Raw genomic sequence first — 69,665 nt, 5'->3', positions numbered from 1 at the left:
ATATATATTAAAAAAAATCAAATGTGGTTTTCACTATAGTATATTAAGTATACTGCAATATATATTTAAGAAAAAAAGTAGAGGTTGTTATGAGATTTGTTCTTTTTGGAAACGATAGTGAAAGAGGAATGGTAGGTTTATTTTGCAAATCATCTTAATTATTTCAAAAATGTTTCAAGAATAATCAGAGATACTTAAAATACGTTATGTTCGAGTTTTCTAATTTAGAACATCCTTTAATTAATTGTAGTCTAGGATCTAAATAGTAATTTGATTGTAATTATTGAAGAAAGTTAAACATTATTGTAAATAAACATTAATGAAATATAAGCCCCTGGGTAGAAAGCCCTTAAATATATATTGATTCTTCACTTTTTTTAGCAAAGATGAAGAACTTGGGCCTTGGGGAAAGACTTGAGTAGAACCCAAAGTCCATAAGGATTTGGGCCTCGTTGAAGAACTATGTTTACACGTTAAGCCCCACATGATTTGGGCTCGATGAACTTCGAAAAAACAAGAAGCCCAAAAGAACTTGGGCCTTGGGGAAAGCTTGAGTAGAACGTGAAGTCCATAAGGATTTGGGCCTCGTTGAAGAACTATGTTTACACTGTAAGCCCTACATGAATTGGGCCTCGAGGAACTTCGAAGTTCGAAAGAACGTGAAGCCCAAAAAAAATTGGGCCTTGGGGAAAGCTTGAGTAGAACCAGGAGTCCATAAGGATTTGGGCCTCGTTGAAGAACTATGTTTACACGTGAACCCTACCGATTTGGGCCTCGAGGAACTTCGAAGTTCGAAAGAACGTGAAGCCCAAAATAAATTGGGCCTTGGGGAAAGCTTGAGTAGAACCTGGTCCATAAAGATTTAGGCCTCGTTGAAGAACTATGTCTACAGGTGAAGCCCTAATGATTTGGGCCTCGAGGAACTTCGACAAAACGTGAAGCCTAAAAGAAATTGGGCCTTGGGGAAAGCTTGAGTAGAACCTGAGGTCCATAAAGATTTGGGCCTCGTTGAAGAACTATACCTACATGTGAAGCCGTACATGATTTGGGCCTCGAGGAACTTCGACAGAACGTGAAGCCCAATATAACTTGGGCCATGAGAACTTTCAGAACTTTAAGCCCAGAAGGACTTTGGGCCTTGAGACATTTTTGGATAACCTCAAGCCCATCCATTGGCGAATTTTTAATGGTTTGGAGAGGAAAATGGTTTAAAATATTTGAAAATGACAGATTTACATATCCATTTTTATCGTTGAATATAACTAAAATAAAAATTATTCATTTAAAATTAAAAAATATATTATTCCATGAGATCATTCCAAATCAAAATCCGCAATCTTTCTAAATATATATTAATGTATAATTTCTTTTATTATTTTAGAAGATTAATACATATCTATTCATCATCGTAAATAAAGATGGAATTATAACGATAATTAATTAATGAATATTTTGGTACATAAAATTTTAATTAGTTTGACAAATAAAGCAAATTAATGTCACTATATGAACCATAACTACATAATTTATTAATTAATTCATACATTTCAATATACGAATTATTTGATTATATATTTTGAAATTTGTTCAATTTTAATTTGTATATTTCTTTATGATCAAAATTTTAATTTTAGTAGATTTTAAATTTAATCCGTCGATGTCAATTTTTATTGAAATTTAAAGTTATATTTTAATTTATAAAATATGATATTAGATATAACAATATCATTTGGCTAACATAATAGATTATTTTAATAAAGTCGTACAATAACAATATTTTACAAATTAAATTACTCATTGACTTAGTTTATAAGATTTTAAAATCTTCAAACCCTTAATTTCTCCTTTTATTTAAGCATAATATAATCTCAACATTTCTATTATCGACAAAAAGTTGATGACAAAATCCTAACAGTCGTTTTAACTAACTTTGTTTTTAAGCACTTATCTTTTTTACGATGTTTAAATTTATAAAAAATATCAATTTATACCTTCAAATTTTAGATCATATCAATTAAAACTTTTAATTTATAAAGGTATCAATTTATATTATTATCCATATTAAGATCAATCAAATATCATTATATATGAAATTGATAACTTAAGTTAATTAAACTCCGAATTTTGTAGGCCAATAATTTAGACTTATCAATAATGCATAGACTTCTTCAAATGGTGATTAAAGTTATTTCATTTGTAATATTATTATTTTTTTTCTTTTCATATCTAAAACAAAAATTTGATGAACAAAAAAATATTAATACATGTATGGAAATCAAGAAAATGAACAAAAATGATTGTGTCAAATCCATCATATTATTAACTAGTTTATTTAATAATTAGAAACGTTCCTACTTGGAAGTTAAAAATCGAAAATCTACAAAAAAAAAAAATTATAAAATTTAAGAAGTTTCTTGAAGACAAATTTCGGATAATTTGATCTTATTAATTTATGATGATGACAAATTAAAGTCAGATTTGCTTGATGGTTAAGAATCCTTTGATTATAAATAGGCGAGACAATCTCTGCTTAATTAATCTATCCGATCATATGAGAATAGACTCAACATTCATCTTTTAATTTATTTAACTTGAGTACCAAATACTTCAAATTGCATAAATAGTTTTTGTTGAAGTTTGAATAAAATGACTAAAATAATACTTTGTTAAAAGCTTGGCCAAAAATGGAAAAGTTTACGTTTAGGAGGAGGAACCCTAAAAGTTTCGGACATTTTCTTTTTAATTTTTACCAATGGTTTGTCAGAATTTCATATGTGTTCGAATCTAACTAATAGTTCGACTAGTGATCGGAAATGGTTGAGATATAGTGATAGCAAATGGGTAACAGTGTTGAAGTAACTTTGAAGAAAGTCTATAAGCAAATTTAAACTCAGAATTTCTTTGTACTTAAAAGCTATAATAAGAAAGATTCAAACACTTCCAAGTTTTGGATGGATGGATGGAGAGTACTGTACATAATAAGAGTATATAGTTAAATAGAGAGGGAAACGCCAAGAAGTGGAATAGCTAAAGAAATCTCCAATAGAATCTTTTTTAGAAAAGCATTGAAGCCGGCAATGTCTTTGCATCGTACCTTCATCGTCATCATCGCCGCCCACTTTCTCATTTTAATTTCTTTAATTGACCTCCATATCGCCACCGTTCTTGGTGGCCTTCTTCCGCCGAGACGGGCCGTAGGAAGCTTCTTCCGCCGTAGAAGGATCCACCGCCGTGAGGGACGACGGTAGCCGGAGCGGAGGAGGGATTTGGCCTCATCTTGCGCCTCTAATTTGTAAGACTCACGCATTTGGAAAGTGTGTGTGTCTGTGAGAAAGGTTTGAGGGCCTCTCCCCTTATTTATATATTAAATTTCCTTTTGTGATTTTGGGTACTTTTTTTTGGATTTTTCTCAAAAATGTCTTTTAATAAAATAATAATAATCTTTATAATAATTTTTTTATTTTTTATTTTTTTGCAAGTGGGTTTTCTTTATTAATAAATTATTTAGACCTATGACTTTTTTTTTATATAAAAAAATAGTTCAAATTGATTTTCTTACAAGTTCGAACTACTACTAATTCACCTCTTGGATCCAATTTAATTTTAAATAATATAAATTTTTAATTCTAACTTCTTTTTATAAAAAATTGTCAAAATAGAATATCAAATAAAATATTTACGCTTAAATTTTATCTATATAGTCTAAATAGTTTGTCAATTTTTTCTATTTTTGAAAAACACATTTTTTTTTGTCATTTATGTTTCATTTTGCTTTATAATATTTTTAAAATGTTCACTTTGGTCCTTCGCTTATAATTCACTTATTCATACTTATCTTTAAGCTATTGAATCAAATTATGAGTCAAATCATAATTGTCATCGAACTTTATCATTTATTTTAAACATAGTATTATACTTTCAAAAGTTGCAAGATTATCTTTGAACTTTTATAAGCGTTTCAAAAATATTTTTGCAGTAGAAAACGGTGTGGTTTATGTGTGTCATAGCATGAAAATTTGACTCGGTCACATCATTTTAAAATCATTTTATGGTGTAGTTCAAGATTTTTACTTCAACGATAGTTTTGAAACATTTATGAAAGTTTAAGAGTTATTTATTATAATAAGAGTGTATATCTTTCATGATCGTTTGCTTTGTTGTTGCTTGGTGCTCACTCTTTATATAAAAATTGAAAATGAGTTATTTTTCCATTTGTCAAATAATTAGATTCGTTCCAATCTCATATAGTAGTAGAATTTTTAACGAGAAAAAAAAAGTGACATTGATTGATACATAATTCTCACCTAATTTCAATTGTTGACTTGGCTCACCTAAAACATGAATGTGACTCAAATCAATTTAATCAAGTTTTAAAAAGTCTTTGTTATATCTTGTTTAATATATTCGATATAAAGCTCTATTTTATTATTGTTGGTTTTTTAAAAATAAAAGTAAAAAACTATAGAGCTTAGTGTTAGAATTGGCTCTTAGCGGACCAATTTATATGGTTGATTACTCGACGTAGCACTAAGAAGTAGTCTTAACAAAGGAGTCACACGAATGAAATGATCAAACATCCGAGTTTATGGTATGTTTTTATAGATGAGTATGGTTGGAATGAAGTTTGAATTTAATGTTTAGGATTATGGATTAGTTTTTGCTTAAATTCATAATACACATCACTAAATACAATTAGCCATATGGATCAAATTGAAAAAAAAATAAAAAAAGGCTAAAAAAATTGTATGTGAAAAAGTGATTCTCAAATTTTGTCTTCCAAACAAAATTTGATGTAATGCTTTACAATTCTAGAATTGTGAGCCAATTTTTAATTCTAAGCTTGAGATGAATTAATCGATTTAAGTGAGTTCTAGTAAAATTGAAAGAGTAAGAAAGATATAGTAGTTCCGAACAAGAGTAGATTTTGACAAAGAAAAAACACTTAGAATGAATAAAATATGGATATAGGTTTTTGTGTTTAGACAATTTATAAATTTTTTTTTTAAGGTATTGTAATTAGATACAAGAGTAGTAATTTGAATTTGGATACATACAGGTATCAGTTGAACTAAGCTCATGTTTAGTCAACTTATAAGATTTAGTCCACTTATAAAAACAAGATGGAAAACTAACCAAATTAGAACGAAACTAAAAGAAATGTAATTAAATTTGAATTCTCAATAATAATTTCAATAATCCTTTTTCTCACAATTAGTCTATTATGATTATTCACTTATTTTTTTAAAAAAAAAAAGACTTTGAAATCTTGGTCTAATTAAAAATAAAAAGCATTAAAATGAAAACAGATTAGGAAAAACACAAAATACAAATGCTATCAAACCATCTAAAAAAATTACTCTTAATAACTATGTTTTGCCAAAGTATGCTTAACTTAGCATTATCGAATGAAGATGAACTCTTTTTCATGCTTCGAGAAACAAGAATCCATTTTAATGGAGATTAACCTCACAAGACTTATAGTCTATTTATAATGGCTTACCAAATACTCAGGTTCTTAGAGAATAACCATTATGAAGCGTAGCCATTGGCTTGAGATGAAGCTACCATGCATTAAGGAATATTATTATAGAGTTTAGTATTATTATTCCATTGGAGGAGTATTCTAAATGAACAGTGCAATCTCCTCCAAATTGTACTGTACAGAAAGAGGAGCTTTGGTAGCCACCAACAATGGCGGAAACCACCAAAGTATTGCACTATTAAATATCCTAATACAAATCTCAAAAAACAATAAATACCCAACTTACATCGAAGCTATGGATCCAGTCTTAAAGGACACGGCGATTGGACTCCTAACATTGTGGATTCCATCACTCCATTGAATTGATCCAAAGCTTGCTGATTCCTTGAATCCATTGATTTTGGTGAATGTGATCTCATAAGACAGTGTTGTCTTCTCTTTATTGAACTCCAGCTTGTTTGGAACAACACTGATTTCAACGCCTTGTGGAGCTTCTACTTTCACTCCATAAACAACTTCAGTTTCATCTCCTACATTGGTCACTGTTCTCGTGTATTTCACCACCTCGCCGTCGTCGAACACGACGGAGAATGATGGGTAATTCAGGTTGCCGGGGTTGCTCAGCTTGTGTTCACAAAGTTGGGAGTATGAAGAACCCTTCACGAAAACGGCTATTTGTTTAGAATCGTAACCAATTGAGCAGAGAAATGAAACGTAATCTTGAGGAGTGAGATCATAAATCAGGCCTGGATTCAGAGCTTGGTTGGGATCGATATGGCCGGCGCCATGGACGAATGGATTTGATTCTTCGCTTGTGGCGAGATCTTTGATTGGGCTGCCGGAACTGTCCAAAGAATAAGAAGTGGTGATCAGAGCAGATTTGATTGCAGCCGGTGACCACGTCGGAAAAGCCTTTCGGAGTAAGGCGGCGACGCCACTGACATGAGGGCAAGACATTGAAGTTCCGGAGATGATATTGAACTCAACTCTTCGAGGATCGATGTTTAGACCGGTCGGACTGCTGTAGCCGCTCCAGCCGGCCAAAATGTTAACTCCCGGAGCTATAACGTCTGGTTTTAGAATCTCCGCCGTCCTGTAGTTCGGACCCCGGCTGGAGAAGGAAGCGACTTTAGGAGCTGGCGGTGAATCGCCGATGACAGTTCCGCGAAACACAATTGTAGCAGTTGGATTCGGATCCGTATGAATGTAGTCTCGAAGCTTGTTGCCGGCGATTTCACCGACCATTGTTCCTGGAATAAGATGGGAGTCTGCTAAGAGCTCTTCACCGTTTTCTTCCGTGTTCGCTAGTACCATACCAAGACCGCCGGCGGATTTCACTGCGCCTCCTTTGGCGACTCTGGCGTTGCCTCCTCGATCGCACACGACAATTCTTCCAGCGACTTTCGACGAATCGAGGGATCCAGAATAACAATACCTGCTACCGCAATCTCCACCATAGACCAACGGAAGCTTGGAATCGCCAAGAGGATCACCGGAGTAAAGCGACACGCCGCTAAAAACCCTATTGTCTCCAAGAATGACATCAGCAAGAAACTCTCTATCGATAGTGGAGGCACCAACGGTGACGATCCAAGGAGCGATGTTCACAGCCGTGTAAGGACCAGGACCGGAGTTACCGGCGGAGCAAGAAACAACGATGCCGTGCTGCATTGCACCAAACGCCCCGATTGCAATGGAGTCTCGATAATACGCAGGGGCACGGCCGGAGGATCCGACTGAGAGAGAGATGACATCGACGCCATCGGAAATCGCCTGATCCATAGCGGCAAGTATATCAGAGTCGTAACAGCCAAATTCCCAGCAGATCTTGTAGGCAGCGATACGAGCTCTACTCGCCATACCTCTGGCTTCACCACGAGCGTACTGGAAAAAACTAGCATTCTTAACGAACGAACCTGCAGCCGTTGAAGCCGTATGAGTTCCATGGCCGTCCGTATCTCTAGCAGATTTGAAATCCGAAGAACCTTTCAGCGATCCCCTTAAATTAGACTCATATCCAAAAAAAAAACGCTCTTGCACCAATAATCTTCCGATTACAAGCCAAAGCCGAAGATCCCTCCCCAGTATCGCAGGTACCTTTCCATCTTGCCGGAACCGGAGCTAAACCTTCATCAGAGAAACTCGGCCTCTCCGGCCAAATTCCAGTATCAAGAACACCAATAATCACATCATCAGCATAATTCGTGTCAGCCCATAGCCCTAGGTTATCCGCCAAGCCCAAGAAATGAGGCGTCCGAGTGGTATGAAGCTGACGGATCCGATCAGGAATCACCGAAATAATACCGGGAACACGACGCAGCTCCTCGGCCTGAGCAGTCGTGATTCGTGCGGAGAATCCATTAGCGGCACGCTCGTAGTTGTAAAGAAGCTTGGTCGGATGAGGTGAAGGAGAGAGTGATTCAAGAATGGAAGAGTGCCAGTGATGATGAGAGGAGAATAAAGAAGGCTTCTCCGATTTAGAGACATGAACGATGTATGTTTCTTGAGTTTCCAGCGATCGAGAGAAAACTAGAGGGAAGACAAAAAGAACGAAGAAGAAGAAAAATGAAGAAGAAGGGAGATGGAAATTCGCCATTGAAGAATAAGAAGAAGAGCCTGTGTTCTTCAATTTGGGGATAAGAAGTACGAAGGGAAGTGAAGAAGTAAATAAATAAATAAAATAAACCTAATTATAACTTTAAATGGACCATTTTTATCCACGTCAGATTATTCTGTTTTTCCATTATTATTTATAGATAATATTAATTTATGCGATTAAGTTGGGTAGGTTCACGTGCCTACGTGTCATCTAAAAACATCGCTTTTAATGGCCCAATAATAGTTTAGGCCCATTTGCCTTATAGCATGGGGGAGGGACTCGCAATGTAAATATCTAGAAGACAACGACCAATGAATAGGTGACACGACTTCAGATAAAGTATCTGTTTGGACGGGGGAGAATCTTCTCCCCATAACGTGAATCATCCAATGAGAGTTCAAAGAGTCAATTTTTAGATATACATGATTTCTTTTTTTTTTTTAATTAGATATACTTGAATATTTCGTAAATTAGAGAAGAATAGTTATAATTAATATAATACATTGTAGTAGTATTGATAATTTTATCTCAAATAATTTTGTAACAAAAAAATTGTATCATCCATAAATTTGAGATAATGCATAATTCTTCGACAAAATGATTGATTAAAAGACAGGTAAGTATAATGTTACGAATGAAATTGGTTTTTTGTCCCATAGTTAAAAGAGTATTTTGAGAGAAAATAGGTTGTCACGGGAGAACTCTACCGAGAGAAGAACCTTGTTCATGGATTTAAATTTCAAGATAAATGAATTCTTCATACAATCAAACACTCCCTAATCTCTCGAAATACTAACGTACCTTGAAAATCCAAACATTTTTTTTTCAACTTTTCAAAACTTCAACTTCACGTGCTACCTCAAATCAAGTGTACACATCAAACCAAGAAAACTAGAGGATCCAATCACAGTCACGTAAAATCAAGTTTTAGAAACAAGCTGCAAAGCTCTTGAGATATATCGAGATCAAGAACACACTGTAAGATAGTACAAAGAAAAATTTCATCCAATAACAAGTTGTAAAACTTTGGAGATAAATCAAATTTTGGAAACAACATGCAAAGTCTTTAGGATCGGTTTATTTTCCAGAACAAGCTACAAAAAATTATATAGGATAGGTAGTTTTTAATACTTTTCTGCCAGACACAAATTTGAGACTCCGTAAAATCTACTAAACATTTTTAAAGTTAAAAGACAATATATTACCTTCTTATGTAAATTTGCACCTCCTATGACAATAAATTCTAGATCTATTACTGGTTTCACATGTTCATGGACTCAACATCGAAACGAATGTAATTTTATTTTTCGCTCACATTTTTAGATTCGTTTCGTTATATTCTAAAATACATAAATTTCTCCAAAGGGTTGGAAATCTTTTTTATTTTCACTTTTTGGTAAAAGACCGTTTTACCCTTTATATCTTCTTAGTAAAAGAATCCTTCTTGTCTCTCTCCTTATCAGCTAAAAAAATCATTTTTACATTCTAAAGTTAAATAAATCAAATCTACAAATTGAAAAAAAAAACAAAAAAACAAAATCAAGTATGCATTTCAAAATCTATACAAAAGTAATAATCAGACATGCATTCTAAAATCTAAATTTAAAAAGAAAAAATTAAATTAAATAAATACATGTACAAAAAAAATATTATCATAAAAAATGTCGTTATTTTAATATAGTTTATCTTGGTCTATTGTAAATATTTTCAAAAGTTATGTCATTTAAAATAATTTTATAAAAAAATTGCCTATTAATCTAAATAAATAAATAATTTAAATTAAAAGAATGGTAACAAGTTTGGATAAGAAAAACATCGGATGAAATAGGATTACAATGGAAAGAAGCATAACATTTGGAGACGCAACTCAATGATTGACCAAGTTTCCCTAAGCAGAAGAAATTTGTTTATAGACCGCTTAGTTTCGAAAGAAACTATTCATTTTGTGTTACAATTTCCTTAAAAAAGCAATCATATATATCAACATAACAAAAACCATAAGCTTAATTTTGGTCTTAATCCCAAATGTATCAATTAAGATACGCACTTAATTGTTTTTTTCCTTTTTTAAGTTAATTAATTTTAATATCGATTTTTTTCTAAAAAATTGTTATGAATGACAAAATAAAATTATTTACGAAATAGAATAATTTTTTTAATAGATTGAAAATAATTGGATGATTTTTTCTATATTTTATAAATAATTTTAATATTGGGTTATTTTTTAAAAATTTATCTCTTTCCTCTGTTATACTATTTTGTCTATATTGAAACAAACATACGAATAAAACTAAAAAGTAACAACTTCATTCCATAAAAACTATATACTTAATTCCATTCCATAATAGATATATATAAAATTATATTTAAAAAAGGAAAAAAAAAAACCTTTAGAGTATCAACAAAATTATAAATTCTAATATATCAACTTTAAAATTAGATATTCGATTTTCTTATTCTTCCATTAACAATAACAAGCATAAATTATAAAACTGACGGTTACAATTACATTCTTAAATTTCAATCGTAATAATTGAATTAACACATATTAAAATTGAACTTTTAAATTAAGAACTACAACCATATTTTATAGATAAATTATACAATATATTTCAATAATAATGAGCTAAAGAGAGTTTAGCTCTATAGTAATTGATACAACTTTTCATTCGATTTGATCTTTCCGTCTTTTAGGTGTTGTATTGAGATAAATAAATAAACAAGAAGATACCGTCGTTTCAATGGCTTATATTTAAGCGAAGAAGTCGCATCTTCCATTAAAAGAACCATCAAGCGAACTGTGTAACAACATCACATTACACATTTCCTAACCAAAATTTGGATCAAATCCATTAGGGACTACGAAAATTTTCAACCAAAAAAGGTAAGTTCTCAAAAAACATGAGCATTTTCCCAATTCGAAACCCATTTATCTCCCAGAATCCAAGAAACTTTTGTGTGCAATTGATTCTCCAAAAGCTAACTCTAATTTTTCTTCCTTTTTAAGGAATATCATTATTATTGTTAAAATTTAAACCAATTATCAAAATGGACAAATTGGAGTTTATCCTAATCTTCAACGTCGTCGATTCTTGCACGTCTCTCTGATATTTATTTGTTGCATTGTTTATTTGTTTTTTTTTTTTTTCAGTTTTCAAGCGCTAATTCTCTACGGTGACATTACTTCCATTTTCTCTCTGGGTTTGATCTCTTACAGGTAATTCATTCTATTTCTTAAGAACTTTTCGAATCGTTTCAATTTATCGTGGGTTTTAAGAAGAGATTTTAGTTTTGCAGAGATGGGTTTGTCTAAGGAGTATGGTTTCTTGAGTGAGATCGGTCTTGGTTCTCGCAATTTGGGGTGTTACGTTAATGGCGCATGGAAGGGAAATGGGCCAGTAGTTTCCTCTTCGAATCCTGCTAATAATCAGGTTTCTATTTGATTAAACGATCGGAACAGTAATTGTCTATCTTGTTCTTCTAATTGATATTTCGTTTTTGTAAACTTAGCTGCATTTTTTTTGTTTCTGTCCTTAGTCTTGGCCATTTTCCACTCTCTTCTTTTGGATGCTTTCTTTAATACTAACTCAACTCTATACGGAGCTGTGGAGTCTTAGCTGAAACATTCGATTATTGTTATGAAGTTATTTCTATGATCCTACTTAAATGAGATCTGTTAGGTTGTGCAACTGTGTCATCGTTGAATTCTAAGGTTATGAAGATATTTGTGGCTTCATTTATAGAAGTCCAATGTCTATTAGTTTATGAATTTTCTGACTGCTGGCTGTCTATTAATTTTGCTTTGAGGAATATTCCCTGCAAGCGTAATCAATGAGTGGATTAATCATACTATCGTTGATTCTTTTTCTTTGGGCAGTTTCTTATTGTTGCATTTCTATTATTCTTATTTCTATAAATTATTAGAATTATTGGAGAAAGCGTCCTACAAACCTACAATTTCAAGTGTAAGGAATTAGCAAGTAAAGATTGTTCTATGATTGCCAGTACATGTCTATGTTTGTGCTCTACTTCAACCATTTTGTTGGGACATTTGGGGAATGAGAAACCAACGCAGGTTCAAAACAACGTAATTTTTATTCTTTTGGCCAAGTAGTGTATTTTAGGATTTTGTATAGGATAGTGTGTGAGCTTCAATTTTGAATTTTAAGGATATAAGTTTATAACCAAGTCTACCTTAATAAGCATTCACCAAACTAGTGTGTTTTAGGATTTTGTATGAAGGTTATTTTACTCGTAACCGTTTCTAAAGGGTATAGATGCAGGTCCTCAGAGATCAGTCTGTACAGTTTGACACAGAGAATTGTGACTAATGGCTTTTAGCCAGTCAGACGTTAACGGACACAGATAATGTATTAGTACTAGAACAAGTATTATATGTCCAAAAGTATTATCCTTGTTGGCATCCATTTTTCTGTCTAAACTTCTAATGAGATCTGCGATGTGTGGAATTTACTTATTTTTGTTTGAGTTTAACAAGGCAAATCGTCTCTTTTTTACTAGGTAATTGCAGAAGTAGTGGAGGCTTCCACTCAAGATTATGAGGAGGGCATGCAGGCATGCAGTGAAGCGGCAAAAATATGGATGCAGGTAAGATTGTCTTGGATAAATCCAACATTAATTTCCATTGGACTATTGTTTTGAAATATCTCAGTGTGGCCAACAACATTCTTTTTCTTGGAACCTTTCTTAAATATTTATTATTTTGATGCCACATTCTTCCCAAGCTTCAGAATTGGCCTTCTCCTGTCTTGCTTTTCATATGTTACAGGTTCCTGCACCCAAAAGAGGAGATATTGTAAGACAGATAGGAGATGCACTAAGAGCTAAACTCCACCAGCTTGGTCGCCTCGTGTCACTTGAGATGGGAAAGATACTCCCCGAAGGGATAGGAGAAGTTCAGGTATGTTTCTTCTTAAGGACAACTAAAATAACTTTCATACATTATTGGCTTAAAGCTTCTTTTATGTGAGTGTGTGGATGGCCATAGGCAGGTTGATTGTCTGTATCACTTATCAGTTTAATCCTTCTTCTTCAGCCTCATGTGTATACGTGTTCTGTGCTATAACTCACAATCATGCTTCAGATATTTTACCCTTAATAAACGAGTTATTGTTGCAGGAAATTATTGACATGTGTGACTTTTCTGTTGGTCTAAGTCGACAGCTTAACGGATCAATAATACCATCTGAGCGTAAGTTTATTCTTTAAACTTAAATTGATATTCGTTGGGTTTCCAATGACTTCAAATAGAATTTCTAATTATATTTACTTTTTAACAGGCCCCAATCATATAATGATGGAGGTGCGTTTTCTTTTTTTTTTTTCTTTTTCCTATTAATTTCATCTGTAAGGACCGTCATAAATTTTCCTTTCTGAATGTGAATTCTGTGCACAGATGTGGAACCCTCTTGGAATAGTTGGTGTTATTACAGCTTTCAACTTTCCTTGTGCTGTTCTTGGTTAGTCACTCAACTAAAAGTTACATGATTATATCTTTATACCAATGTGATGGATGGATCTTTATGATATTTTATTGCATTCAATTTTGTACTTAAGAGGGAGGCACATGGACAGTCGCCCTTAATAGAAATGTTATATCACTACAAAGAGTCTTAACCTTTTTCTTGATACTAGAAAGAACAAATTTAAATTTTAAAATATTGTTTAATCATATGTAAAAATGTAAAAGTTTTAATTTAAGGTTTAAAATAGTATATAATTTTAACTTTTGTTTTTAAGATATTCAAATATTATAAGTCAGTTAATTAAAATATTTGTAATTATATAATAAATTTATACAAATAAAAGAAAATTTAATTATAAAGCAAAATATCTATTTAAAAATTTTAAATTATACATAGCTTAGAAATTAAACATTTTCATGTTATTTTAAATTTTTTGTATGAAGTTGATTGAATGAAACATCTCCTTATTTTATTTATTCTTTTTTTTGGAAAATTTGTGTTATTTCGATTGTAATCGTCGATGCTTGTTGTCTAACCAAATCATAAGGTCAATTTTAAAATATTCTCAAACTGAAATTTTATATATCTAAATTGTAGGTACTAAATTTGTTATTGAATCAATACAAAATTAATAAATTTATAGTATAAGAACCTAATAACTAATTATAAAAGATATCTTTAGCTTATATAATACATAACAGATTATTAAATCCAAATCTACCAACGATAGTGAGGTGACCACATTGGACAACTATATCTTAGCTAGAGAATATAAAAGACCAATATAAAAACATAAGTTTATGAATACACAACTATATAAATACAATATATATAAACAAAGAGGAAATTAGTGGTTAACCATAATATAACAAAACATACTTTTTTTCATTAAAAATAAATTAAAGAAAGAAAGAAAATAAAGAAAATAGAAGAATAAAGAATGAAATGACATAAATAAAATAAAAAATGATGGATAAAGAAGTTTCTTCGATCCAAAATATAATACTCAAAAACAACCAAAATTTAAATTAATCGAATATAGATACATAGTTGAAATAATGTTGTAGTGCATGGTTAGTATTATGAGAATATTGCTTATTCGACATATAGTTGATAGTGTTGTCAAAGGCCTCATTGCATCTCTATACATGGGTTGAAAAACATAAAAGTACCTCTTGCTTTACATCAAATTCTCTTATATATGGATTTATTTTATTGCTCACAATATGAGAGAGAGAGAATGATTGGGAGTGTGAACATGAGTCACAAGGAAGATGAGGAAGAATGTGAGTGATAGAAGGGAAGAAGAGAAAATTATATAGTTTTAAAACCGGGCTAATGAATAGTCATAAAACCAACACAGTAAATAAAAAAGCAAACTATGAAAAGGGCAAAATGGAAAGAAAAAGTCTCTCTATTGACACTTTTATATATACTATATAGATTCCTTAAAAGAGTGTTCTAAGTCGCATTAAATATTTTATTTGTATTTTTCAAAGAATATCAATTTACTTTAGTACATTATGTACTGCGATCTTCTTTGAAGATAAGTTCTGTAATCTTGTCTTGATTGTTGTCGCACAGGTTGGAATGCTTGCATTGCACTAGTTTGTGGGAACTGCGTTGTTTGGTAAGTTATATATTTTTTCCAATTGTGGTGGCAGGACATTTTAGGAGGAATGAAGAAAAATGGTCTAAAAAGCACAGGGGAAGAGTAAAGAATGAAGGAGAGGCATAGCTTGCCTTAAGTTAAAAAATCGTTCTAAATATTAAGATTTATAAGTTATTTTTTAATTCACCCCTAAAATCCTTTCTAATCAAAATATTATAATATAAGAAATTAGAAGGTAAAATTTTCTCCCTCTGAAAAGTTCTAGCTCCTCCCCTTGATCTAAAATGGCTTGAAATGAGCTGATTTTGACAGGGACATTATTGTGTGTATAAGTTCATGTTGGATATTGAGGTCATACTTTTTTTTCATAAATGTTGTGCCCAACTTGAATGGCATATAAAAACCATCTTATGCTCTTAAATGGAAACTTTAAAAAGATGTTGTATATATATATGAAAAAGAAATCAACTATTCGTTCAAGTATGGTAAATACAAATACGGAAAGGGAGCGAACATAAGGATAGCTCCAAAGTTAAGGCTTTAGTAAATTAAAAGCGTCCAACTTTAGCGAAACTTTACAGTTATGTTGCTACTTTTTTTTTTTTTTTTCTTGCAAGAAGTTAGTTTCTGAGTTAATTAAAGTGGGAAAAAGAATCTTCAAGTCTTAAAAACGTCCAACTTTAGGGAAAATTTGAGAGTTCTCTACCTTTCTCTACTTCCAGGCCTTCCAATATACACTACATACACCCTTTTCTACTTAGCTTACAAAGGACTAACCTCAATTTTCCTACTATACACATTAATATTCTAAACATATCTTATTGTGCTATACACTCATCTATTGTATCTAATACAGTCATTGAAGTTTTAAATATTTTTTACACCATGAATATATACAATATCAAGTCTCTGACTCCATCGTGAATTATAGGAAAGGTGCTCCAACAACCCCCTTAATCACCATTGCAATGACAAAGTTAGTGGCTGGAGTTCTAGAAAAGAACAACTTACCAGGTGCGATTTTCACATCCTTTTGTGGTGGTGCTGAAATCGGGCAAGCAATAGCAAAAGACAGGCGTATTCCTTTGGTTTCATTTACTGGCAGTTCCAAGGTAAAATGTCCATCTTTCTTGTGCTTGACCCTGCATACCATTCTAATTTATTAGATCCGTGATAACTGATGAACAATATTGTATGTCAAATTATAGGTTGGTCTAATGGTTCAGCAAACTGTAAATGAGAGATATGGAAAATGCTTGCTTGAGTTGAGTGGAAATAATGCAATTGTTGTCATGGATGATGCTGATATCCAACTTGCTGTTCGGTCTGTTCTCTTCGCCGCTGTTGGCACAGCAGGACAACGATGCACAACATGTCGAAGGCTGGTAGTTTACTTTTCACAATTGCCAAAAAAAACTTGTTTACTCTGTGGGTCAAAGTGAAAGGATCTAATCCTGGAAGTTTGTATTTTCCTTTCTTGTAGCTGCTTCATGAAAGCATCTATCAGAAAGTGCTTGATCAATTGGTTGATGTGTACAAACAAGTAAAAATTGGAGACCCTCTTGAGAAAGGTACCTTACTAGGGCCATTGCACACGTCAGATTCAAGGAAGAATTTTGAGAAGGGAATTGAGATCATAAAGTCTCAGGCACGTCCGAAATGCAACTTCCTTTCATTTAATTTCCATTTAGCTCCTTTTTCGACCTTATGAGTCCTTGTATGATTTTGGTTTCAAGCTCGGTTGACGGTGCAAAAGCTTAGTGTATTGTGCATGTGATTTTGTGTAGTAGTTGACATTACTTTCTAAATAAGTTTTTGTTTTTCACCATGTTCAGGGAGGTAAGATTGTAATTGGAGGTTCAGTTATTGAATCGGAGGGAAACTTTGTGGAGCCGACAATTGTCGAAATTTCTCCAAATGCCAATGTTGTTAAGGAAGAATTATTTGCTCCAGTTCTTTATGTCATGAAGTTTAAGGTGAGCTCTTGAGTTGATGGCTTTTAAGGACTTCCATTCATAAATTCGAGAAATTCTTTGTGAACATATATTTTCTTTTGCCTATCACCAACTTTCATGTTGTTCTGTACTCTTTGCCTAGACTTTGAAAGAGGCAATTGAAATTAACAACTCTGTTCCGCAAGGGTTGAGCAGTTCTATCTTCACGCGTCGACCTGAGATCATCTTCAAGTGGACTGGGTTAGTGGTTTTAAACTCTTTCAAGCCAATGCAACAAGTTCATTGTAGCTCATGACACAATTTTATGTCAATATCCTTGGCTGTTGTTCAACTGTACTTGACATCATTATCATATCTTGAGTGATTGTGAATCCTTTTAATTGGTTTATGCATACATCATGAGGTTTTAACTCATTGCAGGCCACATGGGAGTGACTGTGGTATTGTAAATGTAAACATACCAACAAATGGAGCCGAAATCGGTGGTGCTTTTGGAGGAGAAAAAGCCACTGGAGGTGGTCGTGAAGCAGGAAGTGACTCGTGGAAGCAATACATGCGACGCTCAACTTGGTACGTATAATGCTTGAACCAATTATTGGATCCATCTTTCTTTCGTAGTTTTCTTTCAATAAATAAAATTGATAGTAAGAATTAGTAGATTCACTTTCCCGATTGTCTTATTCTTGTTAGTTGGACTTAACCTTAAAAGCCGTCGAATCCATCTCAATATATGATTAGAAAAATACATGAAAGTTTAGAACTTAGATACAAAAAATATGAATGCTTTCTCAATATATCCAGATAATCAATACTATAGCTTAACCTTAATAAACACAACTCTCTAGACGCTGGAGGTTGGATCCTCCATTCCAACACTCGTTGTAGTAAAGAAAGAAAACAAAAGGAATAGATCACCCTTCACCACCAAGCAAGGGAGTCAATCTTGCCTTCTCGATACATATGAATTAGTCACATACCCTCCCTATTTGATAAAGCATACATCGTAAACATCTCCAACCAAAAATTAAAAGATGAATGCAACCCATCTTCAAAACCCAAAAATTCTTTACAACTGATCAATTCTGTTCATTTGCAGCACCATCAACTATGGGAATGAGTTACCATTAGCACAAGGAATCAATTTTGGATAGGTCTGTGTTCATCTTTTACTGTTTTTTCTTATGTTCTTTTTCCTGTCTTTTCTCACTTGGTTCGTTCTGTTGCTTTTTAGAAGAAGGGGTTGTTGTTTCAGCCTCCTTGTTCCAGCTTTGTTGACTGAGATGTGATTTGCCTTTTGGAAAGGGAATTTCTGCCAACTAAGAGAGGGAGTTCCTTCACAATCTGGCTGTCTCCATCTTAAATAATAAAAAAGAAATGTCTTCATAGGATAAAATAAATAGTGAGATTTCAGTTGTTGAAGACTTGAAGTTGATAACTAATGACTTGTCAATTAATGGCATTTTCACCAAGAATAATATGAATTATTTTTGGTTTTAGTATCTGATTCAATAATGTGAATTCTCTCATTCCATTCCTTGAAATTTCCAAGGCTATATTATAAATCACATCCAAAGCACTAAAAAAAAATACCATTTATATCCTTAAATTTGTAAGTTGTCACTTAAAGCCTCCTTAAGTAAATCAATTTAAGATTTAATTTTGAAATTATTAATCCTAATTATTCACATAACATTAGAGATAAAATATTATAATCAAATAAATTGTAGATTATTTTCTTTATATTAAATATATATATATATATAATATAATCTTGGGAGGAGAATAATTTTATTTGTTAATTTAGATTTTATTTTTCGAGTTTAAAAGAAAAGGAAAATGGAAAGGGTAGTGATAAGTTAAATTGATAAATTAATGTTTATGATGAGCATGATTGTTGCTATATTGAATTTGTAATTTAATTTAGTGGTTACCTTTTTCCAAAATCATTAATTAATTAATAAAGTTTTTGACTATTATTCCGACCGGATAAATTTTCCACGTCTTTCTTTTTTATTTTATTTCTCTTTAATCTAATTAAATGCTATATCTTTTCATAATTATGTCTACACATTAGTGGAAATTTTGGGAGTAATGATTGCTATGACCACCAAAACATTGTCCCAAGTATGTGACCAGCCACCTCAAAATAATAATAACAAAATCGATTTAATAATACCAAAAGAAATAGTTTTAAACAACGTATATTTACTTGATCATAGATCAAGTTATATTATATTGTTTTTGTCTATGTATATCATGATACATATATATACACACGTGATCTACCGTAAATAAATGGTAATATTTTGCTGTATTTTATGTATATTTTGATTCGTTTTGTTACTTAAAAATTTGTTCATATCCAAGATAAACGCATAGTAATTGTTTCTTTTATTCTCACTTTTTTTTACGTAAGATAAAGATAAACCAACTATATAGCATAGTATTTTATCGGGATGTATTACTCCAATTTTTTATTCACATAAATATTTATTTATGAGTTTCTATATATATATATATATATATATATATATATATATATATATATATATATATATATATATATATATATATATATATATGTATAGTATGATAACACTATTTCATAGTCATTTCGAAGTATTAATAATATATCTTTTTTAGACGTAGCAAAATTTAGATTTAATTTTCAAATCAGAACCATATCTTTGAACCGTATCACTGTAGAAGTCTTTCATAATAGAGTTTAATGTTAATAGATTTTGTTAGGTTGGGATTTTTTTTAAATGATGAAATATACTTAATTATTAAAATGTGTGAATTGCCCTAATATTATTGAAAGTGTGAATGTAAATTCCAACTCTACATTACAAAGTGGGTGTCAATTTCAAATTTTTTATATAAAAAAAGTGACTTGGAAAATTACTAATGATTTGATAAATAAGAAAATGACCTATCTTTAAGAAACATTTTTTCTATAAAATAATAATGATAATAATAATATATACTAAAAAATAATAATAACTTTACTTAATGATTGATAGTTAACAATCATTCCACATCATTAAGTTTCAATAATACATCCACTAATGCCTTGGGATGGTTACTTTAAAAGTTGACAAAATCAAAGAAAAAATATGATATGATATATTATCATATGCCTTAATCTTCTTATCATTTCTCTTATTATTTCCTCAATTATTAAAAATAATTTCCAACAAATGTTTTTCCAAACAAAGGGAAGGAAGAATTAAGCATTAAATTACAACAAAAAGAAGACAAAGAGGAAAGTAATGAAAATGAAGTCTTTTTTTTTTTTTCAATACATAAAAATAAAGAAAATATCACAAAGTTTTAATTAATTATCAAATTAGTAAAAGACAAATTTAGAGAGTAGTTGAGTGATTTTTATTGAAAATGTTTGGAAGCTTGTATGAAATTATATGTGAGAATTGATTGGAAGGATTGAGATATGTTTTGTCAAATAATTAAGGAACTTTTCTTAATCATTTCGAATTTTAACTTTAATTTTAAAGAAGATTTGATTGAACATATCTGAATTTATTTTCTTTTCTTCATTTTAAGAAATTTTTTCTCATTTTTGTTTAATCAAAATATTGCAAGAAGATTTTTGTTTTCTCTCTCTTCTTGGAAACTTCAATCCAACATTTTCTAAATTTTAGGAAAAATATAAGTTTCTAATTTTATAAAACTATATAACTTATAGAGTAAACTTTATTAGAAGGTTAAAAAAATTACTTTGGTCACTGTAGTTAGAACACGATTGATTATGGAAACTACTTAAACCTAAAACACTTTCTTTCTTATGGAATTTAGTTCTTATAGTGTTTTCAAGAATGAAAAAATTGGTGGCACAGAATTATGAACTAATGGAAGTAAAGAAAAAGATGGGTGGCACAGAAAAATCCAACTTTAATTAACATTATTAAAGCTAAATTACACCAACAAATGGTTAGAATTTTGCCAATTATGACAAAAATAAAAAAACCAACATGGATTAAGATGAAGAGTAGAGCATAATTTAGCCTAATAATTTGAAGTTTATTTTTCTGGAATTATAGAGTATTATTGGATCCTCCCCTATTTAGTTTGAGTTTGATTGATTTGAGTTTTTGGTGATGATGATGGTGGTGGTGGTGGTGGTGGTGGTCCTTGGAATCCTGTACCTTTGATGATTCACGAACCCGATAGAGACGAAAAGAAGCTTCCTGTTCGAGTCAGCGCCGGCGGTACTCGTGACCCTTTCTTCGTCGGACTTGTAGGCATGGACCTCAGAGCCCGTGAGGAAGGAGAATCTAAACTCCGTTTCAGAATCTGTCTCATCGCCGTAATCAAATGCACTGTAGGATTTGGAGGTGGTTTCAACGCTGTGAATTTCTTGCATAGATTCATGTGATTTTCCATGGCTTCCTCCGCCGTGATTAGACTATCGGAACGGAGGATTTCGTAGTTGATTGCCTCAGAACAGAGACCACAGATCCAATTCCCACTGTAACGTTCACGAACTCGTTCTATGTATGCTGGTGTGCACTCTTCCGTTAGTCCACAGCAATCGCATTTGACGAACTCCGCTTCCATGTGAACGATTAGCTTCGTTGATGCTGTTTGAGGTTCTAGGATTGTATCGCTAAGAACAGTAGCAGACATGGCGATTCTGCAAACATAAATTATGAATATCAATAACTCTCAATAAACATCCAAATCAAAACTCTAGAAATTTCTAAATCCATATTATAAACGATTCTGCAAACAGAATCTGAAATTAAAACAGCGTTTCACAAACAAAACGATTACAAAACATTCTAAGAAAAAACCCTAAAAAATTTCGGAATTACCTATTGGAATACGAAACGAGACAGAAAAAAAAAAAAAACAAAATTCGATGAGAAAGCTAGCTTTAGCTTACCAACAGAAGAAGCAAAAACAGATAAGCAGATATTAAAAGAATTCCCTTCTCCTTCCGCCTAATTTCGCAGTTTCTTTTACTGCTATCTCTCCTTTTCTCCGACTCCTTCTTCGTCATCTGATGATGAAATTTCAGAGAGGAAAACCATTATTTCAAATCCAAAATATTCAACTAATCCCCAAGACAAACAACACCGAGTTCCAATCAGAATCCTTCGCCAAGAAAATCAAACTCTCTCTCTCTCTCTCTCTCTCTCTCTCTCTCTATCTCTATCTTGTATAACGGATCAGATAATAACCCAAAACAAAGGAAGCGGATTGTTCGCGATATTCGGAGCAGATCTTGAAACTGAAAATCGGAGAAAGGTAATGGGAGAAAAGAGGGCACGTTTTTCTTTTGTGGAGTAATGGAGGAGAGATAGGAATGAAGAAGAAGAAAGTTCGAAGGTTTATAAAAGGATCTAAATTCGGTTCGGACACATCATCTAAAATTCGCTGTCGGTAAATTTGAGCCGTTGAATAATGGGACTGCCAGCTAAGCAGTTAATCTTTGGGTTAGCAAAAATGTGCTGTTTTGGAAGGTTTTTTCTATTCTATAATTAACCAACCAATCACACTCCACCACCTGTTCTCCATAATCTTCTATACTGTGGCTACGTTTGAAATCTTTTGTCCACGTATTTTCCTAGTTGTACTTTCTTTTTCTTTTCCTTTTCTCCCATTCCATTCACTCCACTATTACATCAATCCACTACATATTATTTTTTCACCTAAATTATTGACCTAACCAAACCAATATTTTATTGGATACTCTTCATAAATAGAAATTATTTTACAAAATATCACAAAATTTATCCAACTCTATCGTCTATTTAAACTCTTAAATTGTAACCATAGATTTGTTTGGAAAGTTATTCCTCAAGTATAAAAATGGGACAACATCAAATATAATGAATATCCATTGATATGATAAACTTTTTCTATATTTGTAATGTTTTAAAATATTGTTATACATGCTATCCATTACAATAACTTTATAAAAATTTACAAAAAGAATAGACATTTTGAAAGTGGATATCCATAAGCAAAAATCATCGGTAGACACAGGTGGATTTAGTGTAAGGTCAAGGTGGTAAATTTTCCCTCTAACTTATGTTGTTGTTTTTACATAAAAGATAAAGTTTAAAATTTTAAACTACTTAAGCAATTTCATAAAACTTGTTTGCAATGACGTCAAGAAGACAATCTTCAAAACGTGTAAATTAGAAATACATTATTTGAAAAAAATTCAAACCTAAAACTGAAACATAACAAATGAAATCCCTCGACTACTTAATAATTATTAGTTATTACTATAATCTGAACTTTCTCTTTCTCCAAGTCCTCTAAGTTGGAGTAGAACCTTAAGGCCATTACGGGGGCAAGAAAAGACTTGAAATCAATAGATTGGGACTGTCAAATCATTCAGATTTTCAGCCTAGCGTAGCGGTGGCTTCGCCCTTCACTTTCCCGAGATTGATCAAGTAGAATGTGAAGTTTCAAGATCTCCACCAAAAAAGGTCACTAAATGTATGCGCTTGCCCCTAACCTCTGAGTCAACGAGTTTTCTCTCTTTTCCTCTAACTTCAAGACTCTACCTCGACCGGGGATTGACTGTTGATACACAATCCAAGCCATTAATTTTTTTCTATAAAATTAAGCTAGCACGGACCGGGATGAAGATCGAAACTAAGCGACTTCTGCCCGCACCATGCATTCCTTCAGAGTCGGGAGGTAGCCTTTTGAGTCTGAATACGGTGGAGAAGCTGAGCCTGCTCTCTCATTTCACCGCTCCACCGAAAATTCCCTCTGCCCCTACCGTACTGAGCCCTGTCCAGAGAAAGCAAGATGCATTCATTCTGGTCAATTTGGGAAAGAAGGCGGTCCTGAGCGGATGATCTTCGGAAGAATGAAGGTCCGGGCCATGGCGTGTCATAAAAAATAAAACTATCAATATTAAAAGATATGTGAAAATAATAATAATAAGGTCAATGGATTGTATGAATTGAAATTGTGGCGTTTCCGCTTACCTTTCACAAATAGGAAGGAAGGGAGTATTCTGTCGTCTATGTTCATTATAAAACTAATTAATAGTTTTTTTTAAAAAAAAAATTAAAAATAAGGTCAGGTATGGTTAAAGGAAGCAATAACAATAGGGTTTGAGAAATGAGTAATATCATTTAAGGCTCGGGAAACGTAACAAATCGAGAGTAATCTAAAGAGTGGTCTCATTTTCTTTGGAGTTGAAAAACATTTACGCAGTTTTTGAACTTTCGTAAAACCAACAATTTAGTCTCTCAATTTTTGATTTCGTATCAATTTAGTTCCTAAATTTTGATAGTAAAATTTTAGTATTTTACTTTTAAATTTGCAACAATTTAAGACCAACAAAAACAAGATTTGATGTCAATTTTTACTATTTTACGAGATACACATTTTGTTTTATAAAATTATCGAACCCCCAACTAGTTTATCAAATTATATATGGAAGACATCTCTCACTTATTTCCACAATTGAAACTCAATTGTGAAAGGTTTTAAAATTCAAGGACTGACTTATTACATACTAAATCTAAGGAGTAATCTATTATAAACTTGAAAGTTTATAATCTAAATTGTTACTTCTATTAAAGTTTAGAGACAGAAGAATAATTTTTAACTTATTTTTTTATCTATGTTTATAAAATATGGAGTCCACTACCAAGTCTATAATTAAATAATACAATCTACTTGAGTGGAGAGTGATCAATCCAAAATTACGTAAACTCAACTAACCAATACTATTTTTAATAGTGCTATTATTATTTATAATTTTAAGTAAATACAGTCGAACGCAAGAAATCTAATTCATTACAATTAATCTATCAAAAAAATCATGGATGGTTTAACATTTGTAGAAAGAGAGGAGAGGAGCATATACCTGAGAGATGATGCTGAATAAAAAAGATGCGATTTGAATCTTTGATTATGAAAGTCGGCTAGTCTTTGTGTCCACTAATATCTTATGTTAATAATAATAACGATGAGAGAAATGAGTGGACCAAGGGGATTTGCCAATATCAGGAGTAGAAATTATTGCTTTTGCTTTCTAACATACAATGCTGATAAAGACATCATTTATAATTATAATATAGCTTTTAATTTTTATCAACGAATGCTCCAAAATACATTTCCCATCAAATCTATGCCCCCATCAAACAAACTTGGTTTTTTCCTTTCTACGCTGCTTTAATCAATAAAATGATGAGACAGACCTCTCATCATTATTAGCAGCCTTGAAAAGCTAGTCCAACACTACTACCTTCATTCATTTAAGAACAATTCCCCACCGGTATAATCAAATAACATATCATTAGTGACGTGTCGAATTATCAATAGGAGTATGTGCAACAGTTGTGATACGAGATATTTTCAAGCCATCCAGAAACCTTTCTGTCTCTGAAATCTAATTCCCATCATGTTTATAGCCAAAAGACTTTGTTCTATGTGTTAAATAATGTAACACGACTGAGAGTTCCTCTGAAAATATGAAAATACAAATTCTAAAGGAGAGTGTTCTTTGAGGTAATGGTAAAACAAAATAGAAATACCACCATGTCTACAACGATTCAAAAGCAAATACTACCTCGAGAGCTTGAATATATAAAGCACACAACGCATTGATAACCGACTGCTGAAACAAAGGCGGTGGATGTTGTTGATATGCTTGTCCAGGGAGCTTCATACTAATCACGTTGATCAATCTCGCTCACTAATGGCAGTCAAATGCTCATCAACTTCTTCAGTGGTCAACACTCTGAAGATGGGATTCTCCGATCTAACCACTCCCACCTATAAACGTTGTATAAATGCATTTGAGTTATCTTCATAATTAAGATGCGATTGACTTGAGTAACATACATACAGTGGAATACAGCGCATCCTTTGCCAATGGCAATTAACATTATACATAACTAATTGTCAACATAGTGGAAGCTAGCATGTCATATCAGAATTTTGATTAATGACCAATAATGTAACATTCCATTTGATAGAATCTACGGATCTAAGATTCTCAAGCATATTTGTTGGAGAAGAGAAGATGAAATTTAAATACCTCAATCTCATTGGCCTTGAAGTCTTCTTGCAGCACTGATTGAAGAGCAGAAATTGCAGTCTAAGAACAAGAGAGAAATCGGCATCAAAATGTAGTCATAATCATAACGTGTCTGAAATGTTATGAATTAAGTCCTCATTTCTCTCTCTAAGAAAAATAATTATGGACAAATACGGGTGATTCCTCCCATATATGACTATTTGACTGGTAGACAGTCTAAACATTTGAAATGAAATGAGATCTACCTGCACAGTCTCCTCATAAGTAAAAGCAGGATCATTCTTCATTTTCTTTTCCAAGAAATTAATAGCCTCCTGCTCCTTAAGTCCAGCACTAGTGGCCTAAATCACATAGTTGTTGAAGTCTTGTTCACATGGTTAACCGTATAATAATAAGTTCAAGAGGTAAAAACGAACTAAACCAATGGAGTACATAACAAACAAGTATAGTTGGTTATATAGGAGCAACTAAGAAATTAAAACAATCGTTTTCTCTGTTTTTAAGAAAGAATGAGTCATTCTTAAAAAGTCAACCCACGTTCTTCAACCAATATCAAATCAGGTAGATTGTCTAGCAGCACAAGTGCAATGTACTCTAAATAGCAATGGTTCCCAAAACAATAGCATGTAAAACATTTGAAAACAATTTATCATAACATAAAAAAAAAAAAAAAAAAAAAAAAAAATCAAAAGATATCCATACTAGTATATAAATAAATGCTATTCGAAGCAAGGATTCCTTGGAAGCAAGACAATAGAAGTATTTTTCCTTATCCTCCCAACAGAAGCCTTAATTTCTAAAGTGAAAAGATGAAGCAATATTTATTTTAATATTAATTATTATAAATTAATCAGGAAAATAAATGTTAAGAACAACCATAATAAAAACCCTATTTTTGAACACAGGTACATACGGTAAATTGATATGTAAAATTCCAGAGCCAAGGATTTTTGTTCTAAAAGGTCACTTACCTTGTGACCAAAGAAATGACCAGCAGGATCACATTTATAAAGGCGAGGTCCATACTCATCATCAATCCCCAAAACCATTGCCACTAGAGGAAATACAGAAGTAAGAAAAAAGAAATTGCTAATCCCAAACATGATAATAGTAAGAGTTTTAAGCAAGCGCATTATATGCATCTAATAAAAAGATAAATAAACCAGAAACCAACCAACTCCAAGTGGTCTCATATAGGCATGCTGGGTGTAGACTTGTGATTTATCAGCAATCCTGCAAGACCATTAATTCCAACAACATTAGTCTAGCTCCCGCAATCATCTTCCAAAACTCACTGATTGATATCCATGTATCTAACTTGAAAAGAACTATTGACACAATACTTCCATAAGAGTGTTGTGTTTAAAAGCCTTGTCTAAACTTCAGAGAAATATTGTAACTTGGTTAACTATTGCCAATAATTTAGATGAAAACAACCACTTCATTGAGAAAGAATGAAAGAATACAAGGGCTTAAAAAAAAAACCCAGCCCACAGAACCACTCTTTTAAAGGAAGGGGGACCAACCAAGTAAAATGTTGCCTATAGAATAGTTACAAAAGTTCTTCGAAATCGAAGCCCAAAGAGACGTGAAATCTGACCAACGACCAAATCTCACTATGCCTCCTCTCTCTATTCCTAAACACTCTTATCATTCCTCTCACCCCAAATATCCCAAATAATAGCGCACACCCCAACAAGCCATAAAAAGCCCCCCTTCTCATTAAACCGAGAATGTTGAAGGAAATCCTCAATCGTCGCTCTAAGGCTCCTTGAGCCAACAACACTAACACCAAACTCCTGAAAGAAAGAGCACCACACAGACCTCGCAAAATGGCAATCCCAAAAAAGGTGATCAAGATCTTCCTCAACATCCGACACAGTAAACAACAAAAAGGCCCTACAAGCAAAGTCCTCCTAATAAGCCTATCAACAGTGTTAACCCGGCTAAGCAAAACCTGCTAGACAAAGAAACTAACCTTCTTTGGAACCTTCGTCCTACAAACCACATCAAAGATCAACTCCTTAGGGGGAGAGAGATCCACCAACAGCCATACAACGATTTACAAGAAAATTCCCGATTAGGATTAGGAATCCAAACACGAGCATCTCTCCTCCCCTCTCTAACAGTGAACCCCTCGGGTAAGGAAATAAGAGAGGCCACATCCATCGTCTCCCTATTGATCATGTTATGATGAAACCCGAACGAGAAAGACATATAATTCTTGGATCTCACCACAAGCTCCGAGATGGTACAACTTTTGGACAAGGAAAGATGATACAGGTGCGAATAAACAGAACAAACGGAATCCTCCCCCACCCATTTATCCTCCAAGAAGGTGTCCTTACCATCCCCCACAAACTATTGCCAATAATTTAAGACAAACAATCGACCAGCACTGCCTAAGTAATTGATTACTCAAAAGCAAAGAAAATATTCTAGAAAGAAATAATCAGAATACCATTTAGCCAATACATCCACTGGCATCTCGTAGCCATATCGGAAACGGAAATCCGCTGCTTCATTCCTTGCTTGTTGAACCAGTGATCTTGCATCAGCTGAATGGCATATAGAAAGAGGATACGAATATTTCATCATTCAAATATGAGAAAAGTAAATTTTTGCAGTGAAGCATTTTTATGTGTGATACTTTGAAATTATAACAGTACAGTGTAGTGTAGAGAAACACGTCTTTCATAGAAAAAAAAAACTGGTTTAGGAGTCAAGGGAGTCTTCTTGACCCAATTTATCATAAGTTGCCATCTCAATGTATACTATTTCATCATTGCCATCAGTTGATTTTGAAGTTGATACAAGCATAGGAAAAGAAATATTTCTCAAATTATGATTCATTATTGAATAACTAGTTGGCGAAAGGATAGGAAAAAAAACCTGTAATGCCAGTTGCGAGCAAGCCCAGATACTTAGTAATGGAGAAAAGGTGAGTTACACTTGTCTGATCCAAAAGTTTGTCCTGCAAGAAAAAGGAAAATTATTATAAGTGGAACGAAATATTAAGCTCAGACGGAAGAGAGTCGCGGAAGTGCCATGGCCAGCCCAATAATACTCACAGGGACCTTCTTCTGAGTCACAACGCAAACCGAATCCTTCCCTTTGACACCAATCGAGGTAGTTCCGGCAGATTTCACAGCCTTGAAAGCATATTCTAGTTGATGATTTCAACCAAAAAAAAACAAACAGATAAACAAGTCATGAAATTATAACATTACCAACAAAGTGACAACCTAAAACTCAAACCCACATGGAAAAATGTTTGATAAACGGAACGCCATCGCTTTAGATTTTCTAAAAATTTACTGATTGGAAACAATTCATTGTGTAATCTTTTCTAATACATGAAGTCACTAAAAGCAAAACCAGTATCCAAGGCTTTGTCTAATAGTTTCCAAAAAATTTAATACATACACGCACTCAATGAAAGACTAATGTTCACACAGATCAAAGGCAACATCCTAAATTACACGTATATGAGAAAAACCTAGATTTCCCGCAGGAAGCAGGAAACAGAAAAAAAAAAATTGACGTTCCCAAGCGGTATTATATACTAAACCCAGAAATGAGAAACTACACCGAATACGTTTAATTAATCCGCATCGGTTACCACACCATCCATCACAGTTCAGAAGGGAGATGTTCCTTTCTTGTAACGAGAGATTTCAACATTCAAGCTGAATCACTTCAGGAACAACCATTCTTGAACATTAATTGTAAGTGTCAAACCGTAGTAGAAAGTTCAACTGATTCGATCGAAACAAGGAGTAAAAAAAGAAAAGAAGATCGAAGAGGAATTGCATACATACCGACTTGAAATAGGCGGCCCTCGGGTGAGAAAATAGTAATGTGACGATCGTAACCTCCTCCACTTCCACGGCTCATGGCTTCTAGTTCGGATGAATTAGGGCTTCGACGGGTTTAGGGTGTGTGGGGGGGGAAATGGAGAGCTCGAAGAATATGAATATAGACGATGGAGCCGCGCAAAAGCTTTCTCGCCAAGAAAACCGCTCAGTCAGGCAGCCCCGAGCAGAAGTCACTTTTTATATATTTTATATTTTTTTTCCTTTTTTCCTTTTTTTTCTTTTTTTTTTTATTTTATTTTTTCATTTTGAAAAGTAACAAAATATTCAAACACATTGCTCTACTGATCTATTTAAGTTTTTTTTTATATATATCGTAAATTGTTTCAATATTAAAAAATTCGAATAATTTGGGGATGACCATCGATCGGTCAAAGTCGGTTTTTTGAAAAAACCAACCCAAACCAACCTCGACGTCGACAAATAAAGGTTGTTCGATCGATTTTTATCAGGTCAGGTCAATTCAACATTAAACTTTTCGAAACCAATCTTGATCAATCTCTCTTGTTTTCTAACGAATCAACTTTGATTTGATCAATCGATTTGGTTTTTCGATTTATCGAGACGTGTTACAGTCGCTTTAGCTATTTTGAACATGGGCTTGGCTGAAGTGATTCGGCCCATGAGTGTATGTGCCAATCAAATCAGTTCCGATACATTGGCCCATAAAACATGGCCCAATTAAAAAGTAATTTCGTATAAAAGAATCATCCATTAATGCTGAACTAATAATATATCTTTCGTTCCCCATCAATCCATTTCTAAATCATTTTGAAATTTGTGTCAAAATTAAAATTTTGATTCATCACGTTTGAAAAATAAAATAAAATAACTTTAATCCTTAACTTTACAAATTGATTCAATAAAATATTGTAAACATGACCCATTGTTTGATAAAAATATCGTAAATACTTTTCATCATAACCTCCATTATCCTGTATATAATTATATTTGTAATTTAATTTGTAAGATAAGACATGATATCAAGTATGCCCTATCGCTTATATCATATTTGTGGTTTTGTTCGTTAATGTATTCTAAGGTCAAACTCATATGGAAGATTGAGTTGTATTTTATAATCTTTCTATGGGTTGTGTAAAATATTAAAAATTGTGTTTATTTGTCATATAGTAGTAGGTTTAAATCAACAAAATTAATCTTATTAGTTGGTTGACAATTTTCATTCAATGATTAAAAAACGAGTAAGTAAATGGTTAGGTACACTTCTTGATTATAAATAAATAACTTGATCTAAATAAGTATGTATTGAACGGGAAAGAACGTTGTATATTTGCTTTCCAATAAAATAAATAAGTGTAGGATTCTTATATGTTTTGTATTGTATGACATGGCAAAATTATGTATATTTATTCAAGACAAAGGATTTATAGTTTAAGAGTAGATAACCTATCATATCGAAATGTAAATTTGATATAATATTTCTTAGTAGCATCTACAAATTAAAGTCAAGGTTCGTCCAACAATACCTTCGACTTTAGAAGGCTATTGTTATCTCATACTCAAATCTCTTTCGCATTCCACTATACCCTATGACTTATTTTGGAGACTATCAAAACTATTAGAAACGAATATTACTGAAACAGTCGTTCACAAGACTATTAAATGGGAAAACAATGGGAATAAAATGTAATAGAATCATAAATCGAAATCATAATCTAAATACAGACTTAGAATTACAGTCCACTGTATTTCACATACTGAAATCGATTCTATCTTTCCTCTAAAACAAACAAGGTAAAGTAAAACATTTTTTCAATACAAACCATGATTAAAATTGTGGAAAGGAAAAGTCTGGGAATCTTTCCAAACCATAACTTTGATGATTTGAATGGGACATTGGATTAAAAACAAATGACCCCATTTGTAATACATAGGCCAAGAAAAAACAAAAAACAACATAAAAGTAATAATAATAGAGGTTCATTGAAAGAAAGCAAGAAAATGAATGGGCATGTGACATATAGAGACCTATCCTAGAAGGAGAAAAGAGTATAAATTTGGGGTTATTTGTTAACCAAATGTCATGTCATGTCATGTCATATCATATCAAAATCAAATAACACCTCATACTTCTTACCCATTATTTATTATGGTACATTTTGGTTGGTACAAAATAAATGGTGACAAAGTTTTTCCTTTTTTTTTTTCTTTCCTCTCTCTCAAGTTAGTTTCTTTATTTATTAAGGGTAGATTAAAAAAAAAAAAAAACTAAGGATAAAAAGAACATAAGAGATATAATCCAATATGTAAGATTAGCATATAGTCGTTAAACCAACGTCTTTCTTTAAAACATAGTTGGTAAAAGAAAATTATCGATCATGGATAAAAATTATGGACCTGATCATCCAAAGTAAAAAAATAAGATATGGCATGCGTGTCAACACAAAATATTTTTCTTTCTTCACTATTTATGTCGTTACTTGTTAAAATAATATTATTAAAAAAATTATTTACTTATGTTAAAATATCGATTTGGTCATTTAATTTCAAATACTAAAATTTCATCTTTGAACTTTCGATAAACTTTAAAGCTAGTCCATAATGTTAGTTCATTTGTAAATTTTTCATTGCTTTTAATTTCTTGATAACATTTTAAGTATCTTGATAACATCTAGATATGCAGTCTATTTATGATGAATTGCGATAAACCAGTATTACGATAGACACATATAATAGTCTACTTGATCTATCACAAATAAATTATGATATTTTACTATATTTGTAAATATTTTTTAAAAATTTGTCCTTTAATATAATTTTTCTTTTAACAATATCTTACTCTATTGTACTTTCACATGAAAATTATCGTAAATGATTCAATCTATTTTAACAATAACTACAATACAAGATTTATTAAAAATAGATAAAATAAATCCGTACAAAGACTAAAATTGAACAAACGCGAAAATTAAAATAAAATTTAAAACATTTTTTTTTTCATACTTTATTCTTAGCATTGATTGGTTGGTCAAAATTGGCAGAAAGTTTGGCATTTCCATTTCAAATATATATTGACAAAAGAAGTAGCTTTTTCAGTTGTCAAACAAACCATGAAATCAATGCTTGTAGTAATTTAGATTGAAAATGACCCATTGACCATCTTATCCATACACATGTGAATAGAACAATTATTAATTTTATATACTTTTTTTAAAGTAATAATAAAAATGGAGATTTAGATCTGGCCCTCAAAAAATATAATTCTATTGTTACATGAAAATTAAAAAATTTATTTTATTTTTTCTTGTCTAATTTGTTATTTTGAATGATCTAAATTTTATTTATTTATTTATTATTATTGTTTTTTTTTTTTTTAAAAAGAACATACAGATTAATTAGGCTGTACCTTTTCTTAATTCTATTATGGTCTTAAAGGAATATCAGCAAATTGTTTTAAAAAAGCAAAAAGATAAATAAAATCATGTGGGAAAACTTTTTTTAGAAAAAGAATTTGTTTTTAATCGTGGAGTTGGTGGTGATGTGGTATTGTTAATTATGAATAATATACTTTAATTTTATTCGTAGACCAGCCAATGTCCAATTGGATATATATATATATATATATATATATATATTTTAGATTCTAAATATATGTTATAAATAATTTGAATCGTCTATGGGTTTTCATGTTTGGATTCTCGGTGGTTTACAATGGGTAGCATTTTTTTTTTTAATAATTATTAAGTATGTAGCAAAATTTTTTTTAAAAATGATAAATATAGCAAAATCAATAATAAGTAATAGACTTTTATCGCTGATAGACTCTTATGAATTTATCAGTAATAGACCAATATTTGCCAAATTATCTATTAGTGATAGAATTTTATTATTTATAGATTTTGACATATTTTGCTATATTTACTATTTTTAAAAAATGTTGTTATATACTTAATTACTTTGAATTTAATTGCTATATTTACGATTATTCTTTTATTTTATTGAAATTAATATACTCATTTGTGTTTTATGGACTATGATACCATATTTGGTAGTATGAGTTTCCATTTCAATGCCAATTGTCAATTAAAAAAGTAACTCAATGTGAGATTCTTGATTTTTCTAAAGTGAAATTTTCAACACTTCAATATTTATATTATTAAAAATGACATTCGAATAGTTAAAATTATATTTTAAAGTCGTTTTGAATATGGAAAATTTTGATTTTTAACTATTTTTTTAACTAAACATGAAAAATGAACAACCTAAAGTTCAAATAATTTAATGGGTAAGAGAAGGAAGAAAATGAATTCCATAATCAAAATAGACAATTTTTTCTTTATTTTGAAAGAGAAGTGGACAAAAAATCAAGAAAAACAAAAGTTAGGCAAAACTTCATCAGGACAATTTGTACAATAATTAAAAGGAAGAACAAATTAAAGTAGCAAATTTCATTTTTATTTCGTTAAAGCAAATATCGAGATATTGTAGACATTTTATCATTACTATCATTCATGGTATTGTTGAGGTTGGATTTTGAATAATGAAAAAATGCATAAAACTTTCACGTAACACTGAGGATAAATTTATAGCTAAGAAAATAAATAGCCTATTCAGTAAAGGAAAAATAATCATATGCCAATGTTCAATGTGGAAACTAGTAGAAAAGTGATATTGTGTACTTATAAAGAAAATTGACCTAGATTGTTCCGTTGGGCTTCATGTTTGTTAAGGTTTGTCTTGGCCATAGTCGAACATCTTCCCTTAAGCCATATTATGCCTTAGACAAATCTTTTGAGTCAAGGCAACATGCCTCGTTGGACATTTGGTAAGGCTCAATTTCAACCTTGGTTGAGGTCAAACACACTATAGCCTAACACAAAGATCGAGCTAGGTTCTTTTCCTACATTGATCTTGGTTTTAAGTACTTGTCACTTATGGCTCGTATCAAGCCCTCTTGTTGATTTTGATTTATCCATTTGCACTAATTATCAACCGTAGCATTTGGTCCAAAATCACCTATAATGAATATTATTTAGATTAAAACAATATTTTGATTTGTGTACCAAGAAACTTGCTCAAACCCTTAGTTTTTATACTTTTAAATATTTAATTTTATGCACATAGCTATGCCATGTAAATATCAAAGATAGCTTTTCAAGAGAAAAAAATCAATAAACTAGATACTTACATTGAAGATGTAAGACTAAAACTAACCACAATTCGAATACATGAACCAAAATGATCTCTTAACTTAATATTTACAAAAAAAAAAAAGAACTAAAGTAACTCAAATGGTGTTAGTGATCAAAAGTTAACGTGGTCTAAGTGGTTTCAATAATTTGTGTAGGATTAAAAAATGGGTAAAATGTTGATGTATAAATCTCCTCGATCGTAAGCCATAATTGATGTGCCTCTTAATGGTTAGCATTATCAAAAAAAGCGACGTGAGCTTAAACGATCCACAGTCGTTTTTGTCGAATTTTTATGTTTTTGGTCCCTTTACGACGTCGCATTTGCATTTATTTCCGTAGCGATCTCTTTGTCAAGCCGATCCTTTTCTCCGGGTTGCAATCACGTGGACTTGTTACTATGATGGTCCTACGATGGTTTGCCCATCCGACGCCCCACGCCGAAGAAACTTCTAAATTGTCAGTGATACCGTCCACTGATGGACCGCCAGGATGGGACCGCCAATGCTCCTTGTTCTACACGATTGCCAACGCTAATCGGCACCTTCGCCCATTAATCGCCGCTTTATTAATAGTTGATTGCCCGAGGAGGAAACACGTTTAATTTGTTACATTTTTGCAATTTAATTATTTTATTCTTTCCATTTGTTCACTATCTCTCTCACTGCAATTTAATTTGTACGAGTGATTTATGGTCCGTCGAAGTTAGTTTTATTTTGATAAATTAGTTGCGAATTTATCATAGTCGACTTAGTAAATGTTTAAACTGGTGTTAACATAAGAGTCATTGGTTGGTTTAACATTTATAAATATTTTTTGAAAATTCTATATTCGAGATTTTTCAAAACCGACCCTGACCGATCTTTCTCGTTTTATAATCGACTGATTTGGTCGATTGACTTGATTTTTCAAACATTATACTCAACCCTTACAATTTGCATTACATTTTTTCTTTTTTGTTTACGTGGAGATTTGAATTTGATAGAAACATGTATTGATATTATGAATACATTGCAAAAAAACTCAATAATATGAAAATAAGCAACAAAATACAATAACATGAGTACAAAATGTTTATTGATCTGATTTTTAATATAAAACATTGAAATGTCTTGAATTTGTTCACGTGAGCGTCGTGGATAACTTAGTACAATGGTTCATCTTTATTTTTCATAATCGAGCATATATATTTATTATGAGTTATTTACGATTTTGACCTTAGAGTTTAGGAAAGTGCAATATATATATATATATATATATATATATTCTTCAATCTAGTTATGTTATTTTGTATATTGAAACACTCTTTAATAACACTGTGTGGTGAATCGTGTATATCTATATGTCGATCTTTATAAATTTTTTCATTGCTTAATTGTTGATTTCGTAACATACAAAATTTCATAAATATTAATTACTCTAAAATAATTGCAAAGTAAATTTTAATTTCTTTAAAGAAGTAAAAAAAAATTAAAAAGAAAAAGAAAAAAATAAGTATTTAGTAAAAATTTAGATTAAAAATATAAATCTTAAAATTAAAAAAAAATGCAAATTGAAACAAAATTCAAAATATGAACAGTAAAATTGTTTAGATCTAAATAAAAACTATACCGATAAAGATAAATGAGAAGGCCATGTTAATCGTGGGCTAATTGTCATTATTGTTTGTCAAAAGAAGGAGGAGACAGAGATTAGACGTAGAGTTGTGTTTTATTAAAGTGGGAAACTTTTTTAATTAATTATCATAATTATTCCTACACTTTTTCATTCTTTTAATTCTCTTCTTACGGCTGTAATCCCATGCGGCCCTGCCTACTCTCGTTTTCGGAGTTCATGCTTTTGCTCAATTATTTGATCATAGTCTTAAAAGCGTTGTGTGGTTACTATTTAATTAAGATGATAAATGTTAATTAAAGTAACCGTTTAAACAATAGATTATAATAATTTTACATGGTACGTTCTTGGTGTATTTGTTCTCTGTTTCAAAGGATCAAATACGACATATGCTATATTGTTTTCATTTATAATATAGCAACAAACGTCTGGAGTGATATTTAAATATATGTTCGTTTTTTGTATTTTATATTTTTTAATTCTTCTTTACTCTATATATATTAATAATGATGTTTTCTATAAAACAAAATTAAAATTAGGATTTGTAATTTGTTTGTTTTATGTATTTATGTTAATTATTTGAGATATTTTAGTCTATATGATTAATTTTTATAAAATATTCATGATCGTGTAACAAAATAAAAAACTTATGAAATTGATCTTTTTTTTTTTAGTATTTCAAGTTTGTCTTTTATTTTCGTTGTTTTTCTTCTCTTTCTCCACTTCTGCGATTTTTTTCTTTCCATTGTCCTACCAAATCTAATAAATTATCGTGTAGGAAATAACAGTCAAATCTAAACGATTGTTTACGTGCGCTGGATGCCAATTAATCGCGAGACATTTTTTATATTTTGCATTATGGGCCTGTGAGCATTTATGTTTTTAAAATTGTTCCATACGCTGTAAATATTTTGCTGCTTTGATGTATTTTTAAAAAAAATCCCTTTATTTATTACAAATTTAAAAAAATATTCTTACACGTTGATTTTTTTTATATGAAAGTTATTGTTATTATTCAATAAAATTGAATACACGTAAATTTTGAGAAACTAGATTTAAGATTTATGAAAAGAAAGAAGACCAGACAAAAAAGAGAAAAACAAAATCATATTTTAACCACAAAACTAAATCGTTGTTGTTGTTGTTATTATTATTGGAACATGGATGTATTTGTATTGGTGTTCTTTGTTTGAAGGTCGAAGAAAAGTTAAGAATCATTGGATATTGTCATTTCTTTTTATTCTTTTTGTTATTTTCCCATTGATGCTAACATTTAACTTACTTAAATTGATAGGAAGCATTTATGTGCATTTTTTCAACGAGTATCATAAATATAGATCAATAGCTAATTATTGATTTGATAGAACCCAAGTATCCAATTCTTCCCCCAACATAGACCTATATGACATTGCCTTTATTAATCCTTAACTATATGCAACAAATTTGTAATTAATAAACATATATTATTGTTTTTGTTATATAAACTAACTAATTGATTTTAAAATTTAATGTCGATATGATATATCAAAACAAACATAACTCAATTGACATTATATTTTATTTTAAAATGAACATTTTTTTTCTTCGTTATTTGTACTAATTGGATCACACAATGATAATAATAACATAAACCAATTTTCAGAAATATAATTAGATTATTTGTTAAATATGTTTAAATCTTAAAATATAAAATAAAACGAGCATAACTCAACTAACACAATGTTTTAATTCAAAACGTTGTTTTCCAACATCTACACTACGTGAGTATAATTCGATTATTTTTCAAACATACATTTAAATCTATAAACATAAAATGAGTATATATAACTCAACTAACAAAGTGTTTTATTTCAAAAACATACGGAATATTGTTTTCAGCATATGCACTATTTGAAAGAAACAATTTTTATAAATAGAATTTGATTATTTTTCCATACTCGTATTTAAATCTAAAAATATAAAATGGGATGTAGATTGGACCAAACAAACCATAAAAAGTCCTCTTGGTGTTTCAATGAGTCGAGACAAAATGTAAATGTTGGTAGATCAAGATCACAATAAAGGTACTTTACGATTTGACTACATCATACCCAATGTATTTGTAGACTAATATACATATATATATAAAAGATATAAATGGTGGTCCTAATGCTAATATATATGTATATATATATATATATATATATATATATATATATATATATATATATATATATATATATATATATATATATGCAACTTGTAAGTATAACATATGATTAATTTGTGGACATTTTTTGTCCAACAAGGATGTCTTTCAAAATATATGTCGTTGATGTGTTTGACTTTTTGTATTGAAAAGATTCACTCGTGTCTCTTATAGCCGAGTAAAAAGTACTTTTAATGTATAGTTTTCTCCCATCACACTATTAATAGTAATTGGTTTTTTAATGTTGGCAATACTTTGATGATATATATCTATTCCATTGGACATTCTAAATTATGTTATTGAAAGTTGAAACGGTCCCTTTGATTTTAAAAAAATAATAAATAAAAAATCATTTTTTATATAACCATTATATAAAATTGGAGAACTGTCTTATTAATAACCATTCAGTTAATAACCGTTCAGTTAAGCTCGTTTTGATCGAACTCATATTTCATATATATATATATATATATATATATATATAATAAAATTTACATTTTCTTCATATACAAGTAACTAAAAACTTGGTCAAAATACTGTTTTAATCGATTTGCTATAATTTATAAATACAAGTCTACTTAATTTGTAATCATTATACGAAGAAATTACTTTCCAACAAAAATAATAATATTGTAAAATTGACTAAAAAATATTATTAATTATTAATTGCATTGCAATCATTGTCCATCAGATTATGTTAGCCCATTATCACTAATGTCAAAGATTTTGAAAATAGCACATTCTCGAAAACTTTAATACGAAAATAATCTCACAATTAAGTCCTCAAAATCCCATCTCTGTCTCTCTCTCTCTATATAATATATATATATATATATATATATATATATATATATATAGAAGTGTTTGACATTGTAAAAAGAAAAATAATAAAAATGTATACATATTTAATTTGGTAACGAAAAAGAATAAAAAAACAAATTGGCATCTATAGTTGCTTGATGTGTCTAATGTCACGATATAAAACAATATAATTGACTTGGAGCAGAAATTAAGAATCACATCCCTTGATTGAATGACATGTAGCCCATTGACAATTAATGCATCTATTTCTTTATTTTCTTACCTAAACTATTTTTCAATTCCTTATCATCTTACATTTTGAATATTCCAACCGTTTCATCATCTTATATATTTCTAATCTCATTTACCTAAGTCATTTTTATAAGTAATAACTCAAATAAATCGTGGTAGGTGTCTATTTGATTACGTTACATACCGTACGTGAGCCTTTTAACATATCTCACTTGTTAGATATATAATTTAATTTATTATTCTCACTCGTTAGATATACATTTTAATTTATCCTTACTCCTTAATTTTAAGTATTTTTGAATAAGATGGAACTCGAACAAGTTAGATTTGAGATATTATAGAATAAGTTGTTTTATTTTTAATAATTAAATCAATTTTTTAATTATTAGAAAAATTAGTTTTAAGATAATTTGGAAGGGAAGAGATAAATATTAATTTTTTTTCATAATCCAAAACGACAAAAAATAAAATAAAATAAAATTATTAGATAGATATTCGATTTAGAAAAAACAGCACATAGCACATTTTTTTGCATCGACAAATATGACAAGTAATTAATGATATGAGACGGCTATCAAATAACATGAGAGAGCCATCGATTTTATTATCAAAAATTATTTTGGTATTTTTACGATTTAGAAAATATAATAATATTAATTATATTATCATAAATTGTTTTTTTATTGAAAATTTACATTAATTTGTTGTTTTTTATTGAAAATTTACACCGTGACGTGGCAAAATCTCATAATGAAGGGTACGGTACAAGACTTAATGAATACCGCAGCAGATTATTTTAACGAAGGTTAAGAACGTAACTTCCCCAATTGGCATCGCAACAACTCGGTGAAGACGTTCTCATTATTCCACGTGGTTCACACCCATTGGTCAATATGTTTTAAAAGCAATATTTCCCTCCGTTTTTTGTCCTCATACAAAGGAAAAAAATAAAGGATAAATTATATTCATCTTCTTCGTCACTGTTTTTCACTTCCAACTCTCGTATACCTGAATCTCTCACCATCCCATTAATGGCTACCATACGGCTCCTATTTTCATCTACTCTCCTTTTCACTTTATCTTTTCCCTCAATTCTCTTTATCTTCTTTGTATAAATCTCTCTCTGCACATTTCTTCCAACTTTCATTCCCCATGGCTACCGAGTTTTCCAATTCTGTCGAGTACGGTCTCCATTTGTCAAAGCGAATTTACTATGGAAAAGGATCGGCGCCGGCGGCTTTAGCACGCCAGATGTCTAGGGTGTCGGAGGATTACCTTCCGAGGGCTCCGATGGTGTACGCCGTCATACCGGAACCGACAATTGTGGACAATCCGGACGTTCCGAGCTACCAGCCTTACGTACACGGGCGCTGTGTACCGCCGGCGTTAATTCCGCTGCATATGAATGGAGTTTCTATGGAAATCAATTGCTGTTTCGATACTGCGTTCATTGGCGTTAACGGAACGTGGCGCGTGCATTGCGTGATGGCGGGGAAAAGCTGTGAGTGCCTTATTGCGGTGCCGATGGGAGAGCAGGTAGCGAGTTGTTTCTTGGTTATATATTGAAACGTTGAATTTATTGGTTTTGGTAGTATTGGTCAATCTGTAGTCATGGTTCATCAAATTAATGGGAGAGATTGTTTGTGTGAGTTGTTCTGGAATTACTCTTGTTGCAGATGTTGCTACTTAAGAGTAATCCTGGAATTCTATTTTGAAAATGCTTCGTGAAGTTTTGAGTTCTGAAATTGCTTTGAGTCCGATGTTAATTTGATTGAGATTCTGGAAGGTTAATTCATCAATCAAACGCAATAGAGCTTCTCTTTGTTGATCGTATTCCTGAAAGTATGTTAAAGAGTGGTTGAATGTTATAAAAATCTTCCTCCAATTTTTTGAAACTTCCGTTTCAATGACGAGCTGCATAAGTCCCTATCCTTCCTCTTTCCATTTTTGTTTTTCGTTCTGAAGAAAAACATTGTGGCTAACAGGGTTCACTTCTAGGTGTTGAAGTCGACGTTACTGGAACATTTCATCGGACTGAATTAGTCTCCATGGAAGACGCAGAAGCTATAGAGAAACTGGCGAAATCTGAAGATGGAAAGTTTCTGAAAGGGCGTCGGATATACACATTAAAAATTCCCAAGGTTACATCGCTTTAATCCTGCATATGATTTTCATCATGATTTGCTGTTCGTTCTACCTCAAGAATAAATCAGATACAATTGTGCTCCAGGTTGAAGGTGGCTGTACACTTTCGGTTCGAATCAATTGGTCCCAGAGAATACCATACGTTGATGATCTCTTCTGTCTCAGTGTACCTTTCAGTTTTCCAGCATATTTAGTTCCTCCCGGCAAAAAAAGCAAGAATAGTCAAAAGATCTTATTGCATATAAATTCCGGTATTTCTTCAGAAGTTGTATGTAAACATACAAGCCATCCGATGAAGGTAATACAAACGTTTCACTAGATAACATTAGTTTTAGAATTTACTGAATATGACTGAATTTTCTTTTTTATCACCTTCAAGATACTAAGACGCGAAGTTGGTAACGTAAGTTTCTCAAATGAAGCAGAGGTCTCAGCATGGTCAAATATGGATTTTGATCTCTCATACTCAGTAAGAATCATTTCTTTGTATTCTATAAGAAGAAATTGGAAGAATTTCTGGTTTTGAGAAACGCAAAACTTTGCCAGTTGCAAAAGGCTTCTTGTTTAAGTCTAGTTTCTACCCTTTTGGCAGATTTCTCCTAATGACTTGTTTGGTGGTGTGCTTCTCCAAACGCCTTCTCTTCATGACTTTGATCAAAGAGACATGTTTTGTCTGTACATTTTTCCTGGCCAGAATCACAATCGGCAGGTTTATTGTTGTTCACTTTTCATTTTTATTATTTAGTAAAAACATTTCGTTTTTACTATTTTGTAAAATTTGAATCTCAAATTCAAACTCGATTACCGTCGAGCTATGCTCATGTATGTCTTATGAATCCAAAAGTTTTTTATTTTTTAATTCATTTATTATCATTTTTAATTAATTTGGACATTGCATAATTTGGAACGGAAATCCAAATCTAAGATTCACAGTTATTTGGTTAATCGAGAAATTTGAAACGTACTATATAGGGAGGTGAATTAAACTGAAACGTACTAGTTAGGTTACTCAACTAACAATCTTTATACCTCTTCCGGTCAGTATCCAGTCCAGGCCCTTCTTTTTTCTTCGGTTGGCTGACAATTTATTGTGTTATCGATTTGGTAGGTCCTATTTTAACGCCTCTCTGTTTCTTTGTTAGGTTTTCAGAAAGGAAGTAGTATTTATTATAGACATAAGTGGAAGCATGAAGGATGGTCCTCTCGAGAGTACAAAACGTGCTGTGCTTGCATCGCTTTCAAAGTTGAATCCTGAAGATGCATTTAACATAATAGGGTTCAATGGAGACACTAAATTATTCTCATTATCGATGGAGCAAGCAACCAAGGAAGCAATTACAAGGGCAACAGATTGGATTAACGCTAATTTAGTGGCTAATGGTGGTACTAACATCCTGCTTCCAGTGGAACAGGTAACCTTAACCCATAAGCATTAACTACATTACCTTTTAATTGAGAATTACAGTAGCCAAGGACGGGAAGGATTTTATTGCTAGAGTTGAGAAGTTCGATTTTTTAGGGAAAAAAACATAAGATTACAAATGTGTGGATTTGAACTTTCGACTATTAGAAGATATTTGTGATCACCAATCCAAATGAATTACGTTTAATTGGCAATTAATTTGTGTTTTACATTAATTTTCACTTTGTCGTCTTCATAGGGATTTTGGTTAACAGTGTTATTCTATTACAGGCTATAAAGATGTTGGCTGAAACGGGCAACTCAATTCCCCTCATTTTCCTCATTACCGACGGTTCTGTCGATAACGAGAGAGAAATATGTAATCTTGTGAAAGCTTCTTTGAAGAGTGGAAATACAATCTCTCCTCGTCTGTGTACTTTTGGTATTGGTAAGACCTTGCCTTACTGTTCTTAATGTATATTCCTTCTTAGAAATACTTGACTCCCGAGTAAAAACCTAAATAGAAAATAATTTCCAATTAACTTAGCTGGCATAATCTTTTAAGTTCTGCTTAAATTCAAGTCCTTCCAGAAAAGGATTTAGCCTCTTAACCGTTGGAGAGGGGACCCCCGCACAAAGTGAATCAAATCGATAGCCATATTGCTTGAATTATTGTCAAATCTTAGGACACCCTCAGGGCAGGGCCCTACAACTGTTAAATTTACTACCCTATTTTGATTTTAATTTACGTAATGATTTGGGAAAAAGAACATTTGGTCTATCGCACGTCTTCTTAGGACAGTTGCGTTATTATTCTCTTCATTTCCCCCTCTTTCATTGTTGGGCAGTCAACTTCACCGCATTAACATATCTTGTACTAATTACCAGAGACCCACCAAAACTGATGATAGTACTGAATGGTACTTAAATTGTAAATTAATAATTGGAAAGTTTAATTTGTATTTTCATTCGCTCATTAACTGCTTCCGCCAATTAATTTGGCTAATCTAAAATGTGAAAAGTTACTTGCATTCGATCTGAAATTTACGTTTATTGATATTTAAAGCTTTTCCAGGAACATTTTGTAACCATTACTTCCTACAAATGCTATCGGAAATTGGAAGGGGGATTTATGATGCTGCTTATGATGTAGGTGAATATCTCTCTCTCTGACTAGGTTTCGTCATTGATGTTAAATGATCCATAAAATTTACCACGGCCCTCCGATGTTCTAGTGGCACTCTCGTAATTTTCTTGAATTGAAGCAATAAATCGTTCCGAAAGGAAATTTTTTTGGTTCCATATAATGGCAAGGTAGAGATTCCTATTGGTCTTCTGATACTAGGATGCAATGTTCATTAGACTAAAAATCATGTTTCATATGAAAAAATCTTTGTTACATAAAAATAAAGCCATGATTTTTCTTTCTGTTTTGGTGGTCGTTTTCCGAGTAAGAGCCGTTTAAGTTTTCAATTTTCATATTTTTTAAATTTGTTCATCCATCTAGTTTCTTCGTCTTTTTTGACAAAAGAAAAAAAAGTACGGGAAATGTGCTAGATTCAATTATGTTCTTACAGAGCACTTACTGTTGCGCCAGATTTGATTGATTCTCGGTTCCAGACATTATTTACAAAAGCCTCATCGGTCTTTCTCGCCAACATCACTGTGGATGCTCTCAAGCATCTTGATTCATTCGAGGTTCATAATTCTTGAACAGCTCCTTTCTGTTGTCAGTTCTACTTTTCCATAGTTGCTATCTTTCTTCCACGCAGAAACTATTTTCTTATTTTTCTGGCTGCATCTTATTCTTGACATCCCTTTCCAACATGATGATTTTGTGTAGTTGTTTCCGACTCAAATTCCAGACCTTGCATGTGGAAGTCCATTGATAATATCAGGCCGATACAATGGATGCTTTCCAGAATCGTTCAAAGTTAGTGGCACCTCAGCGGATATGAGCAATTCCACAATCCATCTCCAACCTCAAAGAGCGAAAGAACTGCTTCTTGATAGGGTAATGGTTCTTCCTTCTTCCTACATATACTATCCGTTAATGAATTAGTTCAAATGATGATCGATCAGAATTTTCTTTTTCGGATTTCTTTCGTCAACATACAAATTTAATATCATAATTATGTTTTAGAAGACGCAAAATTTTCGACTTTCTGAAAATTGTATTGCACGCTTTTTGAAAAGGCCTTCCCTTCTCTTACCCCCTCTTTCCACTGCAGGTACTTGCGAGAAGACAAATTGATATAATGACTTCACATGCATGGTTATTAGAAAGCAAGGACCTCCAAGATAAGGTTGGTCGCTTTAGCGTGGCTATTTGTTTATTGGGTCAACCATAATGGTCTTGGTGAATGGAATTTTTAATGTGGTTGATACAAAGAAATTAAATTTACTAGGTCACACTTAATGTAGCATCTCATTGAAGGTTGTTTTAGTTTGAACGCCTGAATCACAGTCTCTCCAACCAACAATAGCTTGTACTAATTTTTCAGCTTGAATGACATTCTTTTAAGCTTTTAGCCTGCCATCGAAATAGAAAAAGATTGAGGATAATGTTAAGCATCATTCATGATACTGAGTATGTATCATTCACATTAGTGTTAGTTTATCTAATCCCGGTTTAATTTTGTTTGATTTGCCTCTTCCAGATTGCAAAATTGAGCAAACAATCTGGGTTCCCGTCCGAGTATACACGTTTGATTCTAGTGCTGGCCAAGGAAGGGAAAAAAGCTCCACCATCCATCATCTCACAAGAGGTTCGATTTCCTCTAAACTTCTGGACTCTGCCCTTGTTTTTATGAGTATATTTGAGCGGCCGGAAGAATATATCTAGGATTCCTTCTCTTTTATAATGTTTATGTATGAGAGATGAATGAAAACTATTGTATACGACATAACACCGTGTCAAAATGAGAGTAAGAATTCGAACCTCTAACTATATAACAAGTCAATCAATAGTCGTTCAATACTTTTGTTCCACTGTCTAAGCATTCGGGTGAAAAATCTAACCATTTGGGATTCTTTTACAACCCATATTCTTTAGAATGCTGAAATCTTCTCCAATTTTGCCTTCCCTTTTTGAACACAATCTCAACTCATCCAAGAAGCTAGCTGTTGTATATGGAAGATTGATGAAAATGATGAGCTCCAAATAGCCTATGCCTTTTGTTTCAAATCATACCAATTTGAAACACACTTTAAGAAAATGTATAATAGTCTAGTCGTATCAGTAGCACATTGCCTTGAAAGAATGCTATTGCAATTTGGGTTTATTAGAGACTTTCGTGTGATTGTACTAATTTCCACGCAATGAATTTCTCTCTTGTCTATGATTTTTTTTCTCTGGTTTTGAATTTTTCCACGTTGATTCTCGTACTCCTTTTCTGCTTACTCCTGTAACAGTAACAAGAAGATTTTTTTTCCCAAAACACCAACTTACCAATTTCATGTTGTTACATAAAACAGATGCGCAAGAGATTCGACTTGACGAAGTCGAATAAGGTAGAATGGAAGGGGCAAAAGATCATTTTATTAGGGAACCAAGGCGTCGGGTTTGGGAACTTGACCGCAACCGCGGAGAATCTGCAGCCAGGAAAGGAAATAAAAGCAACTCAAGCTACAGATCTATTGGTGAAAGCCGCTACAAATTGCTGTTCGAGATTGATCGACCGATTCTGTTGCTTGTGTTTCATAAAGTCTTGTATGTACATGAATGACAGGTGCGTTGTGGCTTTTACACAACTCACTGCTGCTCTTGCTTGCTGTGAAATCTTTAATTGCTGCTTTGAATTATTCGAATGTGACTGCTTCTGATGTTAACAAGATATATATATAAATATAATAGATTTACCATGTTCATAAGGTGAATAATGGTAATTTTTTAATCCTTCACCGCACAATGATTTGTGTGATTAATTGATATTATGTTTGCTACTAATTGTGTTCTAAGAAAACGTAGATGAAGTTGTGTTGTTTGAGTGAAAGTTTGTTTGAAGGGAAGGAAGATTTAAACTTCCAATACTTTTGTTATATTTTAGAAACTATTTTGATAATGTTTGGAAGATGTTCTTTATATCATGGATCGTTGAATAAAAAAATCAAATCCAAATTGACTACTTTTGAAATTCGTCAGTGCATAGATTTACTTGACGTAGGTAAAATATGATGTATCGATAGTTTTGAGAGATAAGGATGTTATATTGATTAATTTATGATATTCTACGAGTTTATTTTAAATTGTTATAATTTTCACACGTTATTTTATGAAATTCAACGAAGAATATAAATTGATAGACCTTTGAAATTTTAAGTGTTTAAATGGATATACACGTTCGTTAGATATAAATTGATAAACCTTTGAAATTTTAAGTGTTTAAATGGATATACACGTTCGTTTGTTTTGGGTTGTTGGCATGTGGGTCAAGTCTTTGCATTTCGAGCTCAATTGGGATTAAAGAACCTCACATTGTCTTGGTTCCAACCCATCACATTGTGATGCATTAGTATGAATAATGTATAGTTATGATGTATTAGTATGAATAAAGTATAGTTAAGTCGATCACAGAAAGTTACAGCCATGACTCTTCTTCGAAAGTTACATATTTTCATTTGAGTGGTCGAATGTGGCTTATTTACAATGTCAACCTACGATTATGTATAACTTTGGCAATGTCGGAATAGTTTATAGTGCTTGAAGCTACAATAGGGATTATACCAAGCAAACTCAATTATTTTTCAATTTGTATCTATTTACCATCTCAATCAATTGACCTAGAACTCCTCAAACCATGGATTTTATTGATATAGTTCCAAATATTAGAACAAGTGATGAGTTTTTTTTCTTCCCTTATTTTATTTTTTTAAAAAGTGAATATACTTGGATTATTTTAAGAATTAAAAAATAATTACAATAAGTTATAATCATATATTTTAAAAAAAATATAAATATAGTAAAGTTTCGAAATAGTTGCAAATATAACAATTTTATTCAAAATAATTAAATATATAGCAATAATTAAAAAAAAAACTGCAAATATTGTAAAATTTGTCAAAATCTATTACTATAGACCGTGTAGTAAATGTTGATTTATCACTACTAAACCATAAGAGTCTATCACTATCACCGATAAACTTTGCTATTTTTTAAAAATATTGCTACATATTTACCATACCACTGTGTTTGTAATCGTCCGTTAAAGAATAGATGTAAGGAAAGAGAGAGAGAAACGGAGTTAGAAATTGATCAAAACCCAACAAAAGTCCAGCTCACTCCACCTGTTTTCTTTTAACTCGATAAATCAAGTCCGTTCTCTTCACAAATCATCTAATTCTTCGCCGTCGAGTCAATCCCCACTTACCCATATATTTATCATTCCTCTCTCTCTCTCACTACATAAAAACAATTCAATACAATAATCCCCGCGCCCCTGGCTCCCCAGAGCTTTCTGCTTTCCCGCCATTACACTGTTCTTCCAAGTCCTCCAGTTCGTATCATCTTTCATTCGTTGCACCTTCAAATTCTACACTCCTCGAATCGCAGGTACTTGTTTTAATCAGTTATATGGAGTTGCTAAAGAAACGGAGGTTATGAAACTGCAGTGTTATTAGTTTTCGTTCTTGATATTTACTGATTATTTGTTGAAACGGATCGTACGTCTAGTTGCTGTTGCCGTGGAGGTTTTGGAGAATACCTGAGTTCGTTTAGTTGAAATCTTAAAATTTCTGCTCATTCTAATTGATTGATATTATTTTGTTGTTGCAGTTTCGCTCAGGAAATGACGATTCGTTTGATTTTGCTCCGTTCGCGGTTTTGCTTTTGTTTCTTCTTTGTCGCTGTTGCATTTTCTGGCGTGTAAGTTAGTATGCTATTGCGTCTTGTTTCCTTTCAAAGTCCCTTGATCTTCTGGTTGCTTAGGTTGTGTGTAGAGGGACTTAGTATTTGTCATTAACGTCGATAATCTTACCGTTTTCGTTTGATTAGAGAAAGAAGCAGAAGTTTACTTGGTATATATTGACCGTTTTCTTGCACCGTAAGATAGAATTCGTGTTAGATGATTTGGTTAATCGGACGTATATCTAATTGTTAACGATAGAAATTAAGAAAGAAAAGCATGGTTGGAAAATTAAAAGGCCTGGTTGAAAATTTCTGTTAGCTACAGATGATTCTATCGAGCAATTTTCGGAACTGATTTATTTATTACCTCTAAATTCAAGGACATTAAGTTCACTTAATTTCTTGTTGCGAGTATTAAAATTACGTTCTTCAAATCTCCTTATTATCAACTAGTTGGAGTGCACTACTTTACTGTATCAATTTACTCCGACCTTCCTTACTCCGACATTTCTACTCTTGCTAGTTTGATTACATTTAATTCTTGAAAATTAAGCTTATAAATGTTGCTTTTGCCTATTAAACATTACTAGATTTTGTCGACCCACTTTTGACTAATGTTTTAAAAACTTACAACCAAGATTTTAAAAATAAAAATATATTTTGAAAAACTTGTTTTTGTTTTTAGATTCGATTAAGAATTTACCTGTTTCGGTAAAAATAAATGAAAACTCTAATTATAAACTTGCAAAGATACAAGCATAAATTTAACAAACACGAAACCAAAAATATCATCGGTATTGCTGGGACTTACTTGTATGTTTTTTAAGATTTTTTTCTCTTTTATTTGGTAAATAATTTTAAAAATATTATTGCCGCGCTTTTAGGTTTGCAAGTAATGGAGGTATGAAAATGGAGAAAACTTTGGCTATGATTAAGCCAGATGGATTGCGTGGTAACTACACCGAAAGAATTAAAGGGGCCATTGTGGAGTCGGGGTTCAGGATTTTGGAGGAAAGAATAGTTGAATTGGATGAAGATAGAGCAAGTCGTTTTTATGCTGAACATTCGTCTAGAAGCTTTTTTCCTAACCTGGTCAAATACATGACAAGGTATGTGTCATCTTTGAAATGTTGCTAATTTCACATGTTCCGTGGTGCTGGTGTATCAGTACTGATATGAACTTTCCTGCGTCTTTGTTATTGCACTTTCATGCTTGCACGAGCTGCTTTCCTGTGCATTAATTTGCTAATAAGTGGTGGTTAGGCTCGTCACTTATGCAATTTATGCAGCTATCACAACACCATTTGCATGCACTCAAACAAATATTTGAAAGTGCTGTAACGCAAGACTACTAGACCATTTATCTTACTTTCCTTTGAAACCATTTCAGTTAAAGCATTAACAACATAGAGAAGTTCACGATATGCATCTCAAGCTTGTCAGATTTTTGTTATGTACTTCTCCTGGATAAGAATATGTACTTCTCCATCTTGAGCCATATCCTAACAGTTTAACTTAGTTGAAATATGGATTTATGAAATCTAATTGAATTATAATCTGAATTTTGCGGCCATTTGTAAAGGTTTCAAACAACCATGAGATCTCTCTAGAATTGTGCGGTTGTGTATTTAAGTTCTTGAACAATGGTGTGCTTCCTTTGTCTAACCCTGCTTATCAGTGGCCCAGTATGCATAATGGTTTTGGAGAAACAAAATGCAATCGCGGATTGGCGTGCTCTGATTGGGCCAACAGATTCAGTGAAGGCTAAGGCTACGCATCCTAATAGGTCATACGAGTTTTGATCTTTGTCTCTATATATACTGCTCCATACATTTGAGACATGATTCCGTACTGATGTCAAACTTGCTACCTGCTCATTTTGAGTTTTAATTATGGTCTCTTCCACGATTTCAGCATTAGGGCAATGTGTGGGTTGGACTCAGAGAAAAATTGTGTTCACGGTTCGGATTCTCTTCTATCAGCTCAAAGAGAAATCTCATTTTTCTTTGAAGAAGAAACTGGTAATATCTATTCCCTCTCTATATATAATGCATACTTCTATTTGTTTGTGCACGATCTACTTTCGTTTTCTATTAGTGCAATATTTTTTACTGTCACCTTTATAGTGTTCACACCATTTTGTTTTCTATATGAGAAAACCTACAGCTATTCGTCAATATCACAATCTTATAAATGAAGTAGAGTTTCCATTATTGATTGATATTGAAATAAATGTTGTACCTTTAGAATCAGGAGTTGTAAATTCTGTATAGGAGGAAGGGATTGGGGAAAAAACGAGAGGCTAGATTATCAAGGCACGTCGGTTTATATTATAATTTTTTTAATTATGTTTCTCATAGAAAATGACAGAAAATAATCCTCAAGGCACGTCTGTTTCTTGGTCCTCAAAAGAGTGTTTTCTTTTTTGCTACTGTACTTTTAACAGGTGAAATGGTTGGAAACCATGATGAATTATAATCATTAAGCTGTCCGTGTATAAGCATGACTAGGTCTTATTCACGACTCTTAATTTTGATTATTCTCAAATTCCAAAAGTGGACTGCTGCCAGCCCCCACCAAACTTTCATCTCAGACGTTGGCAAGCCGATACCTTGTACTGTGCACACCTCACACCTCGCACTCTCATTTGTATATTTGTGCGCCACCTGTGGATGTTACATGTATGGTCAGTGTCTGTATTAGAAATTCAGAACCGATTGTCAGCTTTATTATCTTCGCTTACTTTTAAGAAGGTTTTGTTTAGACTCGTACCTACTACCATTAGGAAAATAAAACCATTGGTTGGTGATGAAGGTCCGTGGATTCTTACGACCTTATTTAGACAAGATTTATTTTATAGGTTGTATAATTGTGTCGTTGAGTTCTAAGAGGGATTTGGTGGCTTCTTCAAAATTAAGTCTTGGTTCTATTTATTTGTTTTATGGTTTTAGTTAGACATGCCACAGCTGTGACTCTTCCTGTTTGCCTTGGCAACATACTTAGGCCTGTAAATGATGGACTGCAATGCTTTTCAATCGGTGAAAACTTCAATGTTTGTGTTTCACCAGTGATTGCTTCTGTTCAGTTCTCATCAATCCCATAATTTTCTTCCTTAAGATTGTTTAGCCCACAGTTCTCACCTTTGATTGTTCCTGTTCAGTTCTCAAATGATGAGTGTGTTTTCTCTACTACCTTTCTTTATTGCTTTCTTTCTCCTCTCTCTCTCTCTCTCTCTCTCTCTCTCTCTCTCTTTCTGTGCGTGTGTGTGTCTGACTTGTAAGAACTGCAAGTTTCATTCCTTGGATAATAATAGTGTTGGTCGTTCTGGTGGAAGATCATATTTAAGGATGGCAGTAATCAGATCAGTTGCAACAAGGTTCTTCAGGAACAAAAAAAAGAAAAGAAGAGGTTAATATTTAGAAAGGAATTGCAAGTGATCATAAGAATTAGTGACCTGTTTTAGAGAAAAACGTGTGGTTTCTTAGCCAATTAGCAGTTTCTACTGAGGATTGAAGTTGAAGGTAAATAGAGGTGGGTAGGTTTCTCGACAAACATCTCCAAGTTCGATTGATTTCTCAGACCTGTCTTCTAAACAAGTGTATGAGTTCCAAAAAAAATAAGTTTGCTTTAATCATATCGTACCCTTTTTTTGTACGTTTTTAAGTAACTTTTGTTTTTACTTGAAGACCTCGCTTTACAACCTTGGATACGTTCAATAGGATGTTATTGTGTCCTTGAGCTATTAACTTGAATACCTTGTTTTATGGCCTTTTAACTTGAGGATCAAAGAATGCCAAAAATTGATTCGATTTCTGCTGATTCACTCACTAAATTTATAAGATGAAAACAATGTCTAGATCTTCATAGATTTATTAATTTCAATGAAATAAAACTGTGTATAAAAACAAGTATATCAACGAACAAATTAGGCATTTCATAACTTTTGGTAAAATTCATAGATTTTAAAGAAAAAGCTCTAATGCTGTTTATATCTAGAATATTATCGATTCAACATCCCTATATATTTTATAATTCATTGAACGCATTAGAGAAGTATATTTTTTTATATAGTAATTGGAGCATAACCCGTCGGAGGGCTAAACTTACCTGTACTTTTTAAGTTTAGAGTTAAGATTGCAACTCTGATATATTTCTTTATATAATATTAGGAGCATAACTCGTCGGATGGCTAAACTTATTGTACTTTTTAAGTTTAGATTTAAGATTGCAACTCTAATCTAACTTTGAGTCGCTATTTTATCCATTATGATTCAACATTGATTGTTGAAGACTTTTAAAGCCTTATAATTGGTCTCCTAAATTTTTAAACAGTATGTTCCTCACGGAACAATAATTATGATGAAGATAAAAAAATAAATAAAGAAACCAATAGTTCTAAAAAATTAACCATCTTTATATCGAACTAAAAGTATAAAAGGAGAATAACTTTGGTCGAAAGTAATTTGAATTCGTAAAGTTTTGACCGAAGGTAGTTTAGAGGGGGAGACATAGAAGATAGCTTGAAACTCAGGGTTCTAAATACATTGAATCTTCACTTCACTTCACTTTGACTCTACACATAAAAATATTGTATAAATGTATACATGATCACTTGGAGGTCAAGCTATATGTTTCCATTCTATACACTTCGAGGCTGGCCATCTAGTCTGAATTGTGGTTTCTTTACTCTACCTCTGTGCTATTTACTTGCCCAAAAGATTGAAGGTAAGAAGTAAGGATACTTTAGTTTGCCTAACATATCTGACAATGACACGTATCAGATATTCAGGTACTCCAATACTTGTTGGACACGTATCAAACACTTGTTAGTGCAACATATGTGTTGGGCATACAAAACTTGTTAAGTAGACTAAAAAGACATATAGAACCATAGAAATAACCTTTGAGTGTGAAATCCATCGCACTAACTTTAAGCAAATGAATACATCAACCCAATTTATTTTGATCTTTTTTCCCTAGTTTAAATTTGATATATATTTTAAAAAATGCATATTTTACTAAATACATCCTTGTCGTGTCATGATCTAGAATTTCTTTTTTGTCAAAAATGGCATTTTGTAAGCTCCATGTTGTGTCATATTTGTGTCTTACATCTGTATCTGGGTTTATAAGGGAAAACTATCGTTAATAGTATGATGCCTTTTGGGGTGAAATCAAAAGCGAAGTCATGAGGACATATGCCTAGAATTAGCAATATCAAACCATTGTGGAGATACTTGAAGTTATGTGTCCTTAACACATTAGTACTGAAGTCATGCCCTTCAATGGGAGCCTTGGAAGATGTAGTCATGACACAGTATTTGTATGTGATTAAGCCTCCAGATGGACAGTGTGCTCAAGGCTTATTCGGATGGATGACTACTTCGTGGTTGAGTTAGTAGTGCGCTCAAGTGTAATTCAGATATCAGATGAATATTTAAAGGAAGAATCAATGTTTGGGTTAGAAATGCAATCAAAGTTCTAGACCGGTTAAATGAGGGGATAACATAATCTTATAAGGGGGGAGAAATTTTAAAATGGGTGGTCTATTTATTCTTGATGTCTTTAAATTTGGTTAAGGACTCTCGAGATGGTCTCTTAATCCACCCTAATCGATTGTTTCCAGCCAATGATGACGAATTTGTTTCAGTCGGGGGAAGGGAGAATAGTCGCTTGTTTCCAGTGATTTGGGGGCGATTATCCTAAGAGATAGAGGAGAAAGTAGCGAAGAAGGAAAAGATGTAAGAAACTCCATAATTATAAGAGATGTTACTTTAGATCTAAGATGCCAAAATAAACATAGCTTAAGGGTAATTTTGGCATTTCCAAAATTATGTGAGGCCTAGTATTATTTTTAATTAAGAGCAGTTTCAATTTATACTTGTAATGTTAGCGGATATAATACAATACAAAAGAATTCGTAAATATAACAAATTTTAGGTTCAATCCTCTGAATCTATTAGTGATAAACTATATTAGTGCTTTAGTTATACTTGTAATTTTTTTAATAGTTTTTATGAACTTAATTATTAGCCGTAAAATGCAATCTATTACAAATACCCATTTAATTAGTTTTCTCTATGGGGATTCTTGAGTGCCTTGTGATGAGTATGTAAAGGAGTAGGTTTCTGATTCAAAGTAAGTGATGGGATATCCATTTTGCCCCACAATGGACCTTAATATGTGATATATGGTGGTAAAAAGTACATTAAGAGTATGGGCCTTTGGGAGCCTTTCCGTTCCATTATTTTATCATCTGAAATAAAGTTTCCACACTTTCCTTTGATCCAGTGTAAACGGTGATGGGCCTATGCCATGGCATCATTTGTAGATGCAAAGCAAAAGTTATACATAGTGATACAAAGACGCCCTTTCAGTTTTCATCAAGGGGCATTGTGGATGCTTTTGCCCCAATTTTTAAGGTGATATTTGTGGATATCATAGCTAGAAGTTTCCATTTGATTAAAAGATCAGATTTAATGAAAAGCGAGCTAGTCAAACCATTGGATGATACAAGTCCACGCAATACCAAGTCTTAGTTTATGGTTGCCAACCGCAATATTTGCCTTCCAGAATTAGGAAGTCTAGCCATATCGTTTCTCTTTTTAGCTTGGGTTTCTAAACCCTAGACATCTACTAGATGCATGGCTCACATGGTTTCTTATCTTTCTTTTAAAATAAGCCATGTCTTGGTTGGAGTGATTCTTTTCTGACTTTCCCCCTTCATATTTTATTCCACTTTATGATTTTCTTTTCACCTCTTCCTTTTCCCTGCATCTCGAGGAACTTTTGTGGCATTAGACTAAAATGACGAACCTAGTGACGATTGTGATGTAAAGATATTTCACCTTCGGATATTTTTGTGCTAGTTTGGTCACGGTGTTCGTCATCTCAATTATCTTCTGTAGTTTTTGCTCACCCTTCCATTATGTTGAATCCATTGTAATATATCAATCCGACGTAGATTGATGTATACAATACTCATTGTCATTGCTAGGTATGTATATAAGACACCAATTTATCATTTAATGGATTAATAGTTTGATCGTGTCTCTTAATCGAACAACTTTGTGGTAACGCATTTATTAACCAAAGTTTATTTACTAAGATGAAAATTCAAAATATTGTTAAGATTACCAATTATACTATTTGACTGTTTATGGAGAATGATATTTGACTAAATTGGGTGGTTTAAATTAACTTAGATTGTGTATTTCCTTTTTAAAAAAAAATCTGCACGAAATACAAAGTCTTGAGGGTATTCTGCGCCCTTATGGCGACACGACATAACGTTTTAAACCAAGTATATAAAAACTAAGGAGTACAGTGATGAAGATTTTAAAGCCTCTTGGTTAGTAGAAGATATTATTGGTATTGGCAACGGTACTAATATATGGTGTTAAGAGGAAGAATTTGTGGCTGTAATGAATTCAAAAGGGTGGGTGTTATTTTCTCGTTCTGTTGAAAAGAACGTGGATAGATCCGAAAGCTGGCTTGGTTTGTGGTATCTTTGAAGGAGCAAAGGCTCCGAGGAAGGAATAAAGCTACAATTTTTCAACCCACCCGCGGTTGGTACGACTTAGGATTTTTATTCATTGTGTGATTAACTTTGTCGTGGGACGTGGCGGTTTCAATCTACCCACTTGCTGGGTGTTTCTAGGGGCTTCGATAGCGGTTTATTGTCGAAATTGAAAAAGAAAACTCCCTTTTGGAGTAAAATGAAATGCATAATGATGAGAGATTATGTCCAAACTGGACAACATTATATACCAAATTTTAAAGAATCGTTAATCGGTGCTAATAGCTTTAATGAGTTCTCTCTTGACTTGTTCCATGGAGAATGAAGGAAAATGTGGGCTAGGCTAGCATTTTGAGCAACTTATAATTTCCTTTTATTAAAATTATGAGGCATGAGAATCTTAGGTAGTCCTTTTCTTTTAACTTCATAGTTTTCTTTTTCTTATTACTCTGTTGAATTTGTAAAAAGGAGGAGAATTTAGGGTATACGCACTCATTTTGACGTTCATTAATTTTAGATCAAGTTGCAAATTTAGTCCTTGATAGGTTCTTGAGTTTTTTGAGTTTGTAGTCGGACTTTAAAGTGTTTATAATAGATCTAAATTACTATTTAGGGACCTTTTAGAGAGGAGATGAAGATTAAATTTGTAACTTAAATTGGTAATTTAATCTTAAGTTAGTGTATTAAAATAAACTAATCTAGATGTTTATGGAGTTAAATAAGATTTTCTTCCCACGTCAGTTAGGTTATTTATAGTAAGTTGGAGAATGTTGGTTGAAGATGAAGATACAACCAGCAACCAGCTCCCGTATGGACATGGACAATCACGATAAACCTGACATAACTAGTGTACTATATGCAATTCATTCTTTTTCGGTTGAATGGATGGAATGAATCAATAAAGATAACCCCACTTTCTAATTCTGAATATTGGACATTATTTATTCTGTTGTGTAGATCTATAAACAGTTCCTTCATGCTCTTATAGACTAGAGCCGGAGAATTTATAAGTAATTGGTTTGTGATATGTGAATGAATTTGGGGATATAGTGACTTAAGCAGCAAGTTCAGGGAAATAATGTACCTGGACAGATTGGTGCTTTATTTTCAAGTATACACCTAAAAGGATATCATGTTTCCTAAAACTCAACCATGCCAGACTGAGTACCAAAGCCTTTTTTTTCTTTTATTTCATATTTAACAACGATAGTTAAGTGGTTCGAAATGAGGGAATTGGAACGGAATTAAAAGTGAGAATGGATAAAAGATACGCATCCTTTTACTTGGTACAAGATTTGTAATATTAGGTATGAGAATATGATATTCCATGCCTCCTTAATACCCATAAATAATATTCATCCAAGATAGATGAGGTATTTTACGGCAGTTCTCCTCTTTTAACACATCTCTTTATATATTTTTTATATACTATTTTCCTCTCAAGCTTTTGGATTGTGCATTGGGTATAAGCACAGTAAGAAACTTTATGCCTTTACTTCACGGTAGGAGTGAGTAAAATTGACCGAAAAACCGAACAGAAGGAGGTCGGTTGGTATTAGTTTGGAAAAATCTAAAAACGACAACTTTTTTAAAAATTTCAAAAACATAAACCGATCGACCAACCAATGGTTAATTTATACTCTTCATGGTCTGAATATGTGTTGGTTTGACCAGAAGTTTGGTTGGAAAATTGTCTTTGACCGACCAGTGCATACTCCTACTTCATAATTTGAAGGTGATTGGATTATATAAACTTTAGGAGCATGTGTGGACATGTAATATTTACACACTACAGAGGAACATGTTGACATGGTTGGTCAGTAGTATTCTGTCAAATTCCATTACTTGGGTTGGTTTCTTTGATTTTAGGTTGAAAAATAATTCTCATCTGATATGATATTCTAGAGTTTGTTAAATTTTAGTTATTGTATTAGTATTAAATCTTGAATATAGTCTAAGTTATTCTGGGTCAAAATTGGTTTAATAATAACAATAATAATTTCCGGTAAGAAAAATACACATGGATTAGAGTTGAAAATTTTTCATCACTCTTCGCTCCTTTTAAAATCTTGGAAACATATATGTTGTCTTGAATAGAACTTATCAATAGTATTATTATATGAAATTTGATAAAAAATTAAGGTATGACAAATATCAATTTTAAGATGTATTAAAAATACAAGAGCGAAACGGAATGAGACTCAAAATACATGGACCACAGCACTATTTTAACTATCTCAAGAAATTAGGTTTAGTAGAATTATCTTTTTTAATACATATATCTTAAAAATTATTATCCTTGATAATTGTTATATAGGAATGGATTGTAATGACACCATGGAAATGAACATGGCTCAATTGATATAGTGATTGTATTATTAAACTCAAAATTAGAGGTAGAATATATATGTGAAACTCCTCGTATCGAATAACTTAAGTAATGTTTAAATTTGTGAAAACATGTATATTAGGGAAGATTGACATAGGACAAGATATTTGTGAAGAGTAATTAACTAGGAGATCATGAGTTTTATTCATGGTAGCCACGTATCTAAGAATGTAGTAGGATTTGATAGGTTGTGTTGTAAAATTAGTTGAGAGGTGGGTAAGCTGACACTAATGGATATGAAAAAAAATAGGAAAAATTGGAGAATAATTTCAATAAATTATTCATCAAAGAAAAATTAGAATTTTAAAGTAGGGGAGTTTCAAAACTCTCTCCCAAGTTCTCAAATCAGCATGAAATTTATACTCTCTCCATAAAAGTTTGTTTTTTGTTTTTTGTTTTGTTTTTTTTTTCTTACTATGTAATAGAAAATTGAGATGGGCATATCTTTTTTTAACTAACAAATATTTACAAGCTACACAGGTGATGTTTTTATTTCATAAATGTGATATATTAAAATGCTTTATTTTTTAATAGATTTATGTATTTTAGGGAAGTGGTTAATTTGAGATATTTTTTAATATAGTAAAATATACTAAAATATTTAGGACGTAAAATTTTGAATTCTATCTAGATTTCTATTTAATGTCTATCAATAAAAACATATCGACAATAATTAATGTCCATCATTGATAAAATCTGAAAGTTTAAGATATGTTATAAATATTTTATTAAATTTTTAATTTTTAATAATTCTTCATTAATTAATTAAATAAAAATAGGTAAAGATAATAATTGATTGAAAGTTGTAAAATAGAATTAGAAAAGGTAAAATAAAATAAAATATAAAAGATGCATTCTTCAAGATGAATCCTACTTCGAGGAATTTCTTTGGCTCGAAGTTTTTGGTAATTTCCATATGAGGAAGTCTTAACTTGGTACAATTTGTAGAAAAATTTGCTATAAGTGATCTTTCACGAGATAAGAAGATGGACTGATTAGGATTTCTTAGTAAAATGGCGAAGAATGTAATATTATCAATTTCTTGGAAAAGGATGCCCAACGTCTTCGAATTTCGATTGGGTGAATATTTTATAAACTAGTGCGATTTTGTTTTTAATTTTTTAAGCTAAAGTTAATTAGAACTAAGTTTTTTAATTTGTGAAACTAATTTCTTTTACTGGATCTTGTTAGCCTTTAACCGTAGCATATCACGGCTCAAATCCAAAAGTCTCCAAATATGAGATTCAATTTGCACTTCTTTTTTTGGTTTAAATAAATCATTTTATTATTATACTTTGTTATCTAGTCAATTTTAATGCTTATGACTTTATACTTTTCTTTTTCTTTTTAGAATTGTTTGAGTGTACCTTTTTATTTTTTATTTTTTACTTTTAATGTGTGTGGGAATTAATTTTTGAAACTATCCTGTGATAACTTTTTTGGTTTTTTTATTTCTTTAAAATTAAACATACTTTCTATTGTATTTTATTCATTTTCATTTATATCTAGTACAATCATTTTTTATTGAATTTCAAAAACAAAATTTTCGTTTTTATGGATAATAAAAAAATAAAACTATTTACAAAATATAACAAAAACCTAAAATGAACAATAAAAAATTGATTAATTTTGCTATATTTTGTAAATAGTTTTCATTTTTTTTTGCTAGTTTTGAAAATGTCTAAAAAAAAATTGTTTCAAAATTTGCCTTGATTCTTTCAAATTTCAATGGTTTGATTATTATTATTTTTAATGTAACATTTAAGATGGAAAATTAAATTTCCAATCTCTTCTCGAGGATGTACCCTAAACAAGTTTAATTGTAAAGTTTTTTTTTTTCTCTCTTTTTTGAATTCAACAAATGTAGAATGAGAGATATACTAAATAGTGCAACTATAAAGTTCTTTCATCTCCTTTAGTTCAACAGCGGATTGGAGAATTGAACTTTGAAACTCTAGTCAAGAAAATATGTTTAAATTAGCTTAACTGTTCTTTTATGCTAAAACATAATTTGATGACTTTTCTGAGTGAGAAGGAGTTCTTTTATGTCCTTGGTCTTGTAATAAGGTGGCTCATAATATTGTTAGCTCATGCTTTTTCCATTGTCTCGTCTGATTCTTGGACTGATTTTTTTTCCGCTTGGGTTGTTGACCTTATTAAGAGTGGTGTTGTGGATGCTTGTGTTAATGAATATTTTCTTTATTAAAGAAAAGTATACTTTATGCAAAAAGAGTAATATATTGATTGTTCTTTGTGTGTGTTATTTTAATTTTCTTGTAAATTTATAAATAGTGTTGTACGTATTAGCATTTTTTTTAACATTGTTAGAAAAAGTTTTCTCATAAACTTGTTCATGACCATCATAAAGTAGACAAGGAGTATTAAGTTTATACAATTAAGATGAACTTCTTAATTCGGTCAAAGATATATTTTTTAATCTTTTAGAAAGGAAGCCAGAGGAGTTAAAATGAAAAGCAATGTGAAGTGTTTAATCAATAATTTTGCAATCTTTTACTCACTAAAATTGCTAAGCAAGGTAGTTTGATTTGCGTAGGTGATAATTGATAATTGTTTTTGTATGTTTTTTTAGTACAACAGTTGTGAGGATGGAAATCGAACCTACCATCTCCAAGATGGAAAGTCATATCAATTATCGTTAAGTTAAGCTCGCTTCGACTTTGATTTTGATAATTGATTTTGTATGTTGAGATACTAATTTAGTAGTACTTTTATTATTATTGTATTAATGTCATCATGGAAAAAAGCTTCCCACTACTACTGTAGGAATAGGTAAAAAACAAATGTAAAAAATCAAAGAAGCAATAAAACCGAAAACACACATTCATAAAAAACTCCCAACCATGGAAAAAACCGTAAACTAGAAAATTTCCGCTCTGTAAAAAATTATTGGAATGATAAATCTCTTCTTGATTCCAATTACAAAGAAAACATTCTCTCAAAGCATTATACAGCCACAATTAGAGTTTGTATATTAAACTTAAAGTGCTTCAAGTTAGGATGATTTGAAATTAAAAGCATGAGCTCCTTTCATAGGATGATTTGAAATTAAAAGCATGAGCTCCTTTCATATTGTTTGGAGCTTGTTGCTTTCTTGAATTTTTTTTATATGATATAATTACTTTCCTAATATTTATCATATTATACAAGATATGATAAATTTGATAGAATAATGGTCCCGTAAACCATCTAAGAACTATTTATAGTTTAAAAACCATATCTAAAGGAGAAAGATTTGGATGTTAGTTGTGGTTGTAGTCATTTTTTGCAATTCATCTATGTGGCCCAAACGAATGACGAGACAAAAAGTTATTAGTTCGAATCTCTATTCTCACCTAGGTGTGAAATTCTAGAAATAAAAAGAAGAACACACTACAGTAAAATTCTTATTGTTTCTTTTGTTTTTTTGAGAATTCACAAAAACTGCATCGTTGGATTTATTTTATCATTGGTTAGTAACTCAGTGAAACAATAACCCTGAATATTGAATGCCCACCTCGTGTAATTCTAATTACCATTAGATTAAAGATGTATGGGGATCGACTCCACCTTTTCTACTTAGCAGTTGTCTTAGGATTTGCATCTCAAGATCTGACGGACAAAATATTGACACGGTCTGTTGTATAGAGGATGTTCCAGAATTGAACCCGCAGAATCCTCCTTTTGTAGTCTTATTAAATTACAGGAATTAAAGTATTCAATTTTCTAGAGAATGTTTTTCATGCTAGTGGTGTATGTGCATTTAAGCTGTATAAGAGGAAGAATCAGCATTAACTTTCAGGAGTGGAGGATATTGAGTGGGAACTGATCAGAGAGCTCTGTTTGGGAACTTGAACCAATACTAACTTGCTGTAACTGAGCAAGCTTCATCATCAAACTTGCCAAATTTCTACACTTAATTTTGATCATCCCAATACTCGCCATTGGCTTTTAAGATCTGGTTCTCAACTTCTCAGTTTTGTTGATAACCCCATAATCTTTCTTCTTCACTACCCTCTTCAAATTTTTTTCTTGGCAGCTTCAAGTTTTATCGGTTGTTGAAGATGAAGGTGAGCTTGTTTTACTTAATTGGTTGTGCACTTGTTCTGGTTTGGCGTTCATCTTGTACAGTTTGATGGAAATTCGATTTTCTTTCTTTCGTCTATTCAATGCAGTTCTTCAGCTGGATGCAGACTAAACTAAATGGCAAACAAGAGAAGAAAATCCCAGATACTATCTCTACTTCTCGTAAGCTTTCTCTATTTTTCTGTTTCCCTTCATAAGATAGAATATGTTAGATAATATAACATTAAATTTGTCTCCAAACTCAAGAAAAAATAATCCAAGAGGTCCTGTGTATGTTATTTGGATGATATATAATTAAAAGATTTATAATCTTAAATCTTATTTCATGATCAAGCAGAGGTTGTATTTGTATAGATTAATTGCTTTAGGGTCTAAACTAGATATCAGGTTGGTGATTAGGGACAATGTTGTTGAAATTAGATTCAGTGAAATGGTTTTGGTTGGATCCGAAATTTAGTTAGCTGGATCAAGATCCCAATGCAAACGAGGACATGAATCAAAAGGTAACCTGAACCACCAACCTGAAAACTTGGGTCCATGTGCCTTGTTGGCTTGTTCCCTCGACCCTTTAAAATAAATATTAAACATACAAAATTTATAATTGTTTTACTTTTACATTCCCTATTTTGTCCACTTTCATTGGTAGTTTGGGAGTGCAAATCAACCACTTAGTCAGATCCAAGAACACCGAATATATTTTATACATTCTTAGTTCTTTTATATTTAATATCACATCTAGGACGAGGAAGATACTTGTCACTTCACTGTTTATAAATTGAATATGTTCTTTCTCCCAACTTTGCAGACCATAAAAAACAAGAGTCTCGTGAAGAGTTTAGCGATTGGCCTCATGGGTTGCTTGCAATTGGAACATTTGGCAACAATGAGATTAAAGATGATTCTGAGAGACGAGATATAGAAGAGGAGAATCCATCTTCTTCAGAAGAGATAGTAGATTTCTCTCCTGAAGAAGTTGGTAAACTACAGAAAGAGTTGACAAAGCTTTTATCTCGAAAACCGAATGCCGAAAAACAGGTTGCTGATCTTCCATTGGATAGATTTCTCAACTGTCCCTCAAGCTTGGAGGTTGACAGGAGAATCAGCAATCCACTTTCTAGTGATTCAGATGATAAAGATGAAGATATTGAAAGGACCATTAGTCTTATCATTGGTAAATGCAAGGACATTTGCGCCGATAGTAAAAAGAAAGCGATCGGAAAGAAATCGATCTCCTTTCTCCTCAAAAAATTGTTTGTTTGTAGAACTGGCTTCACTCCTATGCCACCACCAAGCTTGAGAGAAACTCTACAAGAATCCAGAATGGAAAAGGTAAATACATAGATACAAAAACAAAAGCAAAAAATAGATTTTTGTGCATATTCATTATTAAATCCTAAAGGTCAAGTCAAGATTTGAATCTGATTATCTTTCCATTTTACAACGACAGCTTTTAAGAACAATTCTTCAAAAGAAAATCTCCCCACAAAACGCCTCTAGATCTTCATCATTGAAGCGGTACATAGAGGAAAAACAATCAGCAAAAAACAGAAATGATGAAGAAGAAGACCAGAAAAAACATGCCAAAGATGGATCCAAATGGGTCAAGACTGATTCTGAGTGTAAGTTCTTAACTTTTTTTGAAACCGCATAAATCCATTTACAAATTTCAACTTTCTAACGATCCTTTTCTTTTTTACAATTACAGATATTGTTCTTGAGATATAATTCCCTCTCCTTTTACAATCAATCTCCCATCTAACTGACTTGAAGAAGGTAAACACCTAAACCACTTCACTTCCCCACTTTTACTTCTTTTTCTTTTTCATATGTTTATCATTTTACACATCAATGGCTGATCTTCAAATTTTTCATTGTCTTTTGTAGATTTCCAATCTCCACCCTTTGTTTTGAAATGGATCGAACGCTTGAGGTGTTGTTCATCACATCAAAGAAAAACAAAAGAACTACACATCTTAATTTTGACGATGCTTTACTCTCCTTTTCATTTTTTCATGGTTGTATGTTTATGAAAACCAATGCAACTCATGTTATGAAACATCGTCAAAAAGTGATTTTGTGTTATGAACAGAGGACTTCCCATTTTTCACTTTTGTGTTATGAACATAGGACTTCCCATTTTTCACTTTTACTTTTACTTCATAATTCTTCTTCAATGTTGTTGGGGTCTCTCTCTCTCTGTACCATATTTGAGCCAAAATGACATTTTGTATTGTTATAATTGTTGTTGATTTTGGATCTCCATCTTCATTGTTTTATATGTTAAGTAGTTTGATGTAAATTAGACTGTGGGGGTGAAAATTCATACAATAATATTCCCTTTTTTCTCAAGTTCTACCATTATATATATATAGATAGATTGAAATCTATGTCTTATCTACAAACAATTATTACAATATATCACTCGATTCATATTGTCTTATAACTTAAAATTTAAGTACATCTATATAACTTAATATATTAAATTGACAACGTATTTAAGTATATTTACGAGAGCATGTAATTTGGAAATTTTGTGTATAGTTATAACTCATAAGTTTAATTTGGTGTTTCAAACAACAAATAACTCTTTGGTTTAGTTTCTACAAAATTATATCAAAATTTAAAGAAATGTCTTAAGATCTAAAATCTAAGTATAATTAGGACATTACTTATTCAAAATTGTGAAAATTAAAAGAATGCTAAAAGGTTAGGTTAGGTCAAATTAGTTTTTAACTTATTAATCATTAAGTAGAGAATTACTATTCTAAAAAGAAATAAATAAATAAATTACTGCATAAAAAAATAGAGAAGTAACAGTATATTTATGTTTTGGAAATTACAAACAAAAGAAAACTATAAATTTTAATATTTAAATTAAAGTTTCTATATATATATATGTATATTTTTTTTCGCAATTTCTTTATAATTATAAACCAAACTTTGTATCCCCATTGTTATTAAATTTTACCCTCAAAATTATCTCCCAAATTCTCAACTAAAATTGTGATAAAAATAAATAAATAAATAATAAAGGCCTATGAGATTAATCTAAAGTTGTGAAGTACAAACTGAAGAACCAAAAACCGGACCAACACATAGCTGCTGGAGAGCTTCAATCTGACGAAGCCCTAACTCTTTTTCTTTTTGGTTTCCCTTTGGATTTTCTGTTCAATTTCATCTTCACTTTCACGGTAGGAATTGAATTGGGATCTAAGCGCTTCCTTATCCTTTTCGATTCGTTTTGCTTCGTGTTTGCATTTTCTGTTTTTAATCATAATCAGACCGGAAAGTGCGTCCCTTGAATCGTCGTTTGTTCCCAGTTCCGAGGAACTTTCTGGATCGTGAAAATAGTTTTTTTAGGAAAATTTTCAAAGGATTTTGCTTGAGGATTGGCTGGGAATCTAAACAGCCAATGCTATTAGTTTCGTGTCGAGTTGAAATTAAAAATCGGTGATTTTTTTATATACCGGAAAAGTGTTGGTGTTCATCGATGTCTTGGGCAAGCGCGGAAGATATCTACCTTTCAACTTCTCTTGCCAATTACCTTGACAGTATGTTTTCTTCTCTTTCAATGTCTTCAGTTTTGTTTATCAGATATAACAGAAATTTAGAAAAAAAGAAAACAGTGCTCGTTTTCCTACTTTTTTAAGTTTGGTGCAACTGGATTTGTGTAATGTGATGTTTGGCTCTTGATAGTCAATGGGGTTTCTTAACAAATTGTCCTGTATTGCAACTTATTGATTGTGAATGCTGTCTGACTTGATTATTGTTTTTCAAATGTAATGTTGTAACCTTGCGGTGACATTGCTGGTTAGCATAATAGGGGTTTATAGACTGATTGTCATTTATATGAAATTGGGAAGTATTAACTGTTATATTTACATTTATATTTAACCAATAATTTTGAGAGCACTATTAAAGTGAATAGCTTTGTGATTACCTTGATTGGAGGCATGTCCAACATGCCACCAAATGCAATGCAGTCTTGCTTGAAATACTCGAATAAGGATCAAATTTTCTATTCTAACTTCTAAGGGAACGTTGTAATTTGTTGCAAAGATTTGAATCTAAGTGCACTCTGAAGAGAATTTAGCACAAAGATGTTTATTTGATGAGTATCTTTGATTCCCTCTTCCTTTCCAGAAATAATGGATAAGAAGGTACATCTCTGTGATATTGTACTTAAAGAAATAGGAAAATTAGCTTTTTTGCCAATGTATAGAAGACACGAGCGAGGTCGGACTCTATGAAAGAGCTTTCCATGGTCAACTGTTGGCATAGGTGACTTGTCTCTTCACCTTGCCAATCGCCAGATGCAATTATCTAGCTCTGTCTTGAAATCATCCTTTAAACTTTGATTTGACATGAGCAAATGAGAGAACTGTAGGGGATAGAAGATAAGCTACCCTTACTCTGTGGATAATATATAAATAAAGAGCTAGTGTAACAATCAACATTGCTCTTCCCTATACCAAATGCTGAAAGGGTGTTTTACTCTACCTTTTAAAGGGTTGTTTTGGTGTAGAGTTCTGTAAAAGAATTGAAACCGGAATAAGAGATTTCTATAGTTCATCTAACATTCCACCAATTGTATGTTTGGAGAAAATCAGAAAACCATACTATGTAGAGATTTCAGAATGAACTATATAGACAAGGATTGAGAAATCCAATGTTGCTACTCATGGCATGATGATTTAGGAATTTCAGCATCCTAGATATAGTTGCAATTATTTAGTTAAATCATGTATCTATATTTTGTTTACTTACATTTTTTGAATTACTGATCTAATGATAATTTCAATCTATAGAGAAGGTTCTTGTACTACTTCGAGATGGGCGGAAGCTATTAGGGATACTCCGTTCATTTGATCAATTTGGTATAGTTCTTCCTGAAATTTTATATGCTTTTATATTTCATCGTGCAAACATTCACCCGAAGCTTGGAGAACTAATTAATTTTTTCTTCAGCTAATGCTGTTCTTGAAGGGTCATGTGAAAGGGTGATCGTTGGTGACCTTTACAGCGATATTCCTTTAGGTCTCTATGTAATTCGAGGGGAAAACGTTGTTTTACTTGGCGAGCTGGTAGGAGAAATCTTAGATTTTCTTGGTTTCCTTTATTATTTGATTTCCATCCATTCAACCACCTCCCACTTAATTTTTATTCTTCGGGACTTGATAGGATTTGGAGAAGGAGGAGCTCCCTCCACACATGACTCATGTCTCTGCTGTGGAGATTAAAAGGGTAAGTGATGTTTGGCTCCTTCATTTCCTTAAAATCTTTCTCTCGACTCTTCCGTTGGCTTTACATCAATGGAAAACATATATCATATTTGCTTTGCAATTAGTCTTTTGTGGCTTGGTGATGTTTGTAAAATTTCTTGGTATTTACGAACTAAAATCTATCATTACAGGCTCAAAAAGCAGAGAGAGAAGCTACAGATCTTAAAGGCACAATTAGGAAAAGATTGGAATTCCTTGATCTGGATTGATAGTTGTTTCAAAATCTTGGATTTGTTAGCTTTCTTGTTTGCAAGTTCCTCCTCTTTAGCCGCTTACTCATTTGCCCAGTAGTAATCCATCTGCTCTCATATTGGTTTGTGTATGAACAATTCAAAGTCTATTTTTTTGGCCACTAGAATCTTAAGTTCTTAACATTGTGTTGTTGACCTTCGATTTCTCGTGTAATACTTTATTCGATAAATAAAAACTCTTTCCTCTTAATTCCCTACCCAACACATCGTGATCTCTTCTCTCGTTTCATTAAATCAATGAAAAGTTTCTTATCTATGTAATACACGTTACGATCCCTTTTTAACTCTTAGCCAAGTTGGGAACTTAAGAAGCATAAGGCATTAGGGGCAGCACCATTGGCAAGGTCACACCTGCGTTGACATTGCTCGGTTTGAGTGAGTTTAATAAGAAATATCTTTGATGTCTATTAAATTTAGGTCCTGTGAGAGCATGACAGACTTTTGAGTGACCTTTTTTTTAGTTCTATTGCATATAGGGTGTAGTTTTATGACAATGGAGGATATTTAACTTTATGTTTATAGGTATAGATTACTAAATAAATCTTTTAAAGTTTGGAGTTAAAATTTATTGGAGCCGTTTGAGTTAAAGATTATCTCGGACTATAATAACCACCTCGATACAGTAAACACTATTTAAAAACTCTAAATTTGCTATGGTATTTAATATTTGTTACGCTTTTTATTATTTGACATTC

The 69,665-nt window shown here is 32.0% G+C and overlaps 8 protein-coding genes across 19 annotated transcripts; 5 read left to right on the top strand and 3 right to left on the bottom strand.

Moving 5' to 3' along the window:
- Positions 1-5,571: 5,571 nt before the first annotated feature.
- LOC103500685 (subtilisin-like protease SBT1.4) lies at positions 5,572-8,134 on the bottom strand. Its single transcript, XM_008464072.2, is given in 2 exon segments — positions 5,572-7,510; positions 7,512-8,134. Coding segments are annotated over 2 exon segments (2,313 nt in total). The 5' UTR covers positions 8,079-8,134; the 3' UTR covers positions 5,572-5,764.
- Positions 8,135-10,869: 2,735 nt separating this feature from the next.
- On the top strand, positions 10,870-18,633 carry LOC103500684 (aldehyde dehydrogenase family 7 member B4). 4 transcript variants are annotated; one of them, XM_051091676.1, is made up of 17 exons: positions 10,870-10,965; positions 11,233-11,298; positions 11,379-11,512; positions 12,603-12,689; positions 12,871-13,002; positions 13,221-13,293; positions 13,382-13,404; positions 13,498-13,561; positions 15,152-15,197; positions 16,111-16,291; positions 16,388-16,564; positions 16,663-16,831; positions 17,019-17,155; positions 17,277-17,374; positions 17,555-17,704; positions 18,231-18,285; positions 18,366-18,633. In XM_051091676.1, exons 3-16 carry the CDS (start codon positions 11,381-11,383, stop codon positions 18,283-18,285), a joined length of 1,524 nt encoding a protein of 507 aa, XP_050947633.1. In that variant the 5' UTR covers positions 10,870-10,965; positions 11,233-11,298; positions 11,379-11,380; the 3' UTR covers positions 18,366-18,633. The 4 variants fall into 4 exon arrangements, with proteins under 4 accessions (XP_050947633.1, XP_008462293.1, XP_008462291.1 ...); XM_008464071.3 differs by having other exon boundaries at positions 10,873-10,965; positions 16,663-16,827; positions 17,015-17,155; positions 18,369-18,633; XM_008464069.2 differs by having other exon boundaries at positions 10,873-10,965; positions 16,663-16,827; positions 17,015-17,155.
- Positions 18,634-21,026: 2,393 nt separating this feature from the next.
- LOC103500683 (uncharacterized) lies at positions 21,027-22,514 on the bottom strand. Its single transcript, XM_008464068.3, has 2 exons — positions 22,041-22,514; positions 21,027-21,788 (listed from the first exon to the last, which is right to left on the bottom strand). Exon 2 carries the CDS (start codon positions 21,779-21,781, stop codon positions 21,311-21,313), a length of 471 nt encoding a protein of 156 aa, XP_008462290.1. The 5' UTR covers positions 21,782-21,788; positions 22,041-22,514; the 3' UTR covers positions 21,027-21,310.
- Positions 22,515-25,486: 2,972 nt separating this feature from the next.
- LOC103500682 (proteasome subunit alpha type-6) lies at positions 25,487-30,330 on the bottom strand. Its single transcript, XM_008464067.3, has 9 exons — positions 29,996-30,330; positions 29,246-29,340; positions 29,067-29,148; positions 28,636-28,732; positions 27,349-27,407; positions 27,146-27,228; positions 26,420-26,515; positions 26,175-26,234; positions 25,487-25,909 (listed from the first exon to the last, which is right to left on the bottom strand). Exons 1-9 carry the CDS (start codon positions 30,069-30,071, stop codon positions 25,817-25,819), a joined length of 741 nt encoding a protein of 246 aa, XP_008462289.1. The 5' UTR covers positions 30,072-30,330; the 3' UTR covers positions 25,487-25,816.
- A 10,698-nt stretch (positions 30,331-41,028) lies between these two features.
- Positions 41,029-47,497, top strand: LOC103500681 (uncharacterized). Of its 4 annotated transcripts, none has more exons than XM_008464064.3 (13): positions 41,029-41,590; positions 42,040-42,195; positions 42,285-42,497; positions 42,579-42,668; positions 42,792-42,908; positions 43,342-43,611; positions 43,893-44,049; positions 44,677-44,754; positions 45,199-45,299; positions 45,445-45,615; positions 45,833-45,907; positions 46,262-46,369; positions 47,079-47,497. In XM_008464064.3, the coding sequence occupies exons 1-13, from the start codon at positions 41,207-41,209 to the stop codon at positions 47,424-47,426; spliced, it is 2,268 nt and encodes a 755-aa protein (XP_008462286.1). In that variant the 5' UTR covers positions 41,029-41,206; the 3' UTR covers positions 47,427-47,497. The 4 variants fall into 4 exon arrangements, with proteins under 4 accessions (XP_008462286.1, XP_008462285.1, XP_008462288.1 ...); XM_008464063.3 differs by having other exon boundaries at positions 44,668-44,754; XM_008464066.3 differs by having other exon boundaries at positions 41,442-41,590; positions 42,053-42,195; positions 44,668-44,754.
- A 1,383-nt stretch (positions 47,498-48,880) lies between these two features.
- On the top strand, positions 48,881-62,087 carry LOC103500680 (probable nucleoside diphosphate kinase 5). 6 transcript variants are annotated; one of them, XM_051091643.1, is made up of 7 exons: positions 48,932-49,152; positions 49,375-49,464; positions 50,331-50,555; positions 51,125-51,232; positions 51,361-51,467; positions 51,694-51,761; positions 51,893-52,562. In XM_051091643.1, the coding sequence occupies exons 2-6, from the start codon at positions 49,388-49,390 to the stop codon at positions 51,717-51,719; spliced, it is 543 nt and encodes a 180-aa protein (XP_050947600.1). In that variant the 5' UTR covers positions 48,932-49,152; positions 49,375-49,387; the 3' UTR covers positions 51,720-51,761; positions 51,893-52,562. The 6 variants fall into 6 exon arrangements, 5 of the variants coding, with proteins under 5 accessions (XP_008462283.1, XP_050947592.1, XP_050947600.1 ...); XM_008464061.3 differs by lacking the exon at positions 51,694-51,761 and having other exon boundaries at positions 48,881-49,152; XR_007824816.1 differs by having other exon boundaries at positions 48,931-49,152; positions 51,361-51,761.
- Positions 62,088-62,426: 339 nt separating this feature from the next.
- On the top strand, positions 62,427-65,580 carry LOC103500678 (protein DEEPER ROOTING 1). The gene is made up of 6 exons (XM_008464059.3): positions 62,427-63,421; positions 63,527-63,599; positions 64,243-64,766; positions 64,885-65,056; positions 65,143-65,210; positions 65,322-65,580. The coding sequence occupies exons 1-5, from the start codon at positions 63,416-63,418 to the stop codon at positions 65,160-65,162; spliced, it is 795 nt and encodes a 264-aa protein (XP_008462281.1). The 5' UTR covers positions 62,427-63,415; the 3' UTR covers positions 65,163-65,210; positions 65,322-65,580.
- Positions 65,581-66,402: 822 nt separating this feature from the next.
- On the top strand, positions 66,403-69,160 carry LOC103500677 (sm-like protein LSM1B). The gene is made up of 5 exons (XM_008464058.3): positions 66,403-66,988; positions 68,246-68,314; positions 68,406-68,521; positions 68,619-68,681; positions 68,851-69,160. Exons 1-5 carry the CDS (start codon positions 66,928-66,930, stop codon positions 68,926-68,928), a joined length of 387 nt encoding a protein of 128 aa, XP_008462280.1. The 5' UTR covers positions 66,403-66,927; the 3' UTR covers positions 68,929-69,160.
- The last annotated feature ends 505 nt before the right edge of the window (positions 69,161-69,665 follow it).

The sequence above is a fragment of the Cucumis melo genome, chromosome 1 (assembly GCF_025177605.1).
Source record: "Cucumis melo cultivar AY chromosome 1, USDA_Cmelo_AY_1.0, whole genome shotgun sequence".
Lineage (NCBI taxonomy): Eukaryota > Viridiplantae > Streptophyta > Magnoliopsida > Cucurbitales > Cucurbitaceae > Cucumis > Cucumis melo.
The sequence above is the reverse complement of the archived record's forward strand: the minus strand, read 5'-3'. Positions and strand labels throughout refer to the sequence as shown.

Excerpts from the sequence above, each read along its gene's own strand:
- LOC103500677 (XM_008464058.3), top strand. The coding sequence starts at position 66,928 with ATGTCTTGGGCAAGCGCGGAAGATATCTACCTTTCAACTTCTCTTGCC. Across the intron at positions 66,989-68,245 it reads TCTTGCCAATTACCTTGACA|AGAAGGTTCTTGTACTACTT; the intron begins GTATGTTTTCTT and ends TTCAATCTATAG. Across the intron at positions 68,315-68,405 it reads CCGTTCATTTGATCAATTTG|CTAATGCTGTTCTTGAAGGG; the intron begins GTATAGTTCTTC and ends TTTTTTCTTCAG.
- LOC103500683 (XM_008464068.3), bottom strand. The coding sequence starts at position 21,781 with ATGTCTGCTACTGTTCTTAGCGATACAATCCTAGAACCTCAAACAGCA.
- LOC103500684 (XM_051091676.1), top strand. The coding sequence starts at position 11,381 with ATGGGTTTGTCTAAGGAGTATGGTTTCTTGAGTGAGATCGGTCTTGGT. Across the intron at positions 13,003-13,220 it reads AAGGGATAGGAGAAGTTCAG|GAAATTATTGACATGTGTGA; the intron begins GTATGTTTCTTC and ends TTATTGTTGCAG. Across the intron at positions 17,375-17,554 it reads ATCATCTTCAAGTGGACTGG|GCCACATGGGAGTGACTGTG; the intron begins GTTAGTGGTTTT and ends AACTCATTGCAG.
- LOC103500681 (XM_008464063.3), top strand. The coding sequence starts at position 41,207 with ATGGCTACCGAGTTTTCCAATTCTGTCGAGTACGGTCTCCATTTGTCA. Across the intron at positions 42,498-42,578 it reads ATACAAGCCATCCGATGAAG|ATACTAAGACGCGAAGTTGG; the intron begins GTAATACAAACG and ends ATCACCTTCAAG. Across the intron at positions 46,370-47,078 it reads CATCCATCATCTCACAAGAG|ATGCGCAAGAGATTCGACTT; the intron begins GTTCGATTTCCT and ends TACATAAAACAG.
- LOC103500682 (XM_008464067.3), bottom strand. The coding sequence starts at position 30,071 with ATGAGCCGTGGAAGTGGAGGAGGTTACGATCGTCACATTACTATTTTC. Across the intron at positions 26,235-26,419 it reads CTTATGAGGAGACTGTGCAG|ACTGCAATTTCTGCTCTTCA; the intron begins GTAGATCTCATT and ends TCTTGTTCTTAG. Across the intron at positions 25,910-26,174 it reads TCAAGGCCAATGAGATTGAG|GTGGGAGTGGTTAGATCGGA; the intron begins GTATTTAAATTT and ends CAACGTTTATAG.
- LOC103500680 (XM_051091635.1), top strand. The coding sequence starts at position 49,388 with ATGACGATTCGTTTGATTTTGCTCCGTTCGCGGTTTTGCTTTTGTTTC. Across the intron at positions 49,465-50,330 it reads GCTGTTGCATTTTCTGGCGT|GTTTGCAAGTAATGGAGGTA; the intron begins GTAAGTTAGTAT and ends CCGCGCTTTTAG. Across the intron at positions 51,233-51,360 it reads AAGGCTACGCATCCTAATAG|CATTAGGGCAATGTGTGGGT; the intron begins GTCATACGAGTT and ends CCACGATTTCAG.
- LOC103500678 (XM_008464059.3), top strand. Across the intron at positions 64,767-64,884 it reads AAGAATCCAGAATGGAAAAG|CTTTTAAGAACAATTCTTCA; the intron begins GTAAATACATAG and ends TTACAACGACAG. Across the intron at positions 65,057-65,142 it reads GGTCAAGACTGATTCTGAGT|ATATTGTTCTTGAGATATAA; the intron begins GTAAGTTCTTAA and ends TTACAATTACAG.